The sequence below is a fragment of the Hordeum vulgare genome, chromosome 1H (assembly GCF_904849725.1).
Source record: "Hordeum vulgare subsp. vulgare chromosome 1H, MorexV3_pseudomolecules_assembly, whole genome shotgun sequence".
Taxonomy (NCBI): Eukaryota; Viridiplantae; Streptophyta; class Magnoliopsida; order Poales; family Poaceae; genus Hordeum; species Hordeum vulgare.
In genome coordinates this window covers 438,123,060-438,195,148 of record NC_058518.1, presented here as the reverse complement: position 1 = coordinate 438,195,148, position 72,089 = coordinate 438,123,060, and the positions used below count along the sequence as shown (strand labels likewise).

At 43.7% G+C, this 72,089-nt stretch overlaps 3 protein-coding genes across 4 annotated transcripts; 1 reads left to right on the top strand and 2 right to left on the bottom strand.

Annotated features, from left to right (window-relative positions):
- Positions 1-20,809: 20,809 nt before the first annotated feature.
- LOC123443344 lies at positions 20,810-23,785 on the bottom strand. The gene is made up of 6 exons (XM_045119686.1): positions 23,205-23,785; positions 22,533-22,610; positions 22,281-22,315; positions 22,146-22,201; positions 21,245-21,352; positions 20,810-21,163 (listed from the first exon to the last, which is right to left on the bottom strand). The coding sequence occupies exons 1-6, from the start codon at positions 23,562-23,564 to the stop codon at positions 21,099-21,101; spliced, it is 702 nt and encodes a 233-aa protein (XP_044975621.1). The 5' UTR covers positions 23,565-23,785; the 3' UTR covers positions 20,810-21,098.
- Positions 23,786-35,307: 11,522 nt separating this feature from the next.
- On the bottom strand, positions 35,308-44,703 carry LOC123443330 (acylamino-acid-releasing enzyme 1). Of its 2 annotated transcripts, none has more exons than XM_045119668.1 (18): positions 44,588-44,703; positions 43,821-43,996; positions 43,408-43,720; positions 43,084-43,305; positions 42,775-42,999; positions 42,368-42,442; positions 40,030-40,168; positions 39,410-39,561; positions 39,243-39,325; positions 39,035-39,156; positions 38,852-38,930; positions 37,961-38,129; positions 37,572-37,632; positions 37,345-37,467; positions 36,376-36,573; positions 36,152-36,220; positions 35,792-35,868; positions 35,308-35,706 (listed from the first exon to the last, which is right to left on the bottom strand). In XM_045119668.1, the coding sequence occupies exons 1-18, from the start codon at positions 44,695-44,697 to the stop codon at positions 35,640-35,642; spliced, it is 2,460 nt and encodes an 819-aa protein (XP_044975603.1). In that variant the 5' UTR covers positions 44,698-44,703; the 3' UTR covers positions 35,308-35,639. The 2 variants fall into 2 exon arrangements, with proteins under 2 accessions (XP_044975603.1, XP_044975609.1); XM_045119674.1 differs by having other exon boundaries at positions 44,548-44,678.
- Positions 44,704-44,846: 143 nt separating this feature from the next.
- Positions 44,847-47,297, top strand: LOC123413119 (pentatricopeptide repeat-containing protein At1g08070, chloroplastic-like). The gene has a single exon (XM_045106077.1). It carries the CDS (start codon positions 44,847-44,849, stop codon positions 46,425-46,427), a length of 1,581 nt encoding a protein of 526 aa, XP_044962012.1. The 3' UTR covers positions 46,428-47,297.
- Positions 47,298-72,089: the final 24,792 nt, after the last annotated feature.

The following is a 72,089-nucleotide window of genomic DNA, read 5'->3' as shown; positions in this document are numbered from 1 at the left end:
TCATATCAAGAAGCAAGTCATCTTCTCCTAACAAGTCATCATCATCACTATCAAAGTCAAAATGCTCGGGGCGTGATACCTTGGGACCTTTTGCCATGAAGTAGTTTCCAATCCCTTCATTTGGTGTATCAAATATGTCGTAGGAGTTGGCGGAAACAAGTGCAATGTGGCAACACCTTCATCTTAACTATAGTTAGAGTTGGAGAGGTAGCTTCTCTCGGATTGGTGGTCAGACTCGGTGCCAGAAACTCATTCACCAACATGACCTTGATGTCTTCTTCTAGAGCTTCTCTTGGTGTATTTATCCTTCTTCTCCGATTCCTTGCCTCTGCGGGAGTGTCTTCGTTCATAATGATCGTCTCTACTCCTTCTCTCTCTTCGAGGTGACTCATCTCTTGAGCTTCGTCTTTGAGGTGACTCTTCTCTTCGTTTGTAAGGAGCCGAACACTCATTAGATTAGTGTCCGGGCTTCCCACAGTTGTAGCAGTTTCGGTCACGACTGGACAAACGTTTCTCATCATATCTTGAGCTTGGGCTTCTCTCTTTGCTTCTACTCTTATAGAACTTGTTGAATTTTCTGACCATGAGGCTTATCTCTTCATTAGTAACAAGGTTGTCACTTGAAGTAGTTGGAGCATTGACTGGAGCTTTGTAAGCACCGATTGACTTGTTGTGCAACTCATCTTTGTCTTTGAGAGGCATTTCATGAGCAACAATCCTTCGAATGACTTCAGTAGGCTTGAGATCTTTGTAGTTGGGCATCATTTGGATTAATGTGCACACAATGTCGTATATTCCATCCAAAGCTCTAAGTATCTTATTGATGATGAATTTGTCGGTCATCTCCTCGCTTCCTAAGCCGGCAATCCCATTTGTGATGATAGCTAGCCTAGAGTATATGTCAGCGACTCCTTCACCATCCTTCATCTTGAACTTGTCAAGTTGACTTTGAAGCACATCCAACTTAGATTCTCTAACAGAGTCGGTACCTTCGTGCATATCAATCAAAGTACGCAAAATTTCATTTGCATTCTCAAGGCGACTGATTTTGTTGAATTCTTTGGGGCATAGGCAGTTGAATATGCTGTCACAGGCTTGTGCATTGAATTGCAACATCTTCAATTCTTCCACTGTCGCATCATGATCCGGTTCTCGTCCTTCTTTAAATAAATCACCTTGCACACCAACACGAACAATGCCCCATACGGCAGGATTATAACCAAGAAGATGCATTTTCATCTTATGCTTCCAACTAGCAGAATTAATGCTATCGAAGTATGGACCTCTACGGTAATAACTTCCTTCACTAGACGCCATACTCTCCTAGGTTGTGAAACAAATGCAATGGAGACCAAAGCTCTGATACCACTTGTAGAATCGAAAGTATGTCTAGAGGGGGGTGATTAGACTACTTGACAAGATAAAAACTTATCCTTTCCCTAATTTTTAGTGTGGGCCAGTTTTAGCAATTATGACTAGTCAAGTACACCCTACACATGCACATCTAAGAGTATATAGTAGCGGAAAGTAAAACATTCAAGTGTAAAGTAAGGAAGGGTAGGGAGATCAAACACATGAGGTCGACACAAGAATTTTTGGCATGGTTCCGATAGGTGGCGCTATCCTACGTCCTTGTTAGTGGAGACTTCGAACCACGGAGGGTAACGACTACGAGAGTCCACAGAGGGCTCCACCCACAAGGGGTCCACAAAGAAGCGGCCTTGTCTATTCCACCACGGATTCCGTCCACACAGGACTAGCCTCACTCACGACAGATCTTCACGAAATAGGCGATCTCCTGCCCTTACAAACATCTTCGTTCAACTCCACAACACGAAGTAGGAGGGTCCCAAGCATCAGCGAACCAATCTAGGAGGCACCACCCTCCAAAAGGTAATAGACGTGGTAGAATGATGAACTTCGTGCTCTTGTGCTTCTAAAGATAGTCTCCTCAACACTCAATCAATCTCTCTCAGATTTGGCAAGGGTAGGAGAGATTGATCTTGTGGAAAGCAACTTGGGGAGGCTAGAAATCAAGGTTCAAATGATTGGAATGGAATCTCTTGATCTCAAGCATGAGTAGGTGGCTCTCTCTCATAAAAAATTAATCTGGCAATGAAGTGTGTGTTCTGAGTGCTTCCTCTGCGAATGAGAGGTAGGTGGAGGGGTATATGTAGGGACCACACAAAATCCAACCATTACACCATCATTGACCAACTCGGTGACACTGAAGTTACAAACTCAGTGGTACCGACTTGCTCAAAAGGTAGTAACTTTGAATCTCAGTGGAACCAATATACACAACTCGGTGGAACCGAAAAGGTGACTAATGGTCAGATGAAACAACTTAGTGACACCGATACTCAAACTCGGAAATTCCGATATTGTGTACCGAGGCAACAGAAAGTTGGTCACATGAACTCGGTAGCACCGATGCAGTTTCGGTTGCATCGAAGTGGTAGGGTTAGGATAGGATCTGTTGGGGATATTATCCCGTTGTAAGACCCGCCCTGTGGGCCGGGTCTGGATAATGGCGGCTCTATTCTTCTGGATAAGATTGGCCTTTATTGAAGTAGCGAAAGGCGCCTGATGGGACGGTTGGCCCAAGACTCAACAAAGGCGACTTGCAGTCCATGTAAGGAAAGAGACACCAGGAGTTTCCTTGCATGGGAGACAAGGAGATTAGAGATAAACTGGTTCACAAATTATAATAAGAGTTGGACTCTTGTAAGACCTAGGAGCTCGAACTGTATATAAAGGCGAGTCTCTAGGATAGATAGGCTTAAGTTAACATCAATCGAGATCTAGGTCAAGCGAATCCGCAACCTTGTAATTGATTCCCACATCAATATACACAAGAAGGACGTAGGCTTTTACCTCAATCTGAGGGGCCGAACCTGGGTAAACTCGCCTCCCGTTTCCCGATCAACCCCTTTGAGTGGCCACATAGCTGCGATGGCCTCATCACGAAGTCCTTTAACGGCCAGAAATTTTCTATGTTACAACCCAGCGGCAAGATTTCGCCAGGTTCAGCCTCTTCTGCAGTTTGAAGCTTCGCAGAGTCGCCACTTCTAGGCCGCCGTCGGCTCATCTGTGTTGAGGTTTCGGGGTCTCGGATCTGGAAGTTGTCCACATCCCATGTACAATTTTTTAAGGCTTGGAATTCAGCTTCATCTGTTAAGATGGTTGACGGGTCAGCATCAGGGGCGAAACGAGTCTTACAACGCTGAGGTGCTAAGTCCAAAGGTGCAGAGCTGGGAATCGCCGTGCGTCTCCCTTCATCTCATAAGCTGCTTGATATTTCTGAAGGTCCAGGCTTTCAGCAAGGCGGCTCGCTGCAGGGCAAATGTCTTTTACGCATTTCGTGTAGTCTTCTTCTGTGAATTCTGAGTCGTCATCCTTATATTCCGGGAAGCCGCCAGCTATTTCATATGACTTGAGTTCTGGAGCATAAGCTAGCGCCCGACTAATGGCCGCCATCACTTCCTTGCGCGCGGATGACTTCCTTATTTCAGCTATATGCTGAGGGATAGTTGAAAGTCGCCTCAGCATGTCTTTGATCTATTTTACTCGGTCTTTATCTCCCCAGACGGCCTTCATAGTCAACAAGCCGCCAACATACAGTTGCTCCATCACAGTATATATGGCCTTCAGCTTCAATACCGAGCCGTCTTGGAGGTTGACGGATCGAGGGCCTATAAAGGAGCAAAGGATATATAAGTCGCCGAGCACCTCGTGTCCTTTGTCACAATGCTAACACGTTGTATGAAGGACTTACCAAAAATAGTGTTGGTCATCTTGGAGATATGTTGACGCAGGCCAGATAATTCTGTTGTGGCCTCTGCAAGTTGACCCTCGGCTTTCTCTACTCGTTGTTTAAGGGTGGCTTTTTCCGCCGCGGTTGACTCCTGGTACTTCAGATATTCCGTTCTGACCTGTCCAAGCTCTAACATTGTGTCCCGGAGTTTTTCTTCCAGTATGGCCCTGGCATCTTGTTGGCATCCCAGGCTTTTTCGCATCTCGCTTAAGGATGCGTCAGTTTGCCTAATTGTTTCCTACAAAGTCAGACAGGAAAGATAAGTGACCTTAATATTATACAGGTTGCGTTGAAAGGTGGACGGACAAGTCTCAAGCATATTAGAAGCAATCCACTCGACACTTGGGGGCTAATGTACTGGTTTTTCTCACAGAAAAGTTTTTTAAGCAAGGCCCGGCTCATCTTCAAGAAGATGACCTGGCCCTTGGGGGCCATAGGTTGAAGCTTTTCAATGATTATTAAACAAGACCCGACTCATCTTCAAGAAGATGACCAGACCCTTGGGGGCTACAGGTTGAGGTTTTTCAATGATTATTGATCAAGACCCGGCCCATCTTTAGGAAGATGACCCGACCCTTGGGAGCTACTGGTTGAAGCTTTTCAATGATTATTAATAAAGACCCGACTCATTTCAGGAAGATGACCCGACCCTTGGGGGCTACAAGTTGAAGCTTTTTCAATGATTATTAAACAAGACCTGACTCATCTTCAAGAAGATGACCCAACCCTTGGGGACTAAAGGAGGATATATAAGACAGTATGTGTCAACAATAACTCATATTTTCTCTTCATCATATTTACTAAGACGGCTTCAAAGTCTCGGCTCGACGCAAGGCGGTTCAGATATCCTGAGTGGAACTCTTCAAAGTTTAGCTTCTCAAAGTTTGGAAGGTCAATTGCAGATTGTCCTACTGTCATCTTGGTGGAGACGTCTCCGCCAGTGTGCTTTGCCAACACATTGCGGACAGGGGTTGTATGACCCGTCTCAATGATAGTAACAACGTCATCTTCGGGTAAAGCGCCTTTGGTTGACTTCGTAGGGCTTGGCGGCTTGAGTTTCTCCATGTGACTCGGCTTCACCACCTTAGTAACAGTTCTGGATGGAGTAATTTGGACATCAGGGATGTTATCTGTGGTGGCGCCTTCACGAGGATCAGCATAAGCCTCAATATCTTCTTCTGGAATGTCAGGAACAGGAGCGTCTGCTTCATCCATTCCAGGCCTGTCAACGTTTAGAGTTGACCCGCCCGTTTTTCGCTTCTTAGCTTGAGCTCTACAAAGATGGAAGGTTAAGACACACTTAAATTGAACATCATAAGGAAAAAATGCATACACCAATATATTTCATACCCTAGGAGGCGGATAAGCGGTGGTAGTTTGGAAGATGCTGAGTCGCCAGAGGAAGGAGGAGACACCTGTTATAGTTACAAGGTTTAATGAATGAAGGCAAAGGTTGTCAATAAAACTTGATAGAAAATGACAAAGTACCTTAGTTCGACGTTTGCGGCCGGATGCTTTTTCAGGTAAACCCGCCATAAGATCAGCCGAAGAGCTACGGGTGTGGCATTTTGGAGTATATAAGGCCTTTTTCAAAAGGAAGTTAGGATCCAAGTGAGCGTCTGGGTGACTCATAGGAACTGTCCTACAAACCCGCCTCTGAGGTGTTTCCAAGGAAATACTTGAATCATAAGAAATGGAAATTACCTCAGCCTCTTCAGCATCACTTTCCTTGTCTTATCCCTGAAAATAAAAATACAAGGTTAGAACAAATCTATGATGCCTTAATAGGAGATCCAAGAATTTACCCAAGACACGTCTTCAGCATGCGGCGACTCGCCCACAACGTATGACTCGCCCGCACCGGGTTTGCTTTTCTTTTTCTTTGCAATGGTCTTCACTCTTTTTACAGGCGGCTTGATGATCTTGCGTTTCCAGAAGGGTGCAACTTTCTATAAAGAAGGCAAGATAGTTCCACCAAGGGACACAAGAAGGCAATAAATCAAACAGAGGAGAGGTACAATTATCTACCTCGGGAGCAGGGTTGGCACGACAGAACGGCTTCAGACCAATTTTGGAACAAGCCTCTTTGCTTTCACCATATAACTTTTTCACGAGACTCTTGGTTTCTTCGGTGTCAAGCATTGTATTCATGAAATGCTTAGCATTATTCAGATTGCCGTTGTACTGAAACATCAGACCTTCACGATGGCTTAGAGGCATGATCCTCCATTCAATCCAATAGTAGATCAAGTCGACGCCGATCAGACCATTGGCGTTGAGAGCCCTCAGCCGGGCCCAAACAGATTTGTGGTTGGCTTGTTCTTCTGAAGTCAAAGGTTCAGGGAGTTGAAAATCCATTGGAAGGTGATCTTCCCTGTAACCCGGTAGGGGATTCTCGTGATCTGGAGCGGTGTTCTTGCAGTAGAACCAAGTTTCTCCCCAACCTTTAGGATGGCTGGGTAAGGCGGTAGCAAGTAAGCCAGTTTCGCGACGCCTTTGGATGGTAACTCCGCTGAGCTCCAAGCTAGGACCATCAGCACATTATGTTTGGCAATTTAAATAGAAAAATTCTCTAAACAGAGAGATGGTGGGTTCTATTTCCAAATATGCTTCAGAATAAACCTGGAATTGGCACAGGTTACTGATCGAATTGGGACCTAGATCTTGGGGGTGGAACTTGAAAAAGTTGAGGGTGTCTCGAAAGAACTTTGAGTCGGGGGGCGAGAAGCCTCGTTCTAGGTGGTCTCCAAATACTACCACTTCCCCTTCGATGGGTTGAGGTCAAGTTTCTTTGGCATGAGCCCTCCATCCAATCAACTCCTTAGGAAGCAAGATTCCCATTGTCACAAAGCATTGTAGGGCGGCTTCGTCAATATCAGAGGGTAACCAGTCACACTTCAATGGTTTTGACATAGTGTCCTAAGCCAGAAAAGATCAGCTGCATAGATATAAACAACGTGTTACTCTAAGATGACTAGCAAGAGGGGACTTTGCAACGTTCTAAGTCGCCTAAGAATGGGAAGGTGCATGATAATGGCGGGTCATGGAAGAGACTAAGCTGACGTCATAGTAAGTCGCCGCAAGGTCGAGAAGGACCACAGACGATCGAATTTTGCTAAGTGTTGGAAGAACAGTTTTTACCAAAACTATGGAACAGTTTGGATCCACAAGCAGTACGGAAAAGAAAGGTAAAAGGCTGAAATCAAAACAGCGAAGAACAGCGGCGACAACAACTAAAGGGTGACAGATTTAAATGCAGAGATATCAGTAAAGTTTTTTGCTAGATTCATCCCGCATCCGTTTCCACTACATGTCAAGGGGGTTTCACTGTGTTTGAAGGACTACACCAACTAGCCCTACTAATGGAGATACGACGAATCCTAGAGGAGCTCCGATGAACTACGTCACGTGATTGGAGCAAATTTGTACAGGGAGATGAAGGCGTACCTGACGGCGTTGACTGGCGGAGGAAAAGACAGGAGCTGGGCACATATATGAGCGCAGAAGGAATCCGTGCCCCAGAGGGGATCGCCGGAGAAGATGCAGCGGCGGCGCGCCAAGAGTCGAGCAGCTCAAGGAGGAAGAAGATGAGCTAGGGTAAAAAGTGAAAAGATTCCCTCTCGGTATTTAAAGACCGAAGGGGGGAAATGAAACGGCACGCACGGGAAACAAAGAGGCACTGTAAATTCAGAGTTGACGGCGCCTCGATTTTCGAGCTGCACGACAAAATTGAAAGGAGCCGTTGGGTGACGTCATGAAGATTCCTGGAATTTCGGAGTAAGTGACATCATCATTCTACGTGGCAACAACTTGAAGAAAGTTCATAAGCCGACAATTTTTCCGTTGAAAGTAAGATGGCGAGTTAAGTGACCGCCAAGATTTGAGAAGAGATTTATTGACGTGAATAAATTCAAGTCAATCTGGGGCCTAATGTTGGGGATATTATCCCGTTGTAAGACCCGCCCTGTGGGTCGGGTCAGGATAATGGCTGCTCTATTCTTGTGGATAAGATGGGTCACTATTGAAGTGGTAGAAGGCGCCAGATGGGATGGTTGGCCCAAGACTCAACAAAGGAGACTTCCAGTCCATGTAAGGAAAGAGACACCAGGAGTTTCCTTGCGTGGGAGACAAGGCGAGTTAGAGATAAACTGGCTCACAAATTGTAATAAGAGTTGGACTCTTCTAAGACCTAGGAGCTCGACCTGTATATAAAGGCGAGTCTCCAGGGCAGATAGGGTTAAGTTAACATCAATCGAGAGCTAGGTCACGCGAATCCGCAACCTTGTAATCGATTCCCACATCAATATAAACAAGTAGGACGTAGGCTTTTACCTCAATCTGAGGGGCCGAACCTGGGTAAACTCGCCTCCCGTTTCCCGATCAACCCCTTTGAGTCACCACATAGCTGCGACGGCCTCATCACTAAGTCCTTTTACGAGGACATCTGCCGTGACAAAACCACGACAGGGTGTGTCTAAGTCTGAAATTGTTAGGGCCGAGTAGAAATTGTTGGTGGCACCGATTTTGGATATTTGGCTTGGGACAAATATATTTTGTGGAAGAGTGGCTGAGTATTTTTGGTGGCTAACTCTAAGCACTTGAGCAACCAATTCATAATAACATATCATCCCCTTTTAATAGTATTGTCTTTCCTATGTACTCGAAGTGATTTCTCACAAATATAAAATGTAGAGTCTTCTTGCTTGAAGCTTTAGCTAATTTTATTCCTTCCTTCATCAAGGGGCATCTCCACTCAATCCTATAGCCAAAGCATCTTTTGAAATTTTCTGAAATATACTTGGAGAAACTCATTACTATAATGATGCATATGTTGTGATTAATTACCAAAACCAGCTTAGGTAGCAATTGTGATTTCATCATAAAAGTGCAAGATCCATGAAGAGCTCAAAAATAGAGCCCGTAAAAATAAAGGAAAATACATGGCACATCTGTCAAGATAAGAATAGACTACGATGACTATACACCTAGCCTATTAGTGTGCCGCCATCCATATCGGTTATAGATAGCCCGTGTGAAAGCACGTGGGTGTCGCCTAGAGGGGGGTTTGAATAGGCGCTTGAAAATAATTATGGTTTAGGCTTGAACAAATGCGGAATAAAACTAACGTTTAATTTGTCAAGCACAAAACCTAAAACAACTAGGCTCACCTATGTGCACCAACAACTTATGCTAAGAAAGATAACCAACTAAGTGATAGCAAGATATACAACAAGAAACAATATGGCTATCACAAAGTAAAGTGCATAAGTAAAGGGTTCGGGTAAGAGATAACCGAGGCACGCGGAGATGACGATGTATCCCGAAGTTCACACCCTTGCGGATGCTAATCTATGTTTGGTGCGGTGTGGACGCATAATGCTCCCCAAGATGCCACTAAGGCCACCGTAATCTCCTCACACCCTCGCACAATGCAAGATGCCATGATTCCACTAAGGGACCCTTGAGGGCGGTAACCGAACCCGTACAAACAAGGTTGGGGCAATCTCCACAACTTAATTGGAGGCTCCCAACAACACCACAAAGCTTCACCATAATGTCATATGGCTTTGAGGTGGCCACAAATGCTCGGGGCAATCTCCACAACTTAATTGGAGACCCCAAAGCTTGCCCGGAGCTTTACACCACAATGATTGAGCTACGAGGCACCACCAAGCTTCTAGGATGCCAAAGCTATTGGGGAACGTAGTAATTTCAAAAAAATCCTACTCTTCACAAGGATCTATCTATGGACACACCAGCAATGAGCAAAGGGGTAGAGCATCTTCATACCTTTGAGGATTGCTAAGCTGAAGTGCTGCTAGAACGCGGTTGATGGAGTCGTACTCCCAGCGATTCATATCGCGGTGGATTCCGATCTATGCACCAAACGTCGGTGCCTCCACGTTCAACACACGTGCAGCCTGGTGACGTCTCCAACGCCTTGATCCAGCAAGGAGGGAGGAGAGGTTGATGGAGGGCTCCGCCAGCATGACGGCGTGTTGATGGTGGACCTGCATGGTAACTCCAACAAGGCTTCGCCAAGCATTACAGAGGACGACGAGGAGGAGGTGTAGGGCTGCGCCGAGAGAGATAGAGAGAAGTTGTCTCAAATCAGCCCCAAACCCTGCACTATTTATAGGAGGAGAGGGAGGAGGGTGCCAACCCTTAGGGTTTCCCACCCTAAGGGGTGCGACGACCCATCTAGGGAAAGGGGCGGCAGCCAAGGGTGGAGAGGTGGTGGCGCCCTAGGGTGGGCTAGCCCACCATGCCTAGGGTTAGCCCACCACCCTCTATCTTGCTCCTTGGGTTGCTGGTGATGGTGCACCAGCCCACATATGGGTTGGTTCCCATCCACCTTTTGGACCAAATACCCTTTCATGCCCGTTGGCCCTTCTCGGTGGACCCCGGAACCCTTCCGGTAGTCCCGGTACATTACCAGTGTCGCCCGGAACAATTCAGGCGACCAAATCCTCAATTCATATATATAATTCATTACCTACGGACCATTCCGGAACTCCTCGTCACGTCTGAGATCTCATACGGGACTCCGAACAACCTTCGGTAACCACGTACGCTATTCCCCATATAACCCTAGCATCATCGAACCTTAAGTGTGTAGACCCTACGTGTTCGGGAAGCATGCAGACATGACCGAGACACCTCTCCGGTCAATAACTAACAGCGGGGTATGGATATCCATGTTGGTTCACACATGTTTCAAATGATCTCATCAGATGAACCATGATGTCGGGGATTCGATCAATCCCATATGCAATTCCGTTTGTATACCGGTATGATACTTGCCCGAGATTCGATCGTCGATATCCCTATACCTTGTTCAATCTCGTTACCGGCAAGTCTCTTTACTCGTTCCATAACACATCATCCCGTTGCTAACTCCTTAGTCACACTGAACTCAATATGATGATGGATTACCATGTGGGCCCAGAGATACTTCTCCGTCACACGGAGTGACAAATCCCAATCTCGATTCATACAACCCAACAGATACTTTCGGAGATACCTATAGTGCACCTTTATAATCACCCAGTTATGTTGTGACGTTTAATGCACCCAAAGCACTCCTATGGTATCCGGGAGTTGCACAATCTCATGGTCTAAGGAAATGATACTTGACATTAGAAAAACTTTAGCAGACGAACAACACGATCTAGTGCTATGCTTAGGATTGGGTCTTGTCCATCACATCATTCCCCAATGATGTGATCCCGTTATCAATGACATACAATGTCCATGATCAGGAAACGATGATCATCTATTGATCAACGAGCTAGCCAACTAGAGGCTCACTAGGGACACATTGTGATCTATATATTCACACATGTATTACGGTTTCCGGTAATACAATTACAGCATGAATAATAGACAATTATCATGAACTAGGAAATATAATAATAACCACTTTATTATTTCCTCTTGGGCATATTTCCAACAGTCTCCCAATTGCACTACAGTAAATAATCTAGTTACATTGTTATGAACCGAACACCCATAGAGTTCTGGTGCTGATCATGTTTTGCTCGTGGAAGAGGTTTTGTCAACGGATCTGCAACATTCTGATCCGTATGTACTTTACAAATATTTATATCTCCATCCTGGATGTATCCACGTATGGAGTTGAAGCGGTGCTTGATGTGCTTGGTCTTCTTGTGAAACCTGGGCTCCTTTGCAATGGCAATATCTCGAGTGTTGTCACAAAACAGAGTCGTCGATCCAGACGCACTTGGAATCACTCCTAGGTCGGTGATGACCTCCTTCATCCAGACTCCTTCATGTGCTTCTTCTGAAGCAGCTATGTACTCCACTTCACATGTAGATGCCGCCACGACGCTTTGCTTGCAACTGCACCAGCTAACTGCCCCATTATTCAAAATATACACGTATCCGGTTTGTGACTTGGAGTCATCTGGATCTGTGTCGAAGCTAGCATCAATGTAACCTTTTACGATGAGCTCTTCGGCACCTCCATATACGAGAAACATATCTTTAGTCCTTTTTAGGTACTTTAGGATATTCTTGACTGCTATCGAGTGATCCACTCCTGGATGACTTTGGTACCTCCCTACCAAAATTATGGCAAGGTTCACATCAGGTCTGGTACACAGCATGACATACATGATAGAGCCTATGGCTGAAGCATAGGGGGTGGTACTCATCTTTTCTCTATCTTCCGCCGTGGTCGGGATTGAGTCGTACTCAACCTCACACCTTGTAATACACGCAAGAACCCCTTCTTAGCCTTATACATATTGAACTTCTTCAATATCTTTTCAAGGTATGTGCTTTGTGAAAGACCTATGATGCGTATCGATCTATCTCTATAGATCTTGATGCCTAATATGTAAGCAGCTTCTCCAAGGTCCTCCATTGAAAAACTCTTATTCAAATAGGCCTTGATGCTTTCCAATAGTTCTATATCATTTCCCATCAACAATATGTCATCCACATATAATAAGAGAAATTCTACAGAGCTCCCACTCACTTTCTTGTAAATACAGGCTTCTCCATAAGTCTATACAACCCCAAACGCTTTGATCACCTCATCAAAGCGAATGTCCCAACTACGAGATGCTTGCACCAGCCATAGATGGAGCGTTGGAGCTTGCATACCTTGTTAGCATTGCTAGGATCAACAAAACCTTTCGGTAGTATCATATACAATTCTTCCTTAAGAAAGCCGTTCAGGAATGCCATTTTGACGTCCATTTGCCAGATTTCATAATCATAAAATGCGGCAATTACTAACATGATTCGGACCGACTTCAGCATCACTACGGGTGAGAAGGTCTCATCGTAGTCAACCCCTTGAACTTGTCGATAACTCTTAGCGACAAGTCAAGCCTTATAGATGGTCACATTACCATCCGCATGAGTCTTCTCCTTAAAGATCCATTTATTTTCTATGGCTCGCCGATCATCGGGCAAGTCCACCAAAGTCCATACTTTGTTCTCATACATGGATCCTATCTCGGATTTCGTGGCCTCTGGCCATTTGTTGGAATACGGGCCCGCCATCGCTTCTTCATAGTTCGAAGGTTCACTGTTGTCCAACAACTTGATTTCCATGACAGGGTTGTCGTACCACTCTGGTGCGGAATGTACCCTTGTCGACCTTCGAGGTTCAATAGCAACTTGATCCAAAGGTTCATGATCATCATCATTAACTTCTTATCTAGCCGATGCAGGCGCCTCAGAAACATTTTCTTGCACTGCACTACTCTCCGGTTCGAGAGGAGGTACAATTACCTCATCAAGTTCTATATTCCTCCCACTTATTTCTTTCGAGAGAAACTCTTTCTCTAGAAAGGATCTGTTCTTGGCTAGAAAGATTTTGCCCTCGGATCTAAGATAGAAGGTGTACCCAATAGTTTCCTTAGGGTATCCGATGAAGACGCATTTTCAGCTTTGCGTTCAAGCTTCTCTGGTTGAAGTTTCTTCACATAAGCATCGTAGCCCCAAACTTTCAGAAATGACAACTTAGGTTTCTTGCCAAACCATAATTCATACGGTGTCGTCTCACCGGATTTAGACGGTGCCCTATTTAAAGTGAATGCGGCAGTTTCCAATGCATATCCCCAGAATGATAGCGGTAAACCAGTAAGAGACATCATAGATCGCACCATATCCAATAAAGTGCGATTACAACGTTCAGACACACCGTTACGTTGCGGTGTGCCAGGCGGCATGAGTTGTGAAACAATTCCACATTTCCTTAGGTGTGTGCCAAACTCATGACTCAAATATTCTCCTCCATGATCAGACCACAGAAACTTTATTTTCTTGTCACGTTGATTCTCCACCTCACTCTGAAATTCCCAGAACTTTTCAAAGGTTTCAGACTTGTGCTTCATTAAGTAGACATACCCATATCTACTTAAATCATCAGTGAGGGTGAGAACATAACGATAGCCACCACGAGCTTCAACGCTCATTGGAACACATACATTAGTATGTATTATTTCCAACAAGTTGGTTGCTCGCTCTATTATTCCGGAGAACAGAGTCTTGGTCATCTTGCCCATGAGGCACGGTTCGCATGTGTTAAATGATTCAAAATCCAGTGACTCCAAAAGTCCATCTGTATGGAGTTTCTTCATGCGCTTTACGCCGATATGACCAAAGCGGCAATGCCACAAGTATGTGGGACTATCATTATCAACTTTACATCTTTTGGTACTCACACTATGAATATGTGTAACACCACGATCGAGATTCATCAGGAATAAACCATTGACCAGCGGGGCATGACCATAAAACATACCACTCATATAAATAGAACAACCATTATTCTCAGATTTAAATGAGTAGCCATCTTGCATCAAGCGAGATCCCGATGCAATGTTCATGCTCAAAGCTGGTACTAAATAAAAATTATTAAGGTTTAAAACTAATCCTGAAGGTAGATGTAGAGGTAGCGTGCCGACGGCGATCACACCGACCTTGGAACCATTCCCGGCGCGCATCGTCACCTCATCCTTAGCCAGCCTATGCTTGTTCCGCAGTTCCTGTTTAGAGTTGCAAATGTGAGCAACAACACCGGTATCACATACCCAGGAGCTACTACGAGCGCTGGTAAGGTACACATCAATAACAAGTATATCAGATATACCTTTGACGTTGCCGGCCTTCTTGTTCGCTAAGTACTTAGGGCAATTCCGCTTCAAGTGACCGGTTCCCTTGCAGTAATAGCACTCAGTCTCAGACTTGGGTCCTTTCTTTGGCTTCTTCCCGGCAACTGGTTTACCGGGCGCGGCAACTGCTTTGCCGTCTTTCTTGAAGTTCTTCTTACCCTTGCCCTTCTTGAAACTGGTGGTCTTATTGACCATCAACACTTGAAGTTCTTTGTTGATTTCTAGCTCTGCATAATTCAGCATTGAATACAACTCGGGAATAGTCTTTTCCATCCCTTGAATGTTGTAATTCATCACAAAGCCTTTATAGCTAGGTGGAAGCGACTGGAGGATTCTGTCAATGACCGCATCATCTGGAAGTTCAACTCCCAGCTGAGTCAAGCGGTTGTGCAACCCAGACATTCTGAGTATGTGCTCACTGACAGAATTATTCTCCTCCATCTTACAGCTAAAGAACTTGTCGGAGACTTCATACCTCTCGACCCAGGCATGAGCTTGAAAAAAAAGTTTCAGCTCCTCGAACATCTCATATGCTCGGTGTTGCTCCAAACGCCTTTGGAGCCCCGGTTCTAAATAGTAAAGCATGCTGCACTGAAAGAGAGAGTAGTCATCACTCCGCGACTGCCAGGCGTTCCTAATGTCCTGGGTCGCCGCGGGAACGGGAGGATCACCTAGTGGTGCATTAAGGACATATGCCTTCTTGGAAGCAGTTAGGATGAGCATTAAGTTACGTGCCCAATCTGCATAGTTGCTCCCATCATCTTTCAGCTTGGTTTTCTCTAGGAACGCGTTGAAGTTGAATGAGACATTTGCGTTGGCCATTGGATCTACAATATTTGTAAAGACAATTTTAGACTAAGTTCATGATAATTAAGTTGATCTAATCAAATTACTAATGAACTCTCACTTAGATCGACATCCCTCTAGTCATCCAAGTGTTACATGATCCACGTCGACTAGCTCGTGTCCGATCATCACGTGAGACGAACTAGTCATCAATGGTGAGCATCTCCATGCTGATCGTATCAACCATACGACTCATGTTCGACCTTTCAGTCTCCCGTATTCGAGGCCATTTCTGTACATGCTAGGCTCGTCGAGTCAACCTAAGTGTTTTGCGTGTGTAAGTTGGCTTACACCCGTTGTATGCGAATGTTAGAATCTATCACACCCGATCATCACGTGGTGCTTCGAGACAACAATCCTTCGCAACGGTGTACACTTGGGGGAATATTTATCTCGAAATTTTAATGAGGGATCATCTTATCTTTTCTACCGTCATTCTAAGCAATAAGATGAAAAGCATGATAAACATCACATGCAATCATATAGTGACATGATATGGCCAATATTATCTTGCTCCTTTGATCTCCATCTTCGGGGTACCATGATCATCATTGTCACCGGCATGACACCATGATCTCCATCATTGTGTCTCCGTGAAGTCGTCACGCCAACAAATACTTCTACTACTATAGCTAACGTTTAGCAATAAAGTAAAGTAACCACATGGCGTTGCATCTCATACAATAAATTAAGACAACTCCTATGGCTCCTGCCAGTTGTCATACTCATCGACATGCAAGTCGTGAATCCTATTACAAGAATATGATCAATCTCATACATCACATATGTAACATCACATCCTTTGGGCCATATCATATCACATAGCATACCCTGCAAAAACAAGTTAGACGTCCTCTAATTGTTGTTGCAAGTTTTACATGGCTGGTTAGGGTTTCTAGCAAGAACGCTTCTTACATACATGACAACCACAACGTTGATATGCCAATGCTATTTACCCTTCATAAGGACCCTCTTCATTGAATCCGATCCGACTAAAGGGGGAGAGACAGACACCCGCTAGCCACCTTATGCACCAAGTGCATGTCAATCGGTGGAACCAGTCTCATGTAAGCGTACGTGTAAGGTCGGTCCGGCCCGCTTCATCCCACGATGCCGCCAAATCAAGATAAGACTAGTAACGGTAAGCAAATTGACAAATCAGCGCCCACAACTTTTGTGTTCTACTCGTGCATAGAATCTACGATAGAACCTTGCCTCTGCTACCACTATTGGGGAACGTAGTAATTTCAAAAAAAATCCTACGCTTCACAAGGATCTATCTATGGAGAAACCAGCAACAAGCAAAGGAGTAGAGCATCTTCATACCTTTGAAGATCGCTAAGCGGAAGCGTTGCTAGAACGCGGTTGATGGAGTCGTACTCGCAGCGATTCAGATCGCGGTGGATTCCGATCTATGCACCGAACGTTGGTGCGTCCGCGTTCAACACACGTGCAGCCCGATGTCGTATCCAACGCCTTGATCCAGCAAGGAGGGAGGAGAGGTTGAGGGAGAGCTCCGGCAGCACGACGGCGTGGTGATGGTGGAGCTGCGTGGTAACTCCGACACGGCTTCGCCAAGCACTACGGAGGATGAGGAGGAGGAGGTGTAGGGCTGCGCAGAGAGAGAGAGAGAGAGAGAGAGAGAGAGAGAGAGAGAGAGAAGTTGTCTCAAATCAGCCCCAAACCCTCCACTATTTATAGGAGGAGAGGGAGGAGGGTGCCAACCCTTAGGGTTTCCCACCCTAAGGGGTGCGGCAGCCCATCTAGGGCAAGGGGCAGCGGCCAAGGGTGGAGAGGTGGTCGTGCCCTAGGGTGGGCTAGCCCACCACCCTCTCTCTTGCGCCTTGGGATGCTAGTGGTGGCGCACTAGCCCACATATGGGCTGGTTTCCATCCACCTTTTGGCCCAAATACCCTTTCATGGCAGTTGGCCCTTCCCGGTGGACCCCGGAACCCTTTCGGTGGTCCCGGTACATTACCGGTGTCGCTCGAAACAATTCCGGCGACCAAATCCTCACTTCCTACATATATAATTCTTTACCTCCGGACCATTCCGGAACTCCTCGTGACATCCGAAATCTCATCCCGGACTCCGAACAACCTTCGGTAACCACGTACAGTATTCCCCTATAATCCTAGTGTCATCGAACCTTAAGTGTGTAGACCCTACGGGTTCGGGAAGCATGCACACATGACCGAGACACCTTCCGGTCAATAACCAACGGCGCGGTCTGGATATCCATGTTGGTTCCCACATGTTTTACGATGATCTCATCGGATGAACCACAATGTCGGGGATTCGATCAATCCCGTATGCAATTCCCTTTGTCTATCGATATGATACTTGCCCGATATTCGATCGTCGGTATCCCTATACCTTGTTCAATCTCGTTATCGTCAAGTTTGTTTACTCGTTCTGTAACACATCATCCCGTGGCTAACTCCTTAGTCACACTGAGCTCAATATGATGATGGATTACCGAGTGGGCCCAAGGATACCTCTCCGTCACACGGAGTGAAAAATCCCAGTCTCGATTCGTACAATCCAACAGATACTTTCGGAGATACCTGTAGTGCACCTTTATAATCACCCAGTTACATTATGACGTTTGATACACCCAAAGCACTCCTACTGTATCCGGGAGTTGCACAATCGCATGGTCTAAGGAAATTATACTTGACATTAGAAAAACTTTAGCACACGAACAACACGATCTAGTGCTATGCTTAGGATTGGGTCTTGTCCATCACATCAATCCCCAATGATGTGATCCCGTTATCTATGACATCCAATGTCCATGATCAGGAAACCATGATTATCTATTGATCAACGGGCTAGCCAACTAGAAGCTCACTAGGTACACATTGTGATCTATATATTCGCACATGTATTATGGTTAATACAATAATAGCATGAATAATAGACAATTATCATGAACTAGGAAATATAATAATAGCCACTTTATTATTGCCTCTAGGGCATATTTCCAATAAAAGCGTCCACGAACAACAATCTCTAGGGGTACCAAGTACCCAAGGGTAACAAGCTACTCAACTTATCACTTCCACATATCACCGTGGAGAACTCAAACCGACGCAACTAATGCAATGGCAAGAACACACGAAGTGGTCAAGTCCCTCACACTCAAATCCCTCCACAACAACAAAAGCTATGGAGAAATATGAGAGGAAGAACAAGGAGCTCAAAAAGAACTCCAGGATCAAGATCCAAGGGGTTCCCCTCACATAGAGGAGAAAGTGATTGGTGGAGATGTGGATCTAGATCTCCTCTCTCTTTTCCCTCAAGTACTAGAAAGAACCATTGGAGGGATTGAGAGTTAGCAAGCTCTAAGAAGGTCAACAATGGGGGAAGAACACGAGCTCAACGGATGGATTCAATCCAATGGGGGAAGAAGACCCCCTTTATATAGTGGGGCAAAGAATCCAACCGTTACCCCCACTCACAGCCCGAGCAGAGCGGTACTAACGTTGTTAGGAGCGGTACTACCGCACGGTAGGTTCACCAACCACGGTAGTAAAAAAATTACTTCCGTGCCTACCACCGCTGAGGTTGTGGTTGTGCAAAAGTCCGACGGCATGGTAGTAAAAAACTACCACCGATCCTAGAGCGGTACTACCGCTGGCACCTGCGGTCCTACCGCTGGCATCCGCGGTACTACCGCTGGCCACTGAAACTGCCATAACATTCGCATACGAGCTCCGAATCGAGCAAACTCAAGCTTGTGGGATTCAGGACAACAAGAGCAATTCAAACAGCGACTCCACATCTTAAGAACATTTAGCAATGAAAATGCAAATGATATAGAGATGTGAGACCTCTATGAATGAAGAACCGACATAAACTTCCAACATCGAAAACATCATAGAAGATGCATATGGACTCCGTTTTTTATGAACTCGAGTTTGTCATGAAGATGATCATAAGCTCTAAAACTCATAAAGAGAAACACCAAACAAGAGCCAAGAAAGATGATGCAAGAATGCAAATGGTTTGAGCTGTGAACAAACGATACGATCAAGCTACTCACTTGAGAGCCCCCCTTGACAGTATGGCAATCTATCCTAAAAGAAAAACCTATCAAGGTCAAACCTATACCTTGCACCTAGTCCTCTTGAGCTAGATGATGATGATCTTGGCTTCCTCAAGATGGACCACCTTTCTTGATTGCTCCCCCATACTCACTATGGGTGAGCCACTCTTCAGCACATCTTCACAAGTCCATTGCCACCACAATGGACGGCAAGCTTCAAGCATGATATCTTCGTGATGCTCCACTTGAACTTGCACACCGCAATCTTGATGACGATCACCACTTGATGTCATCCTTCATAGTTTGAATGAGATCTTGATGCAAACCCATGGAAACACACCTAACCCCACATAGAACTCTCACGAAGACCACGGGTTAGTACACAAAAGCGTTATGGACAATGCTTACCATACCATGGGATCACTTGATCCTTCTCGATACACCTTGTACGTTTTGTATGTTGATCATCTTGATTTACTCTCTGCTTAGTCTTGATCAACCCTGTGTCTTTATGACCAATCTTTGGATAATACTTTGAATACCACCTTGGTCATCATATAAACTCCTTAAAACCAACAGATGGACTTCAAGAAGTTCCTATGGACAAATCCTTCGAATATAACTTAAGTCAACCATTAGTCCATAGGGATTTGTCATCAATTACCAAAACCACGTATGGAGAAATATGATCTAACACCGTGCTACCGTCTCCCACCGGTTGCATCCAATAACCAAAAGCACCCTGGACTCTGCAGGCGTGAGTAACGACCACGTATGGATCCAAGATTTTGTAGCTCTGTAGATGACCTATAAAAAATTGGTGAAGTTCTTTCTATTAAATATCATATCGTTTTTGCAGTTCTATATAGCCTAAAGCATTGCACATATTCTTATTCGAATATGTCTACCTGTGGTTACGTCCATTCCATTAAGCCACATCCCAAATAACCTGTTCATATTAAGTGGAGGATTTATATTGAAGGCTATATAAATGGTAGGCAACAAAAGTCTAGCCAATGTACACTCGAGAAAGAGGTGTTTAATAGTTTCATTGTGATCACCAACGTGGTTGGCCGGCATGAGCTCACGTGAACTATGACCGCTGCCATTTAGATACATCCTTTGTTCTTTTCGTATTTGCATGCACAACAGATAAGATGCGACCGCGCATTGGACGCACAGCCGACGCATCCATAAATTGAGGCAAACACTATCCATTGCCGCCTCAAACGGACGAAAAGCGAATAAAACGGACGTCGGTGCGTTGGTGTTGGCCCATCGCGTCGCTCGGACCCGACCTTCATGATGGATGTTGCCGACATGCATGGTGATGGTGGCTCCACGCGGCAAGGAAGGAGGCGCTGACACTAGTTCAGCAATCGATCACCATGTACAACATGTTCAAAGGCTGTCAATGTCACCCTAGCTAGTTTGCAACATACGTACACAACCCTGGGTGTATTTGCAGCCTGCCAATATACATACACACAAAGGAAGCAATGTAAATATTTACAACCCTGTTGATCTGTCACATGCGTCCGTCTGCATCTGCAAATTGATGCAAGACGCAGTCATGGGTCTCACATCTAAAGCTCCTGAACTCGCTCGACACTAGGCCGCAATCCTATATCCTAGAGTGCTGCAGGCTTATACAACATTTGGGGGAAACGAGCTGGCCCTGAAGAGCAGCAAAACTGATACTCATGAGGCTGGGCGAAGTCCCAAAGAAACATCACTCGATGTCCGTGACTTCAGCCTCGACGTCTACAATCGTCCCGGAACCAGAAGGTGCTTTTCCTGCATACGTCGAGAACATTGTGATCATGTTAAATGGGAAATTTAATCCACATAGTAGAAAGGCTGTAAGCTTGCTAATACCATTTGACCCACGGTTGAATAACTCATTGAAGGCTTGTTGTGCATTTGTAGGGGTCCTCCTTCCAGATGAAAAGCTAGCAGATTCTCTCACAAACTTATTGCCCTGAACTGCAGCATGCATAATGATGATTGAGCTCCAACAATATATAGTCTCATCTAGACAAGCAAATGATAGATGCTAAAAAAAAGGAGTGGAAAAAAAAGTTAAGATAAGTTTGTTTCATGGGGACATTCAAGCTCCTTAGCCACGGATAAATTAGATGATTCTCCATTCCCGTTTGACTCATGCCACCACTAAATCTCATGATTCTCTTTTCAGTGGCAAATTTGCCATACCTTTGTAGAGGTGAAAAAGGTCTTGACCAAAAGACAAATCTATTCTGATACGGTGATAACAGATGTATTGGCAGATGTGCATGTTCTAAAGTCACTCAACATAAGCTCAACTCTTTACTCGAAGAAAAGAACAGGCTCAACTCTGTAGCTATTCCCAGCAAGAACAATCGGAACCAAGCAAATGCTTAAGAGGCAGCATAAGGCAGAAGGAAATTCAATGCATAGATGTTGTTAAGATTAAGCAAAAAGTAATTTGGCTGCACAACTTCTAGCTGAACAGCAGGGATGTACTCCCTCCATCCCAAAATAAGTGCCGCAAACTTAGTACTAAATTAGTACAAATTTTGTACTAAATCAACGACATGTATTTTGGGACGGAAGGAGTATAACCGAAGGTCTGATAATATCAGTCTCATGAAACAATTGCATAGCTACGGCCCACCGGCTAAATTTTTTAGCAGCAGATTTTCTAATATGGTAAGATCAAACAAGTGCAGCCAGGAGGTAGTTCTACTGAGACCATTATTCTGTTAGTAAACTGGATACATAAAACACATTTGATTACCAGAGAAAGGTTGGGTGCAATAAGGACAGAATTGTGGACCGTTCTTCAAAGACGTCCTGTTAGACAATGAAACTGATCAAAGTTCATTTTAGTTACAAAACTATGCAAGTCTAGCGTAATTTTTCTTATGCTTACTTCAGTATCCGGAAGCTTTTTCCACAGTTGGGACACTGCCAACAAAAGAAACATGTTTGAAGGTATACTAAACTTGTGCAAACAAACAACAAAGTCCAGGAACAACAATTAGCGTTACTGAAACCAACAGACAATTATCCTCATCATCTATCTTTAAGAAACTAGTAAAAGAACAGTAGCAGGAAATCAGTGGAAAACATACTTATTCACAAGTATAAACTGACCGAACACCAAATTTATGTGCAGACTTACATCGCTCTGAAGTATATTTCGTTGTGCAAAGAATATGAGTGCACCGAGACCCACAATAGGCAGAAGTACCGTGATGAGCTGTTGTCAAGAGAGATGTACAACCGTAAAGTTAAGTTATCGAAGTGATGTACTAACACTGTGGATCAAAATTGAGAGAGAAGACAAGATAAGATATCCTCGTATGCTAGTATTTAAATTCCAAACTATTAAGTCGCATAAGCTTATCCACGCTGTTGCCTATTAGCACCGCTGAGCGAACTAAGTCAAGGTTGATGGTTTCCAATTAACAGGTTACTGTGGAATCAAAATGCTCAATCTGCTGCAGCAACATATAAGGTAGCATGCAATTGACAGACTAGCAACCAATGGTAATACATCTTACTAAATGATCCGGCTAAGTAACAATATTATGTGGAAAAAAAATGCAAACTGTCTGGAAAATTGGGGGAAGGTGGTTCGGCACAACTTACAACATACGTTGAGGTAGGTTTGATTCAGGGATTAAGCTGCCTAGTTTACCAGGATGATATGTTTTGTGAACCTTATCTAGTTTCTCCATTCAGACATTAACCAAGCAAGTAATGCAATCTAGTCAAGCAGACAGAAAAGTACTCATAAAGTAGCATCCGTTACAAGCTGCAAATAATTTCAGCAGAAGAAGCAGCCTCGTACCCAGAGGGAGACGATGGCGTCGAGCAGCCACCGGAACTGGCCGCTCACCACGAGGTATGCCACGAGGGCGACGAAGGCGAGGTTCCCCACGACCCGGCCGGTTGACCCCTGCCGCCGCCCGCCGCCAAAGAAGGGGCCTTTCCCGGCCCCGGCCACGCCAAGGCGCCGCCTGCCCACCATTCTGCACGCCAAGGCTCCGCCCCTCTCCGGGAGCTCGCGCCGCAAGAACGGCGGCTTCGCCATGGAGAAGGCCCCATCCGGGAACCTCGGAGATATCTTCCTGGCCCTTGGGTGGAGGAGAGCGTACGAGCAGCAGCAGAGCGGGGACGGAGTGAGGGCGGTATGCTGGAGTGTGCCCATGGAGGGGAAAGCGGAGGATTGGAGTAGACTCTCCAAGAAATCTTTGGGTTCCTCTCACCTTCAGTTCTTGTAATTTCGACTCTCTTTTTCCTGTTTTTTTTCAACGGGGTTGGATTTGATCTTCCCACAATTTTTGTGGTGAAGCTCAAGGGGATTTGGATGGGTAGTCTTGCACGTACGACAACCTGAAAGAGAGGACTTGAACTGAACACATACGTGAGTGCAAAGTACAGTATTTTCGCAGGTGAATCCGCAGTGCTTTAACACAGCACTGACAGTGACAACCCAACAAGATATAATTTAAATTGAAAGAAATGAGAACGCTGCAAAATGGAGTATTTCCTAAGCTGACAAAACTGTTGTAAAATGAATGCAAAGAGATAAATAAAGAGTTCAAATGATTCACTAGTCCATTGCAATGTGGAAGACCCACTTATATACAAGATGAAGGGGTGTGTTGGGGAGACACATTTTCCTCCTCGGAGACACCCCTCTCATACAATTGATCACATGTTTTATTTCTCAACACTCCCCCTTGATCAATTCGTCATCTGTATATTGCAAACTGAAAACTCCTCCAAAAACCCTGTGGAAAAAATTGAGGAGAAACCTTATAATAATATGTCATCGAAAACTCCTTTAAAACCCAGGGGAAAAAATATAAGGAGAAACCAATATGGCATACATCCGCACTTGTATTTATATTGTCTCGTTAAAAACCTTATATGAGAAACCATCTTGGAAAACTCATAAAGGAAAAAAGAGTACAATATGAATGATCAGAAGATCACCAACATGTTATAACTTGGGATTTTACTCCCTCTGAATTTCGCAAACATCAGTGTTGTCTCATACCAATTCCACGAATGCGATTTTGGAATATAAACATTGGTAGAGACATTGTGAACCTCACAATAATTTGTTTGCAGATTATCCTCTTACATTTTTATAATCCACGAGGATAAATATAACCCATAAGCAATACAAGTGGCATTATCTTGGTAGATAATGATCTTTGATTCTAATGAATCTCCACATGATCTCACATGTGACCAGTCATTCTCCAAAGACATGTATATCTTGTCATGCTTCAAACATAGTTATGGCAGAATGATTATAGGAAGGACTCATTTAGAGTCTATTCTGAAGGCTTCCCTCAGAATACTCTTCCATTAAATACAGTCTTTGATATGGGATTGTTGGGATCAGATTATCAGCCACTATCAGGATATCACACCATGGTCTCATCTTGATTTTCTCAGTGGAATTAATCAAGACCTTTTGTGTCTTGGACATATCTGAGGATATTCCTTACACCAACCATTATACTTTTTATTGGGGATTGTACTCTCAATAAATTGCCAAAAAATATAGTGTCAGGCCTGACTTACTTTGCAATATATATGAGTGCTCCGATGGTACTCAGATATGAAACTTCATGTCCATTATTACTTCACCATCTCCCATGGACTTGTGTCCCATGTCAGGTATAATATGACCATATGTGTCTTTGATAATATATATCCATATTGGACGTTTTCAATATTTCCAGATATATAAAGACTGGCATATGTTTATTCCCGAGGGATTTTGCTAAAGCTATAAACTTAGCATCATTTGGTTTGACCCAAATATCTGTCTCAAAATGATTGTGTGTATTTAATATGTCTTGTATAGACATTGATGATAAGATCATCCATATCAATAATAAGATGTAAATCCACTTCATGATATATTCTTGAATACACATCAACAATCATCAATATTAGAGTAATCCTTGTCAAGGAGTAACTCACTTAGTCGGTTGTACCACACGACTCTCCGACCAAATTCAGAGTCAAAGAATGACTTCTGAAGCTTCACACACATGTTGCGATTTACCATTGGATTCGGAATATTAAGCCATTTCAACGACTTCAATATATATATCCAAACTGAATGATCCATGTGAGTATGTAGCCATTACATACATCAACCGCGTGGATTTGTATTGCCAATTCAGTATCGAAACATAATTCCACTCATACCGAGAAGGTATGCTACATCATAACTGATGTCCGGTCTCTGCGGAAACCCATGTGCTACAAGCCTCGCTTTCTCACCACCTCATCTATTTCGTTTCTGAACGAAAAATCACTTCTCTTCACTACGGAAGATATTTATGAGAAGCAGGTTTTACTATGGTAAACACCTCTATTTTGATGAGCGAGTGCTACTCTTCTTAATTGCTTCCTTTCATTTGAACCAATATAAATGTCAACAACACTTTCCATGGATTTTGGTTCAGGCCCCAAAAGGATTTCTGCAATTCTTAAGAAGAAATTTATGTCGACATATGTAGAATTTCAATATACGATTCTCTTGAATCGATATCATTTGTGGAATTCTCGTTATGCCTCTTAACTCCTTGTGATTTCCCACAACAACGGAGTCAAGGTGTTTCAATGTCCCAACACCATAAAAATGTGTGCACATCGGTGCTGGGCTATGGATGACGCGCATCCATCAGGTGTCATCCAACGTGAGGTTGAATCACATTTACTGACTGAGGAGACCATTTCCTCTATTTCCGTGGAAACATATGAGAACTTAATCCCATGTGACCAGAATTCTCCCTCTCTTGCTCTCATCTGGGGATGCGAGTGGTTATTAGGTACCTCCACTCGTTCTGGTAAGAAAATTCAGTGACACCTTTGTCATCAGTAAATATATATGGCAGATTATTTGCAATATGTTGCAAATTCTCTTAATCTGAATCTCTAGTTCTGATTCTGAAGTACGTGGACAAAATGTCTATGACATTTCTTATACATTTCCTGGCATTCTATGTGGTACATTTCTCCCCCTAATGCCATAAAATGTCCTTATTGCAAAATCAATTAGTGCATGGGCTGCAAATAACTCCATCTCTAGGGTTAAGGTATTTGATGGGTTAACAATCATACCACAGTTACTCTTCACATAGATCCCAAATATATGTGAAGGCCCTTGATGTACACTCGAGTGGTGATATCGGTATGCAACCGAATTACCGCAGATGGAAAATACTTCACTGATTTCCACGTACAGACCGCAGGGGGATACTGTATTAAATGCATTTGATCTTATGTAGACCAAATATGCGATGTGTGAGACCGCATGTTACCACCAACAAAAATGTTGGTTAATTACAATTCCGCAGCAATGGCCATGCAACTTGACTCTCTTTGACAAGAGATCTAGCCACACAATTCTGAGTAGGTACACGATGTACTGAATATGACCATGGATTTCTCATGAATCAAATTCAACGACATTTCCATTCCAATGAAATTATCCCATGCATATAATCATTTGCTCCAAATTCGTCAATTTGAGCATTTAATTCAGTAAACACATGGTTTGTGTGGATGATACACACCTAAGACCACCTTCTAGATGTGTCTATGAATACCATGAAGTACCAAAATAACCCAGCCAATGGTTGAATATTTTGCATCATTCCTGAATCCATTCAAGAATAATGAGTGGCACATTCAAATTTTAAGGTGAGAATGCCTTAAAATTAATTCCTCTATGGCACATGTAGTGCACATAAATCTTTCGATTGTCACGAATATTGCAACATTGTTGTGTTCAACAGAATTATCAATAATTTTTCTAATCGTCCTCATACCAGACAGGTAAAGGAGGGAAAATTATTGTGTACGCAACAATATTATGTATGAATTCTTCATACACTCAATTCCTCACAACTATCATGTCCCGTGGACAAGATGTTGCAAATTATACCACATGTAGTAGTACAATTATAGGCTAATGATAGATAACTAGGAGACTACATAAGATCTCCAAAATATCTTGGGAATGTCATTCCACAAGCATATCATCAATGTAGAGGAGTGCATTCTCCTTCTACTGCATCAGAATATTTTCTGGTTGTCCATTTGAAGTAGAAGTTCAAACTTATCCCATTAAACTCATTCGCCTTCTCCAATGAGTCGGTGACATGATTCAACCAAAAACTTAAAAGTTTGGTAATCATTAATACGATATTTCATACAATCACCCCTTTGACAAAATTGGGAGTTTTCATTATGATCATTTATTTAAATGACACATTCCTTTGTGAGATATACACTCCATTTCTGATTGTCTCTTTTTTCCACTTTACTTTCAACTCCTCGTGGTTCTCTAACCACATATTGCTTAGTACTAAAAGCACTAGCACAAATTTCAGGTAATGATATAGCACCCATTTGGGTGTACCAGATGATTCTTCACAAGGAGGTCATCATTTTTTACCCCTGAAATGAAGATGGTGTTTCTTTTACCATCGTAGGAGGATGTAAAGTGCAGTAAGGACATACAATCAGATCAAGATCTGAGACTGCCTTATCACGTAATCTCAACTTAGTGTTGATTTATAGACAACAGAATTATAAGCATCAACGGACTTCAAGTCTTGAACACAAATGAATAGTCATTCGTGTGATGCTTATGACAATATATCTCTCCCTAGGTAGTCCCGAAGGGCAAATGGATATTCATCATCCATTTAAATACTCAGTTTGAGAACCGAGACATTGCGATGTCACACAAATGCAAATATGTGCATTTCAGCTATTTATAAATAGCCATGACATTCTGTGTAGGTGGAATTTCTATGGCGACAAGGCCAAGGGTCGACAAAATCATTAATGTCCATGACCCATTTTCAATAGTTACTTCCACCTTATGTCATCACATCGCATTTCCTTTCGAAAAAGGTCCGCCATATATTGCATGAAATGCTCATGCATTAATTTACCTTTAGTAAATTAAGTACAATGAAAATGTTATGGCTAAGCATAATCATGATCATGGTAATTCTTAGTGATTCATGAGCAAGCCTTCACAAGAAGATAATCATCACACTATTATGTAGTTCTTCAAATTGAAGGTATAGTCACCTCATAAAGAATAAATCTTTAATTCCATAAAACACAAAGGTAATCAACCACCTAGTGGTGCCTCACTCTTATGGATATTTTAGTCAATAATAGCCTCTGCACAACCTTATACTATTTAGAATACATGAAGGTAATTACCACGAAGTGGCATAAACCTCTCAGTTGTGCACGAAATCTAATTCATTGTTATGATCACATCTCATAAGTTGTGTACTCATGGAAGGTAATCACCAAAATATGCAAGTATTTTGCATAATTATCTTCATAGCATAATATGTAGCATAGTCGCCACTAATGCCTTGGATTCCTCTCCTGATGGAGTATGTGACACCATAGTCACAACCAATGACAAATGCTATGAAATTGACAAGTATTTGAAAAAACATCATAATGGTTATGTCATAAGTTTGTGCCTTCACTCTGCTTTGAACACATTGAGATAAACACTATTGAGTAGTGCAGATCTCACTCTTATGGAGCTTCTCACAACCTTATGTTAACTAAAACACATTGAAGGTAATCACCACATGGTGGCGTAGACCTCGCAGTTGTGAAAGAAATTAAATTCGTTGCCATAAACGCAATCCATAAGTTGTGTGCAAAATTGAAGGTAGTCAGTATAGACCTCACAATAACATGGTATAATCTGCATTAAGCATCATGTCTCATTTGTCAATTGCTTGTGACAAATGTAAATTTGACATAATCAGGTAGTGCCATACACTTCACTACCTCATGTTTTCATATTTACAAGCAAATTCCATTTTCTATGTGAATAATGGAATCAACATATTGCTTTGCAATAGTATTACTCATGTAATACAAATATATGCAGAAGTATGAACATACTTGTGCAACATATATGAGGACTTGTGCCCCCAAACGTTCATAATCAATTATTATGCAGTTCAGCAAGACCATATGGTCTATCATGTATATTTGCTTTGGATGCTTGGGGCATAAAACACAAATACCGATAACCATATGGTTAAGATGCTGAAAAACAGCGAGCCCAAGCGGTAAACTGTTAAGTTCACAAAGAGATTAGACTCTCCCCTTCCTTACAAATCGCTGCCAATTTGCCAATTCCCCGATGGGAATAACCATCGTTGGCTGCCGTTAGTGGCTCGCCACACCGCCGGCCTCCGTGGTAGACCGTCGTGGTGGGGCGTCACCGCTGGCTAGGCTCGCATCGAGCCGCCGCTCTTGGCCTCTGCCGCCCCAGAGGCTGAGCAACGCTGTGCAGGACTGATGGCCTTCATCTCCAGTAGTGCGCCGAGGCCACGCCTCCTCCTCGTACGACTGACTGCGCTTGAGAAGAGCCGCCTCCGCCGCGGGAGGGTCACAGCCACGCACAGCCTGAAGCCGCCTGTGGCCTCTTGGCGCCATCAGGCCGCTCGAGGCCGGGCCAAAGCCGCGACGTGGCCATGCTGTTACACACTTGATGACGCCACCACTGGCTGGGTTGCCGCGCCCGTGAACCGCTGTCGCGTCGGGCTGGACGACGCCATGGGCACAAAACGCCTTTGAGTCGGGTGTGGAGCATACCTGTCACCGTCTTTCCTTTGCATCGGAGGGCGCCGCGTGCTAGCCGGTAGGCCACGTCTGCGTCGGGGCTGATGGCATCGTTCGTTATGGACGCCGGAGTTATCGTTGCCATGTGCTGCCGCCGGTCCACATGCGTCTCTTGAGAACGCCGCCGCTCGATCCCGTTCCCGTGGCATGGGACACTCTGTCACAGATCGTTCCTATGTGCTGATCGAAAGACAAGACGAGAGAATAATGCATAGATTAGTTGATTGGTTTCAACGAAAGAGCAGTGAAGTAACCGGCCAATGCATTAAGGATTGGATCTGTGCATGCGATTGCATGCTAATTCGTCGATGCTGATCGATTTTATTTTGCGTGTCTACATGTCCATCAATGACTTGTTCCGCGGGCATCAAACGACGAGGCCAAATCCTCTCAGGATAATGTAGCGATTCAGGCAATCGCTGCCGCAAGCAAGTAGGGCACTCGCAGTGGAGCGCATGTCAACGCTGCGGCCCAAGACGGCAGTATTCGTTGCCGGAAATGTATCCATTGCTTCCATCGCCCACGCCGAAATCTTGGTTCTTCACTTCCCGGCGCCTGTGCGTAACCGCCATCTCGCACACTTTTTTTCGCGGTAGAGACTATGTGTTGATGACGTGTTGTAGAATGAATGCAAAGAGACAAATAAAGAGTTCAAATGATTCACTAGTCCATTGCAATGTGAGAGACCCACTTATATACAAGATGAAGGGGTGTGTTGGGGAGACACCTTTTTCCCAACAGACACCTCCTGGGAGACATCCCTCTCATACAATTAATCACACGTTTTATTTCTCAACAAAAACGTCGTATATTTAAGAATGGAGTGAATATAATTAAACTGCAATACATAGACGATAATGGAACATCCATATTTGTACAAATATATAACCACATGCTAATTCTCAATCAAACAATGCTCACTCCATTTACTTATACAAGACCATTATGGAATATACATTTTTTATCTATACAAGACCACCAACAATTATTGAGGCAAAAATTAATGATATTTCCTCGAACTAACAACTTATTTAATACTTGCATGCATATAGTCATAATGACACTCAACTACTTCCTCCATTCCGTGTTCTTGTGTGCATGCAGTGTATTAATGATCCCAATAAACAAAAAGAAAAGCTAGGTTATAAAACATGTATTAAATTTGACCTTGGTACCTGTAATTTCAGTTTGTGGCCTCGTATATAAAAATGAAGGAAGTATGCCACTTCCTCCGGTTTCATAATTGGACGAGGGCCAAATTCTTATACCTTTATTGTAGTTTGACTAATTTCTATCAATGGCAGTGGCATTACAACGCTTTAATGATGACTTTATTGAAATATGGATTGTTGTATGCATATTGGGATGTGTAAACCAGGAATACATTCACTTCCTTTTTTGGTTCACTTGAAAATAACCGTTATGTGGCGGTAGTAGACTGTGGTAGACATATTAGGACGACAATAGTGACGGACGATCGATAGGCTATGTGGCGTTGGAGACAACGAAACAACCTAGGAGATGACATTCATTGTGGCGTGATGAAAATGACAACATGGAAGGGGCAAAGTTGAATGTGTGTTAATGTTGCTAGTTGCACAATCCCAAAGTGATGATAACCCTAAATAGATAATTGCTTTTCTAGGTTAATTTCTTGGTAATGAATGATACACACATTCATTTGGTGCAACACAACAATTATTGAAGGGTAAAGAATGGCTTGAAATAGTTAATATTTTTTCTTAAAGACACTAAAATGGTGAAGTAATTCTGAAATTTACTAAACTCGCCACCCTAGTTACCCTTCTATTTTCTCCAACCTCTCCCTATCCCACATGAATGGTCATGTCTTGTCATTTAATAGAGGTATGCATGGCATTCTCTTGTGCCAAAAAGGAATTTCCCCGCTTTATATTGTAAAGCAACTATCAAGCACCGCAACAAGTACAACAAGTAGAAAGCACGCAAGTTCAGGTAGCCAAATATCCAGAAAGTAAAAAATAAGTCTTCCTGACGGCACAACACAAATATTCCTACATAAATAGATAAGCTCATCTAATCCGGCTCGGGCAGCGGCGGACGAGTCGGTGGAGCAAGGCGTGAGGCGATGGATCGGAGCTCGGCGATGATCTGGTCAAGGTTGTCGCAAGCAAGTTGCTTGCTAAGAAGCCTCCAAAGCTGTAAGAAGCCACACATTTTGTATGTAGTGTTGGTCACACGCAGGGGAATCACGTGCTCAATCACCAATTTATTATGAATGTTCCAAATGCAAGAGCACCCAGAGAACGTGCCGCATGGTGGGTCTAAAATTAAGGACCTCTGGAATATGTCTGAGAGGTTGTTGTGGCACCAACTGCCACCTATACCCTCCGAGAGGCAGCTCCAAAGGAAATGCGCGAAAGGACACGTGAAGAAAATGTGGTTGGAGTCCTCCGACATGTCAAAGAGTGGATATGTTCCTTCCCCAGGTTCGTTCTGCTTTAATATTTCTACTTGCTATGGAAGTCTACCACACACCAACTGCCAAAGGAAGATCCTAATCTTCGACGACAGTTTCATCTCCAAAAGGAGAGTCAGTTCCTCCGACACCGGGGTGGCTGCAATGGCTTTATACATGGATCTAGTATAGAACATCCCGTTAGGTCTAGGAGCGAGGATATGGAATCTTGTTCGAGGGAAGGGGGACGGAGCCTATTGGTCCCTTTCCTGTGGACCAAAGGTACGCCATAAGGCAAGGCCGCCAAGGTTGGCGAGGGCGGCCTCCATCAAGATCTATGGAGTGACGCATATGTTGAATAGCAGCTAGAAGCGCGAGGCGAAAGGTCTCAAGCCCGACCAACTGTCAAGCCAGAATAGGGTACTAATCCCAGACCCAATTGAAATGGAGGAGCCAATCTGCAACACCAGACGAAGTTGGATGGTGGACTGCCAAAATTGAGATCCTCTAACTCATTGGGCAAATGTGAGGGATTGGCCACGAAGGTATTTAGCCCGGATGATGTCTAACCACAACCCACCTTCGACCATGGCGATTCTCCACAACCATTTGTAGAGTGGGCAATATTCATGCGTTTGGAAGAGATGACCCGAAGCCCCCCCCCCTTGGTCCTTGGGTTTCCAAATCTCCTTCCATTTAACCATGTGTTCTATTTATCGCCTTTACCCGTCCAAAATAACCGCGACTGGTATTTAGCAATGTCGTGATGAAGGGATTCATGTAAACTATAGAATCCCATCAAATGCATCAAAAGGCTCGTCATGGACGAGTTGATGAGCACTACATCAAAAGGCTGGTCTTCCCTTGTTACTATCTCTTTTTAAAAATTCGGTATTTTCTTGAATCCTACAATCTCCTAGAACCATGAGATTGAAATCTCAACTAGGAGAAAACTCATAAGTATTTGTTTCTGAACCTTGTCTAGTTTCTCTACTCAGATTCTAGCTAATAGACTCAAGTCTCCTCATATTTTCAGCGAAACAACATGCTGCTCATGAACCAATATAATACAAATTTTAGCTCATTTTAGCAAATAGCACAAGAGGACTCATTGCAGCCATGGGAACTAGCCGCTCACTGGCTACCGCCTCCGTTTTTTAGATGCCACGGGGTGTCATACCTTGCTTGGGTTGTAGTAGGGGAGGTTGTATAACCATATGGAGTGGTGCATTGTGGTGAGCGGCATGATGCCTGCCTATAACCTTGATAGCCATCGCCGCACTGTAAATTCTCTTTTTCTATCTTAATAAAGATCGACTTCGGCTTTTTTGAACTAGCCACCGCAAGGTATGCAAGGAGGGAGACGAAATCAAGCTTCCCCACTACCTGGCTGGTCCTACCCTACCGCCTAGATCCACCAAAAAATGGGCCCTTCCCGGCTATAGTTGACCATCATATGCGTGTTCGAGTAAGGCCATGGGGGGGAAGGGGATTGGAGAATAGTCATTGTTATTCTGATTTTTTTTGCTGGTTTTGTTGTGTTGGATCTGATCTTTTCATGATTTTTGTGTTGACCTTTTCATGATTTTTGTGTTGACACCAAAGGCGTTTTCGACTTCGACTTGAGTGAGCATGGATGAGTACAAAATCTAAATATGTTAGGCATGTGATACAAATATCTAGTATATTTTTCTTGTCGATTGAAATTGAGGTATGTGGGAATCCTCACTTGAAACATATATGAGGAGGTACTCCCTCCATTTCTGTTACAAGGCCACTTCATATATTTTTTATGTCTAACTTTGATCATTAGTTTTACCCCAAAAAAAAGAGTTATGTGCCACAATAGGTATGTCATTAAGCACATTTCAAATAACTTTTCAATGTATAATTTTGATGACATATAACCCATATTTTGCTGACCAAAATTATAAATCAAACTTTGACGAAAATGAAGTGGTCGTTTATACAAAAATGAAGGGGGGGTGGTTAGGTATGCAAGTGGGTCAGTCAAGCCGGCCGATTCACCCGATTAAGTGAAAATTACTTGACAAAAATTCAACACCATCTAAAACCACTGGTTTGCTTCCAATGTTCCTTAGATTACATGACTTGCATCCCTAGTTATGGTCTGCACTCTGCAGTTCAAAACCTATAACATAACACACCACTAGAACACTAAGATCCCGCCCAATATAATTTCAGATACAAACAATACATTCGCTTGTTCTCCACTAATTTCACCGACAGATACTCTTGGTGCTTCTTGACTCAACCCGTTCACAAAGTGCCACTGCCCACGAACCCCAAAACGATAAAATCATAAGTAGAAATTATGTTGGATAATCTGAAAAGGAAGATATTGGAGGTTGCTTTGGTGCCTACCTCAAAACACAAAAGATGCGAGCATCGGATTGCGGCCTTGGGGATTAAAGAGAAAGGAAGTACTCTTTCCGTTCACTATTATAAGATACTGTATTTGGGATATTTCAATATGAACTACATACGGATTAAAATAAGTGAACAAACACACTAAAATGCGTCTATATACATTCGATCTAGAAAATTTATAACATCCTAACGGAGGGAATACTTACCTACTACCTCCTTTCTAGATATAAGTTTTTTTTAAAGATTTCACTAGACTACATATGAATGCATATAGACATATTTTAAGTATAGGTTCACTCATTTTACTCCGTATGTAGTTCGCAGTGAAATTTCTAACAAGACTTATGAACAGAGGGAATAGTTCTGCTACTTTTGCAGTAGAGTAGCAACGGCAGTCCAAGACTCCCACTTTTGGAATCACAAGTTCTAATCCATACCAGTATGAGTAAAAATGTACTCACTCATCCCATAATATAAGCTGTTATTACAACCATCGTACTCATATATTGGCTCTAATAACATCATATATACATTATATTGGCTGTAATAACATCTTATACATTATACTAATGAGGGAGCAGTATTTACATTCTCAAGCACCACAAGTCCAAGAGAGATATTATTTCTAAGAGTTGCCGGTTGAACAATATTTTCACGGCAAGGGTTTCTATGACCTAAATTACAAGCATTTATCCAGCAGAATGAATGATAGAAGGAGATAGTGTTCAAGAAGCCCAATGTTTATTTGCTCATGTACTTCTTGAACCAAACCCCTATGTTGAGGAAGCTCTCAAAGTCGGACTGTGGCCTGTAAAGAGAGAGAAAAATGATATAGTGAAATGTTTGGACACATGCACAGTAATCGTAGTAAGTAAATTTAAGTTTGGACAAACTTGTCTAGTCCATGAATATCTTCTGGGAAGACAATAATTTTGGTGTCGACCCCCCTCTCCTTCAAAGCCCTTGCATACTGAAAATGTTGGAACAACAGTTATTAAGTACAAATTTGAATTGAGCTGTGAAGCATGAGCAACTCAACAATGACGGTCATGGGGTTTCTTTCATGAAAATGATCTGAGCTGTCCAAACACACACAAAACAGAAGTAGCGATAACAGGATTACAAGGCTAGAAAGCAGCCTCATGTATCCTGTTATCTTTATGAAAACGCAAGGCTTGCCGAATCTATTAAACAGAATAGGATCTACAGAATCATGTAAAGTTTGAAAAGTACACGGTTGAACATGGATCTACCTGTAGGCCATTAGAAACAGGAACACGGAGATCTTTTGCTCCGAGAAGAAAGAGTGTTGGTGTCTTAACCTGCAGATGTGATAATATATATTGTTAAGCAATTGGTTTCTGATAAAGGAGTCCTGGCAGTCTCTTCCTTTGCACGCATAAACCCGAACCTTTTCCTCAAACAATGATTTCAGAAATGATTTTTCATACGAATGTGCAACCGACTAATTATGTACCTTGGAAATATGTGATATTGGTGATTTCTGGTAAAACTGAGTAAGAGTGTCTGCTAAAGGAGACTCCGTAAAGCAGGTTTTCCCTTCTTTTCCATAAACCTCCAGATAACACCAATCAGGGATATCAGTGGTACCGACCATCAATTGTAAGTTGCATACTGGATTTCGAGCAGCTGCTGCAACAAATGTTTCTGGAGCCTGCATTCCAAGAAATATGCGCATGTCAACAATATGCTACTCCCTCCCTCCCATAATATAAGATGTTATTACAACTAATACCATCTTATATTATGGGCCAGAGAGACTAGATCATAAAACATAATGACTAAAATCATGTGATATATGAAGTCTATGTGCCTTGAGCTTTTCAAATTCCGGACTGAGTTCCTGGAGGCAGTACTAGTTTCCTGCAGGTTTTGGCAGTGGAATGATCTACACTAACATCCAAACTCAATTGTAGGGATTGGCCAGGCGTCAGGGACTGTGGGTTATCCTGCCTCACCACCTTAGCCATGTGTGTTGAGCATGTTGTAACGGCATAGCGCAGGCCTCGTAATTGTAAATCCTTTTTATCAATGCATCAAGACACAAAGTGTATTGCGTTTTCTCAAGTCTCAACTTGTGGATTTCGACAAGAAAATGGCAAAACGTTAAAAGGATACCAAGGGCATTTCTGTATGGGCTATTCTTTAGTATTTCAAGCAAAAACAGGCTAGAATAGGTGAAATCACCACAACTCAGTGTAAAAAGAAAGAAACCGGTGACTGTAGCTTCAGTTTGCTGAATATTGATATTCATCAGAATTCAGTTTTGCTAATGATGTCTGATTATGCAACTGACAGACGTTGAATTACATGGTGAATTCCGTTGAGAATATAAACTGTGAGCAAACTAAGTAAGCACAAAAAGACCAATAAAAAAAGTAAGCGTCTAGAGAAATAATTAAGAACGAAGGGGGTAAAGAAAAACCTGGCCAATCAAATGTGTTGTCAAGAAACCTCCATGTGAACCTCCAACTACAGCTACTCTAGATGCATCTATTAGTCCTCTCTTTTTAACAAAGTCCAAAGCCGTCAATACATCATTCACATCCTGTTCATGAGCAATTAACCAATCGCACATAAGATATAGATCGGTCGTGGTAACTTTGACATCTAGAGAGAATTATCTTAAACATGGAAATAAATTAATAGCACCTGAGAACCAATATTGCCAGGAAGAGATTGCAATGCTTCTTCTCCAAACCCCAACGAGCCCCTAAGCAACATAGTAGTGTGTGCAGATATTCCGTGTTAGTGTGATGCAAAACTATTTAACATTCAAAATCTCTTCATAGTTGGATTAACTAGAAGCATGTCTTATAAGCATTGCACTGCCATCTCTTTGGATTAAGAGATGGAATAACAAATCTCCAGTCCCCTAAGCATCACCATATGTTCCTCCTGTGGCCGTTGATCTCCTTCACCTAGAGCTGTTCTAGCCCAAAGCATCACCATACGATCTCCCGCTTGAAGGATACCCCATGATGAAACTAGATTCACAAAAAATCATTTACAAGACAAATACTCGTAATTTCAAGGCTCACCTGTAGTTTACAACAAGCAGGTTATATCCCTGTGCATACAGAAAGGCCAAGGATCTCGAATAGCTTGATGGGTAGACCGCGTGAGGACCACCATGAAGAACAACAATCGTTGGACTACTTGCCGAATCCTTGCCAGACACGAAAATAGCCTCAAAGGGGAGTTTAGCACCTGAATAGAGAAAATATGACATTATCAAGTGGGAGAAGGAAGGCAAGGAGAGAGAACTCAGTGTTGACAACAAATTACTGAATGGAACAAATGGTGGTGAAAATGAATAAAAAAACAATTGAAATTTGTTAACATGGCAGTGAGGTGGAATGCACGTCTGCCGGAATCACTTGTGAACCACTTGAGGGTGAAAAGTGGACTGTTTCAATAGTTCAAGGCTGCATTTTCAGAGTTCAGGTTTGAAAATTGGAGATTTTCCTACTGAAACAATTAGAGCTTACTAGTCCAAGTGAAATGCTGAGTGAATAAGAATGGCATCCATGCATACTACTCCAGTGAAGGTTTTGACGGAGAAAATATCAAGGCATTTCAAAAGTAGTGGTAGAAATCTCGATAAAGGATTTCTTAGAAATTGTCTATTACGAGTCCAGCAGATAACCAAAATAAAAGTTGTACTATCGTGGACTTTACAATCTTCTCTTCGATCAAGCTTTCCAGTGAATCATTTAATTAATACAACACAGTTATATCATGCCACACTCACAACTCAAGATATATATAGCATTCTTCTCATTGCAGTAGAAAGAGGATCACTTCAGAAAGAAATAAACAGAAGAGTATCAACTTCATACGAATTTACAAAAAGATAATAAATTAATAGCCGTTTTTTGTAAAATTGGTGAGCGGTAAAAGGAATATGTGGTGTTGAAGTTGTTGCATACCATCTGGAAGTTTGTCAGAAGGGCTGCTGACTGGGATTTTGAGTACACTGAACTTATGATCGGCTAACAAGGAGCTGACCTGTGAAATATACACCATAGAAATGTGTGGTTTGCACCATCAAATCTTCTGTGAGAATTGAGGAGTAGCGGAGAATGGACTGAAAATATTATGTTAAGTTAAACCTTATCAGATGGCTTCGGAAATGGAGATGAAATTTCCTGCCAGTCCCACTGGCAAGGCTTGTCTGTATGAGAATCTTCGAATCCATAGTACATTTGAGGCAGCGTAACGAGGCTGCTGGAAACTGGAAGGAATACAAGGCACATAAATATGAAATTTAACTGATGGAAATATGAAGTCTGCTTTAAAGCCACAGGAACTTAAGGTTACCTGAAAGAATGTTATTATTGTCAAGTGCGAGAACATTCCAGGAATAACCTGAATCCAGCGGACTAATTCTTGAGACTTCGCCGCTGTGGAGGGACACAGTGAATTCACGAATAGATAATCGAGTTAGCCATATCAGTTTGACAATAGAACAGGTAGATATGTCTTACCTTGCAACGTTGATAGAAAGTATTACTTCTTTGCTTCCCCAAACAGACGATAAAATCATAGTCCGTCCATCAGAAAGCCATGGAAACCTAAGTAAGCCAGAGCAATACATCCCAGGGAAACACCCATCTTGAGGGCTCATTACAGTGGGTACCTAAATAATAACTAATGTATTAAGCGCGTGATATCGGACATCCAGCACTTTTTTCCCAACAGAACACCTATAAGCTAAAAAGAATCATGATATAAGTTCCCTTATTTTGGAATAACCTAGGTAACTACTGCCATGCATATGGCCAGGCAGCACAGTGTAGGGGAGCAGAACATAGGTTCAGGAGGATGAATGTTGGGAGACAATTGATTGCTTAATATCTTAATTGCTATTCCTTATACAGGAGGACTTACTTAAACCCTAAGCAACAGTCCAAAGGATACAGACTTGATATCAGTCTCTAATCTTCTCTCTTTTTTATATGAATAAGTAAATAACTCTCCTTCCTATTTAATTTGAATTGCATATCCCCCTGTGCAAGTGCAAGTCTTGACCCAGCATTGGCAAGTGGCAACTTACAAATGATAACCAAAGTTATATACTTAAGGAAATAGAACGGCATCAATATACCACATCAGAAACACCAAGGCTCCCCTCTAGTTTGCCGTCTGTAGGCCAGTCAATTTTATGCATCGAATTTGTGGCATTGTGTGCTCCACTATCCACAGCACTCTTCGCTGAGATGAACACGAGATACTTCCCATCCGGGCTGTACAATAAAAGCTCTCATTATTTAGATAACGTAAATGCATCAGAAACTTGGCATAACCATTCTTGCATAGTAACAATAATCAACATAACCAACAACCCAAATTTGAGTATACCACATCAGTGATTCACTGTTGTTTGAATAGTGACAGGTAAGTCCTGTTACAACTCGTTAAAACACAAGCACACACACTTGATAATGTGCATGGGTCCATCTATTGGAGTGGCTTGCATGGGAAAAAGAGTGACATAGTGTTATCGTTGTAATTTCTAACCATATGTCATGCACATGTTGCCTGGCAGCATTGCAGTAGACTTGTGTCCGTTTATGGGCCATCAAGACCACATATAAAGGAGGCCAGTAGCCACAACTTAGCTGCTTGCTGGAATTTTCTTAGTTATCATGTTATTATTAGGGATATGATCTTTTCCAGTCTGGATTTTAACTTAATAAGTTGTAACTTCAAATCGATGATTGCTGGGGGAATCAGTCCTTAAAACAGAATCCCAAAATAGAGTTACCTGTGCTCTTGCTACTAACACTAAGCTTGAACAAATGAGCCCAGAAGAAATGGATAAAATCCTGAGGGGCTTCCTTTGGGTGGGCATAGCGGCCACAAAGGGCAGCCACTGAGCCACCAGTACCACGTTAACTGGGTTAGGGTGTGCAGGCCCCTCCGCTTAGGGGTTTGGGGTGTTCCAGTCCTTATCAGGGTGGCGATCAGCCTCAGGGTCCGATGGTTGTGGAGGATGCACACCGACCCCTTCCGCCCTTGGAGGGGTCTGGGCCTGCAATTTTCCAGGGATGAGCTGTTGAGCATGAACTGTTTGCTGCATCCACCAAGATGGTGGTTGGCGGCGGAGGATCTGCCTTATTCTGGGAGGATCACTGGATTGACGGCCATGCCATTTCTAGGTTCAAGCCTGAGCTACTGCTTCTGGTGTCAGGGTGCACTAGGAAGCCGCAGACCATTAGAGATGTTAAGCTTCATGCACTAGCCAATGCAACCAAAAGTTCGAACCGATGGAAAGGGCTAGTGCAATCCACATATACTGTAACACCCCCTCTCACGTGTGACGGAGAAGACAAGTCAACACGTGCAACTGAAAGAGAGCGCCGGCGCGCGAAACTCACGTATGCCTCAAGAGGCCTCTACGTGGACACAAAGGGGGGCTACCAGCAATTTTTTAAATAAATTGCGAAAGCCAGGACTTGAACTCAAGACCTTAGCTCTGATACCATGTTAAGCTTCATGCATTAGCCAATGCAACCAAAAGTCCGAACTGATGGAAAGGGCTAGTGCAATCCACATATACTGTAACAAGAGACACCCTGACATTTTGTTGTTGGATCTCAGACATTAGGCAGGCCTTAAGTCCGCCGGTCTTATGGCAGTACATCCATGAGTACCGGATGGTGCGCAGGGTGCACCTTTCTACCTCACCGGTGTCCTCCAGTGGCGCCAGACCCTGGATGGATACTTCCAGGGGCAGCTATGATGCCCTCTTCTAGGGAGCACTTGGAAGCTAAACTACGGTTAAGTTCTTCTTGACCAGTCGGAGGAGACAATGGCACATCTCCTCACGGGCCGCTTCTTTTCACACACGGTGTGGCATGAGGTGCTCTCCTGGACACGATCGACGGCTCGTCCACCCGTCGCGGGGGATGAGTTCGTGGACTGGTGGCAAGAAACTTGCCTCTCCATTCAGACCTTTGCCTGGAAGGGCACGTCCTCTGCATCATGCTAGTGGCATGATGCATATGGAAGCATCGCAACACGATATCTTCGATGACACCCGGCTCAGCCTAGCTAGCCCCCTCGACACGATCAGGACAGAAGCCAGGGATTGGACGACGGCAAGTGTGAGGGGTCTTGCAGTGTTGCTACCGGCGAGGCGACTAGCGTTTAATGCCTCGTGTTGTACCACCGCCCACAGGGTGTACCCCTCTACGGGCTTGTTCAAACCGTTATTTCTATCTGTGAATTGAAGCACGGGGCTTTTGCGTTTTTTCAACCCCCCCCCCCTCCTTCTTCAGCCATGGTCATCCGGTCCTCCTTATAAGGTGTTTATCCATGTTATGTACTAACACCCGTGCCAGAAAAATGCTGGCCTAAACAATCCCAATGCAAAAGAGAAAATAAAGAAGAAAATCTGTGTGGCCTAAATTAATACCATTGAGCAATGGAAGTCATCCTACCTGAACCTTGGGAAAAAAGCACTGCTCAAATCTGCTGTTAACTTGACCAGAGCTGCAGCATCACCCTTATTGGAGCTGTTACAAAATAGAAACAGGTCATCAGAAAATAAAATAACCTTTCCATGAAAAAATGAAAAAAAATCTGTGTTTTGTGAGCCATGCTGCATATAGCATTGTCTTTCCTATAACTAGGATGATGAGAAAGTAAAAAAAAATGTAACCAATCTTGTTAACTTGTACAGAAAAGATCTTTCAACATATATTTGATTGCAAATGTTAAAGGTAATACTGGAAATAAAAACATGAAAAATTAACATTAATTCCTCAAACATATAAAAATGTGTATCTGGCAAGAGGTAAGAAGAGCAAAATGAATAATTAATGTTACAAAGGACAGATATGCTCACTCAGTTGATGGTTTGTCAGCTTCTTCCTTGAAAGGATCAGCAACAGCATACAGAGCACAAGGTCTGTTAAAGCAGTATTTGATACCAAGTTTCCTTGGTATCTCTTGGAAACCATTATCATCTGACCATGCCACAAAAACCAAACTATATGAAGACGATGGAGCCCAAATCACCTGGCCAACACTCAATGATCTAGGTATACCCTTCAAGGCTCGTACTTCACCACTGCAGCAGAAAGTTTCCTCAGAATACCACAATATATTGTAAACTTTCTCGAATTTATATTTTTCACGTCAGCCAGAAGCATACCTAGAGATGTTAGCGGCGAACAAAGCAGGTATCCTTTTCTTACTATAGGTTTCTCCCCAGTTATCTTCTGTATCCCCTTGTCCCTTCCAGCTCCTGCAGTCCTTTTGAGATGAACCTTCCTTCCTGTAACCTAAATCATTGAACTCTGGCTTTGGTTGAGGAGGCTCCTCAGCAACATAAGCTATAAGAGTTTCTTCTTGGTTCCATGAAATCCCTTCAAACCTACATTTATAACAACGCAAAGCGCATATCAGAGTTACAAAAGTAAAATGAAGAAATGCTCGATGTCGCAAAAAGGATAAACAAAAGAAGGAGGAAATTTACCATCCATCGGCATACAGAGATCCATGAATAGATTGTGCAATATGTATTTCGTTCTCCAATTGACAGGGCCCCCAAATCTCTAATTTTGTAGGGGAGTCATCGTCCTCAGCATTTCGTACCAGCAGAAGCTTTTCTCCGGATGGTGATGGAACAACTGCTGACACTCCGCTCATTTCAACCGGGAAGGGAGACCACTGGAAACTCACTGACTTTGAGGAACTTTTTGAGATGTGAGTATTTAGAAGGAAGTTTCTCTTTTTGTTTGCCAAAAGATCTGACTGGCCAACAGAAACCATTGCCCTGGATGTTTTTTCTTTAAATTAAACCACCAAAAGAAGAGTAAGAAATTTGAAGTGGACAAGAACTGGATAAGGTAAGTGGATATATAACAACAGGTCAATAACAGTACATACCATCTTTGGAACTGAAGATCCAAGCCTTGCCAATGCTGGGTATCTTGACGAATTCTTGCAACAGCTTGGACTGGGAAGCGTACTCATCCACCATAGAAGGATCCATCCCTGAAGGCAATCCTTGTGGGGGATGGGCGGAGGCCATGGCCTTTGACCGCCAAGATACCTTGATATTGCTGTGTAGTCAAAGAGATTAAATCAGATGGAACTGCTACAGAACCCAAAGTGAACCCAAAGATATCTTGAGTGGGACACTATCAGTCAACTCAAAATATAGCATCTCCACTACATGTTCAATTAATTTCCAAATCAAAATAAATATAAAATTCAAACTCAACAGGCCTTGCTTTTTATCGGCCAAAAGAACATTGTTTTAGGCCCCTGTTATTTATGTTCCAACAATATACTACTCACTCCGTTCACTATCAATAGGCTAGAAAGAACGGATGGGGTAGCATGCTTTGTTTCTGAACCGGAGGCAAAGTGCTACACTGACTAGAGCAAGCTGAGCTGCTGAGGACTGGAATGGATTGGTCCCATCATCCGGACACACCGCGACTGCGGTGCCCCTATGATCTGACAGAATCGCGCGTACTAATTAAGAGAAGCAATCAATCCAAGATTGTAAACAGAGAGCAATCCAAGAGCGCATCCTTCTGCACTGCATCCGTCCAATCCAATCCAAGACGGCGAAAGAAGAAGTAAGACGAAAAATCCAAGAACGCACCTCGCCCTGACCCCGCCCGAAAGAAGATTCTCGGAGTCACCTGCGCCGCAAAAAGGTCGGAGCAGAGGAGGCCCAGGGGAACAGATTGGCGGCGGAGGCTACGGGGCAGGAGGAGTAGGAGCCGCGGATTCCCGAGCAGACGGCGACCATTGTAGTGGTTGGATTTGGCATATCGTCTGCTAATTTTCTATATTTATGCAATTATACCCCCGATATTTTCCATCATTTACGTTTCGCCCCCTCGACGTGTTTACAGTAAGTAACGAGGTTCGCGCGCCGTGGACCCAATCAGTCAGAGAATGCACCCGCTTGCCTTGTCCTCGACCTCGCTCCTCCGCCTCATCAAGTCGCTCTCGCCGGCGGCGCCGGGGGCGCACCTGTCGGCCGCCGCCATCCACTGCCTCCTCTTCAAGGAGGGCCTCCTCCACGCCGGGGCGCACCTCCCCACGGCGCTGCTCACGGCGTACGCGGCGCTCGGTCGCCCGGGCCACGCGCGGGACCTATTCGATGAAATGCCCGACCAGGGCCTCGTCGCGCGCACCGCCATGGCTAAGGCTCACGCGGCGTCCGGGCAGCCGTCCCAGGCCCTCCGGGTGTTCCGGGGCGTGATCTCGGACGGCTTCGTCCCGGACAATGTTGCCCTGGCGGTCGTGCTGGCCGCATGCCATTCATGCACGGTGGACGCAGGAAGGATGGTCCATGCTTTCGTCATCGTCAGCGGCATCGAGCCGGACATGTTCGTCTCTACCCAGCTCATCAGAGTCTACGGGGAGCGCGGGGAGCTCACGGTCTCCAGGAGGGTGTTCGACGACATGCCGGCAAAGAGTGCCGTTGCTTGGAATGCCATGGTGCATCAGTACGCCAGGAATAAGCATGCGGAGGCTGCGTACCAGCTCTTTCTTGCGATGCCAAGGAGGGATGTGGTGTCGTGGAACACGGTGATAGCAGGGTATTGCCTGGTCGGCCGGTGCAGGGAGGCGTTAGGCTTGTTCCGCCAGATGGTATCTCCATCCTCATGCCCGGTGCACCCGAATGGGCCTACAATGGCCACTGTCCTTGGTGCCTGTGCAGCTGCAGGGTGTTTGGAGACTGGGATTTGGGTCCATGCGTATATTGACAAGAATCGGATGAATGACAGTGGTGCACTAGATAGATGCTTGATAGACATGTACGCCAAATGTGGAAGTATTGACACGGCCTTGCAGGTGTTTGGGAAGGCACCTGAGAAGAGGGACCTCTACTCATGGACAACAGTGATTTGTGGACTGGCGATGCATGGTCGGGCCGCTGATGCCTTGCAGATCTTTAACATGATGCAAGATAGTGGTATAACCCCTGATGATGTTACTCTTGTCGGGGTCTTAAATGCGTGCGCACATGGAGGGTTAGTGGATGAAGGCCTTAACTACTTCTACTCCATGCAGGAGAAATATGGAATCAGTCCCAAGATTGAACACTATGGTTGTATGGTCGATCTTCTTGGCCGCGTCGGGCGATTGCCAGAAGCATATAGGATGATAAGAACAATGCCAATGAAACCTAACATGGTAATATGGGGAGCTTTCTTGAGCGCATGCAAAGTTCATAATAGTTTGGAACTTGGTGAGATCGCGGCAGCAGAAGTTACTAGGTTGGATCCAGATGACCCTTGGGCAAGGGTGATGATGTCTAGCATGTATGCAAAAGCCCAGAACTGGAGTGGTCTCGCCAGGGAGAGGAGGGAAATGAACAACCTGCAGATGAAGAAGACTCCAGGGTGCAGCTCAGTCGAGCTTGACGGTGAGGTGCATGAGTTTGTGGCTGGTGGCAGTCAGCATCCTCTGCATGCTGAGATTTGTACCGTACTGGAGTTTGTTGAGGCACAGTCACATACAGGTTGAGACACGCAAAGCTCTTGTGCTGGGGAATTTTTTGCACGGGGAGCCGAGGGTGAAGATTTTTTTGAGCCTTTCAGTAGGTGGTTGCTGAGCTCCTTCCTTTGTGTGCCAGCGTACAGCGGACCTGAGAAGAAAATTCAGTTGATTGCTAGGTCATACTGCGAAGAACTCACGAAGTTAAGGCCCTGTTTGTTTCAGAAGTCTCAAGACTTTTTTTAGTCCCAACTAAAAAGTCTCTAGTCCCTACCCGTTTGTTTTCAGAAACTAAACAGGGACTAGAGTTCATTAAATGACATGCAAAAAGACCATGTTACCCCTAGTAATGTAGTAGAAGTTATTAAATGACATGCTAAAAGTAGGGGCACTGTTGGAAAAAGTGTCAAAAAAGTCCCCAAAAGACCCTTCCATAGGGACTTCTTTCTTTAGTGCCAAATACCCCTTTTAGTCCCTAAAAGTCCCTCCTGTTTGTTTCACATGGGACTAAAAGGGGCTTTTTTAGTCCCTACATCAAGAAGTCCGTGGAAACAAACACCCCCTAAGTTGCCAGCACCGAGTAAATGTTGAAGCTGTTGTAGCCAATGTGCACTTCAACTCAGAATCCCGTCTTGCATCATGTTGTTGCATCAGCCAAGCCGTGGTTCTGGCAGTGGATATCTCCAACCAGGTGGATGTGTATATCTCCAACCAATCATCCTTGTCATCAAACCAAACACACCCTAACTGGATATCGAGACGCACACTAACTGCTTAGCGTGTTATGGTTATCGAAATGGAAATGGCGCCACAAGTTGGGGGTTGTTTTTGGACAGAGATATTTTCCCACTGTTTCCACTGTTGAATAACAACTTATTGTCCAGTTACTGTGCTACGTAAGTGTTGTTCCGCTCCATCTTCAGCTTGATTCCTGTTTTTATTCACCTTGAGAAGCATAAGTTTGATTCCTGTTTTTTAGCAGGATTTCAAAAACAAATTATCTGGGCTAGAGCAACAAAAGGAACATGCTCAAGTCTCCGGTAATTTACTATATTCAATAAGGATTATAACATGATCGCATAGTATTTCGAAGCACAGTACATCAATTGGAAACGAGTTCATAGTTGTGTACTTCAAAGTAGCCAATATTTGAATACGCTATGTAGTATTGCATGGTTCGGGACAAACTTGTGCTTTCAGTTCAACAAGGAAAAGCTTGAGAAGCTTGCCTTTTTTCCTAATTACCAGAATTATGCACTTCCAGTCATTTAGATTTAGTTTTCCCTTTTATTGCAAAAGGGCCTATTAAGTTGTGTCTAAAGTTAGTTGAATGTCCCTTTCCTTCACATTGACTTATGTATATTTCTTCCAAGTTCATGAGTGTGTCATAATGTCATTGCTCAGTGCTTACTAATGTCTTCAACTACAGTTTGGTTTAAGAGATTTTAAGTGTTTTTTGAGGAATCGTGAGAGCTCATATAGATTCTTTGTTGGCTGGAATATGCAAGGTACTGTGAATGCTAACAACAGATGTGATTCTATCTACTCAAATAAATTGCACATCCAACATCATGTCTTCTCTATAGCGATCTAAATTTGTATCTTCTTTTGGTTACTTGATTCTCCCGACCACCTATGCTACACCAGTGCCCTTAATGTTCTGTTATACATATAAATTCATATATTCATACCGAAAGTGCTGTTAGCCCGAGCAAGGCAGTGGCGGCAACCATGTTTGTCACAATCCTATTTTCGTCAACCATTTTGAGAGGACTGCATTTGATACCTTTTCAAGGGCACTTGATGTAGTTGATTTCCCTCTAATAAGGTGCACCATGCTCATAAAACAATTATCCGATTCTGCATTTCCCTCTCGTTTGTTCTTAATTTCTTTGATAACTTACCATTTCCCAATTCATGATTCTAATGTTCGGCTGTGTACATGTACAAGGTGCCTATTATAGCTACTAGATGACCCGTTGCGCCGATGGTGCAAATGGCGAGGGCAAACCAAGCACTCGTACCATGCACATTAGAATATTTAGATACCAATTGGATCATAGAAATAGATTTTTAGGTATGAAGTTGCAACGACTTAGGGTACTAATTCAATCCTTCAAGATGAAAAATGAAGTATAATTCAAACCTGTTGTGCCAGATGGCACAAAATGCTATTTAAAACTATGAACACTTTGAAATTATTTGCATTTGTTAGTAAATTTAGATTTTAGCAAGTGCTTAGGTATCAATTGAAACCCATGTAGTGGAAAGTTAAGAGGATTTCTCTTTCAAAATGTATATACTTGAGCTTGATAATTTGGAATCGATGACATTTGCAAATATGGGATTGAAACAACTATTTACAAAGCTAATACCTTGCATTTAATATAACATATAATAAGATAGATCAAAGGTTTCGTTCTTCCATAGGGATTCAGTAAGCTTCATTACACAGAAAAATATAGCCAACAAAATAGCACTATTCATTGTCTATTGCCACGAGGAACTATCTTCGATTTGCTCTTCATTGGCTATTGTTGTGACTGAATAATGCTCTCCAAGCTCCTTTTCCAGACATCCTATACATGGTGTTCTGCAGTTAGGCAAACAAACATAGAATAGCATGGAATTAGAAATTTTATCATATAACCATTTTACTTGGGGATGTTCTCACCAAGCCGTGACTTTATTTCTTTGGTATTAGAAAACTAAGTAAACATTACTTCAGTTGCTGGTGTGTTAAACATTTTTTTGTTAAATGGAATAGCTGCCTCCAGCGATGGAACTAACTGTTCATTGGATTCCTGGAGAGAAAAATGTCGCAACAAGGCAACAACACATCCGACAAAATGATCATAAGAGAAACACAAGCAATCCATGAGACAAAAATAAAATAAATGGTCAGTGGTGATCCTTTGTAGTGCTCCATAGAGAAGAATTGAGAGAATAAGAATCGGCACACATTAACTATTATCAATAGACTTTACAAAACAATCAGAATAATATACTTGTCAACATTTACGTTTATATGTAAAAACAAACGCAATATAGTGTGCTTTATGAATCAAAGATAGCAGCAAGTGTCCAGCCTGCGACCATATGAACCGAAGGTAGCAGCGAGCAATCCAGTGAACAACTTTATGAAATTAGTAGCTATATAAAGAGTACGCTTTGCCGTATAGCATGAGATTGTCATAGTAGAGGATGTATAGCTAGAATCTGGATAAGAGATTTGTGCATACATGCAGAAAAGAGGATAGGAGTGATACAATTATACGGATAGAAATATAAATTCAAGTGCTTGATTGTAATTACATATTAAAATGCAAATTCATGAGGGGTCAGCAACAACAAAACCTAAACCCTAAACTAAAATCTGCCATCACCGGTAGGAATGTTGAACGAAGAAACAGTGTAATTCTAATTTAACAAGAACTTGCATATGACTACTCCTAGGTGAGTAGGGAGGAGGTGCAATGCATGTACAACAATACCATAAGTGATCTTTGGAATCCTACTTAGTACGTTAAACATATGCATATACATACCACAACATCAATTATTATTATGAAACGCGACAAATGAACAGGCGGATTAATGTGCCATACCATCAAAAGAAAAGCTTGCAGTCTTGTAATGCAAATGTTCCACATCTAGTTCCTTGACACCGAAATCAAGTGTCGTCTTGAGACGATGAACATTAGGGGAAAACAAAAGCAAGCACTGCAGCACATGAGTAAAATATGGAATAAAGCAACATGAGAAGAAAAAAACAGAGGAACAAATGAACGAGTACAATGAGACTACCAAGAACAAATGATTCTAATTCTCTAAGGAATAAAGTGTATGTACATAGGAAATATAGCCATACAACTTATAAGCATGAGCTCCCAAATGGCAAAACCATTGGTCCCTTCTGACACGATGAATAGATGCAAGAGAACACCAAGAGTATTAGAGATAAAGTGATTTTGCTTGAACACGTTCGTTTTTTTCTAATTACCAAAGCATCCCAAGTGGGCTTCAAATTGATTGATGGCAAAATCATCAATTACCAAGGCATCCCAAGTGCCCAAGTAGGCTCCAAACTGATGGCAAATCATCAGTTACCAAGGCATCCCAAGTGCATATATGCTTGAATCTTTACCAGCAACCACCATGTGGAACATTTCAAGCATTAAGGATGAAGAATTAAGAGTCAGAGATATTGTTTGTGGTGTCCACTGTTATCCTCATTTTTGTTGTAATTAATAAAATGGAAGATACATATGATGTATAATTTGTTGGCAAATATTAGTAGGCATTGTTGCAACTGTTAAAATAAGTTTCCTTGGTTATTAGTTTCCATCTAATTGGAAGATACATGACACAAATAGGAAATGTTGGTATCCAGTATGTCTAAATGGAAGATACATGGCAAAAGAATATTGAATGGAATATCGCGCCGTTGAAATGCATTTGAGATCAAAATATATCATGCACAAAAAGATGGAATTAGCTACGCTATCATTATTCTTTTTTTTAAACACGAAAAGATTAAAGATGCAGACTGATTACCTGAAGAGCCATATAATGTCGACCTCTTCTCAGAAGACTAATGCTAGTTCTTTCAGTTTCCGCTACTCCTATTGTATCTAACACGGCATCAAAGTTTCGTGTAACTGTTGATTCAATATTTTGTAGTGTACAATGCAAGACCTAAAAACCATGGAGAAAATGGTATTTGAGGCTAGGAATATCTTCAAAAGAGAATCAAAATATATGAGAGGGTAGCAGCCTAACTGTTTTGTCTAACAGCAGAAAATATTATTTACCCCTAACACACAGTTCTTTCATGCTTTCTCATATATAGAGGATCACTAACAACTTCAGAATGTTATGTTATATTTATAAAGCAAATCACACAGGCACATGGAGCTGCACAACAACTACAGCTTACATAAAAAACTACTGACACCAAAAGCATGGTCGATAAATCTATAAACTCTGCCCCACTGCAGTTTTACAACGAAAGAAATAGTAGTAACACCATACATAAGTAAAACCACTATGTACGTATTAGCCACATACTGCTAAATATACAGCAAAGTTCACTTCTGAATTTGGGCAAACAACATAAAGGAACATATTACTACCTACTCCGTCCATTCCTAAATATAAGATCTTTTAGAGATTGCACTATGAAATACATACGAATGTACATAGACATATTTTAGAGTATAGTTTCACTCATTTTGCTTCGTATGTAGTCGTCTAATGAAATATCTAAATGGTCTTATATTTAAGAACGGAGGTAGTAACAAATACACATGTACATGTATGTCTAGAAAGCTTGTTTACAAGATACACGACGAGCAATTATACAGAAACGGCTCACTTCTGAATCTAGGCAAACAACGTAAAGAAAACATATTAGTACCTAACAAATACACGTGTACATGTATGCCTAGAAGGCTTAGAATTTACAGGACACACCAAATAGAAGAATAGTGTCGTATGTTACCTATAAATGCTTCTATCAGTAGAGAGCGGAGCAGCAACTACTGGGCTTTCTTTGTGATCGTAGTGGTCCTGACACCAACATGCATTGGCCCTGAGTTTCAGAAATTAGTACTGAATACGCATTTTGTTGTGCACATTAGAAATTTCAAATAGAACAAACGACCAACTATTGGATTTGAATGGATGTCCAGTGCGTCGATAAGGAAACAAGACGATGGTAAGGAAAGGAAAAACACAAACCTTGACAAACCAAAGGAGCAGATGATCAAGAAGAAGCACGTCACCACAAACCTTGACGTGCCAAACCAGCACATGATCAACAAGAAGCACGTCATAAACAGTAGAACCTGCAAAGTAAAATAAAATGATAGAAAAACATGGAGTTAGGAAGTATACATTTCATCAAATAGAAAATATGCAGGGCAAGCAGGTGGGGAATCACAAGACAGTCGATACATCGAGCAACCCAAAGGCAACAACAACCTGACAAACGGTCATTGCTAGGCTTTCTGCATGGTCGGGCAACAACAACCTCACAAACGGTCATTGCTAGGCTGTTTGCATGGTCGGGCAACAAATCGGCACGAGGGAGAGGTTGACTTGAGGATGATGCGGGGGTGGTGGGATGAAAGATACATATGACTTATAATTTATTGGTCAATATTCGTAGGTGGTCCTGCAAAAATACTTCCCTTGGTTATTACTCCCTCCGTTCCTAAATATAAGTTTTTTTTAGATATTTTATTAGAAGACTACATATGAAGTAAAATGAGTGAATCTATACTATAAAATATGTCTATATACATCCGTATATAGTACCTTAATGAAACATCTTAAAAGACTTATATTTAGGAACGGAGGGAGTAGTTTCCAACTAAATGGAAGATACATGACACAAATATGAAATGTTGGGCATCCTGTATGACTAAATGGAACATACATGACCAAAAATAAAAATGAATGAAAACATCAAGCCATTCAAATCCATTAGAGATCGAAATATATCATGCGTGAAATCATTTACCTCTCATCCCGTTCCTAGAAGAAATCGACGCCGGCGAAGCGGCCGATGGAGTCGAAGACGACCTCCAGGTCGGTCACGAACATGCCCTCGTCAGCCCACCCATGAATAGACTTTGTGTGGGGTAACACCTCAACAACCTGTGTTGCATCCGGCGAGGGGGGACAGCTTCCCTACATCCTTCAGAACATGGTTGTTGAGTTCTCCAACAACAAGGCGCCTATCGGAGGATCAACAGAGAAAGCAAGGACCGGTTGGAAAGCGGCGACCATCATTGAAGGCAGTGTAGTAGAAGCATCAGTTATTAGTACTGAATGTGACAAATGAAAAGGACTAAGATGATATACTGTCAAAGAAAGGCATACTGTTTTGCAATGCAATTGTTTCAATGATCCAGAAAATAATAGATATGATGCGTGAAGATCTAATGCAACCCTGTAAGTAAAATAAAGCAACATGAGTTAGCTCCAAAGGATATAATCTGATGATAGGTCTCACATTCCTCAAGTAGTTCATTTAAATGTAATAGAATTGAAAGCAAAAGTCTGACTGGGATTTCCGAGCAAGCAAACAAAATGTCAGAATATGGTACAACTCATAAGGAATAATCTGTTGTGTCTTTTTCATGTTTTTTGGAAGATCCCATGAACAAAGAATCATCTCCCATTTCTTGTTGATTACCTTCCCGCTCCACACAAATTCTGAACAAAATCAGATCTCACACAACTGAGAAATAAAGAGAGGACAATATTTTCACCTTAGCTTGGATCGTCAAATTGGTCGTGGTGACGCCGCCCATGTAGAGCACGCTTGGACAGTGAGGGAGGTGCCTTCACCTGGCACTTGAATCGATTTGGCCATGTAGGCACCATTTGGGGAGAGAAGCACCCGGGGAGGTCGATGACGAGCAAGGCACCCGGGGAGACAAGGGATCTGGAGTCCTCCACCGCTAGCACCGCATGGCTGGCGAGTCCCAACTCCATCCTCGCGCCTCCCACTCTTCCCTCCCTCTACTCCCTCTCCTCACGGCCCGCTCGACGACGACCCTGCGCGCTGGCATCTCCGCCTTGACCAACCGCGCCGCAGCCTGACGTCGTGCGACGGCCGACCACAAACTCCGACCTGTCGGTGGGGATGGCGAGGGGGGTGGGAGAGACGTCCGCGACGGCGGCGGGCGGCGGCGGCGGCGGCTAGGGTTTTCGCGGGAGGGGGCGGGGAAGAGAAGAGTGGGCAGCAGGGGAAGGAGAGTGCGGGAGCGGGCGAAGGGTTCCTCCACGGGAGCGGCTGACTTTTATACTCCTATACGTGAAATTACTAAAATGGCCGGCGGGGTAAGGAATTGACAGGCGGTGGCATGAGAGCACGACAGCACTATTCATAGCGTTATTGGGGCGACGTGGATGGCTTTGTCCTGACTAGGAGCCTAGCGACATTTATAAGAGAAATTGAGAGTGAATCTAATGCAACGATGGTGTGATGTTGCTAAGGTGATTTTAACATATGGACAACACAATTGAGTTCTTAAGCTATTTTTCTTTGGGTAATGTTGATGTATAGAGGCACACATAAAGTTAGAATTAGTGGCTAATAAAAGAGATGGCTCCCTCCGATCATAGTTTTTTTTTTTGCTCTTCTGATTGTAAAAGCAACTCTTAATCTGGAAAATTTCTCGAGCCGAACAAGGGCATGGATCTTTGCTATTGTGCAGTTTCGGTTCTACTAGATAATTTGTATTTTACAACAGCTTCAGTCTCACAAATATATACATCGGTATTATTAACTTGTAGGCAAGTCTTCGAAACTAAGCTTTCCAACTATTTGTAGCAGACCACTGTAAAGTATACTGTCTTATTACTATGGTTATTGATTCCTTGTGTTATTCTAAACAGATATAGCTCATGAAGTTCGCTACTTTTTTTTGCATTTGATTTAATTGCGTTCGTATTACAATGGTTTTGGACTTGCAGCTTGCAGCTGATCATGCATGTATGCTTCACTTCTTTCATCACACGATGACTATTTTTCTCCCTTCCCGGGTCGCACGCGCGTGCCGCTCCGGAGGCCCCTGAGGCCCTAGTACAGGAGGCCGCCGGATCTGCTCCCCCCGGCCGCTGCCGTCGTCGTCGCCGGTGGTGGCGGCCGCGCCCAGCTGTCGAAGGCAGGGGGTGCTGGCGGTGCCCCTGACGGACCCCTTCCTGCGGAGCGGTCCGTCTTGGAGGTGGGGTGGCCTGTTGGGGAACGTCGCATGGGAAACAAAAATTTTCCTACGCGCACGAAGACCTATCATGGTGATGTCCATCTACGAGAGGGGATGAATGATCTACGTACCCTTGTAGACCGTACAGCAGAAGCGTTAGAGAACGCGGTTGATGTAGTGGAACGTCCTCACGTCCCTCGATCCGTCCCGCGAACAATCCCGCGATCAGTCCCACGATCTAGTACCGAACGGACGGCACCTCCGCGTTCAGCACACGTACAGCTCGACGATGATCTCGGCCTTCTTGATCCAGCAAGAGAGACGGAGAGGTAGAAGAGTTCTCCGGCAGCGTGACGGCGCTCCGGAGGTTGGTGATGACCTTGTCTCAGCAGGGCTCCGCCCGAGCTCCGCAGAAACGCGATCTAGAGGAAAAACCGTGGAGGTATGTGGTCGGGCTGCCGTGGAAAAGTCGTCTCAAATCAGCCCTAAAACCTCCGTATATATAGGTGGGAGGGAGGGGACCTTGCCTTGGGGCTCAAGGAGCCCCAAGGGGGTCGGCCGAGTCCAAGGGGGAGGACTCTCCCCCCCCACCCCAAACCGAGTTGGACTTGGTTTGGTGGGAGGGAGTCCCCCTTCCTTCCCACCTCCTCCTTTTTTTTTCTTTCTCTCTTGATTTTCTTCTCCTTGGCGCATAGAGCCTTTTGGGCTGTCCCACCAGCCCACTAAGGGCTGGTGTGCCACCCTCAAGGCCTATGGGCTTCCCCGGGGTGGGTTGCCCCCCCGGTGAACTCCCGGAACCCATTCGTCATTCCCGGTACATTCCCGGTAACTCCGAAAACCTTCCGGTAATCAAATGAGGTCATCCTATATATCAATCTTCGTTTCCGGACTATTCCGGAAACCCTCGTGACGTCCGTGATCTCATCCGGGACTCCGAACAACATTCGGTAACCAACCATATAACTCAAATACGCATAAAACAACGTCGAACCTTAAGTGTGCAGACCCTGCGGGTTCGAGAACTATGTAGACATGACCCGAGAGACTCCTCGGTCAATATCCAATAGCGGGACCTGGATGCCCATATTGGATCCTACATATTCTACGAAGATCTTACCGTTTGAACCTCAGTGCCAAGGATTCATATAATCCCGTATGTCATTCCCTTTGTCCTTCGGTATGTTACTTGCCCGAGATTCGATCGTCAGTATCCGCATACCTATTTCAATCTCGTTTACCGGCAAGTCTCTTTACTCGTTCCGTAATACAAGATCCCGCAACTTACACTAAGTCACATTGCTTGCAAGGCTTGTGTGTGATGTTGTATTACCGAGTGGGCCCCGAGATACCTCTCCGTCACACGGAGTGACAAATCCTAGTCTTGATCCATACTAACTCAACTAACACCTTCGGAGATACCTGTAGAGCATCTTTATAGTCACCCAGTTACGTTGCGACGTTTGATACACACAAAGCATTCCTCCGGTGTCAGTGAGTTATATGATCTCATGGTCAGAGGAATAAATACTTGACACGCAGAAAACAGTAGCAACAAAATGACACGATCAACATGCTACGTCTATTAGTTTGGGTCTAGTCCATCACGTGATTCTCCTAATGACGTGATCCAGTTATCAAGCAACAACATCTTGTTCATAATCAGAAGACACTGACTATCTTTGATCAACTGGCTAGCCAACTAGAGGCTTGCTAGGGACGGTGTTCTGTCTATGTATCCACACATGTAAATGAGTCTTCATTCAATACAATTATAGCATGGATAATAAACGATAATCTTGATACAGGAATTATAATAATAACTATATTTATTATTGCCTCTAGGGCATAATTCCAACATGGCCGGTGGCGCGTTTCTTGGTGGGGGTCGCCGGCGCACGGTGAGGAGCGCGATGGAGCCAGTCGAGGGAGGCTGCAGTGAGGCGATGGAGGGCGGGGCGTTGGCGCTGGTGGGTGGCGGCGGCGCGAGCCCTCTGCCATGGAGGCCTTGCCAGGTAGGTTCATGGCGGGCAACGGGTGGTCGGTTGACTTCGCCTGGTGGCCGGGCGGTGATGCCCCCGGAGGCGTTGGTGCCCGAGCGATCGGTGGAGGTGTGGTGTGGGTCAGATCCAGATATGATCTCGGTTTCGGTTTGGGCATGTGTGCTGGTTCCTGCGCGTGGTAGTCCCCTAGTGCGGGTGAAGGCCGTCGTGGTGGTTCTGGCCCTCGCACGGCGCGGTAGGTGGTCGCAGTTCCTCTTCTGGTTTGATGGTGGCTGTGGTGGCGTGCTCCCTCGGCAGTGCGGGTGTGGAATTGTGGATGGACCTTGGCTGCACGACTTCAATAGCAAGTTGTTGCGGTGTCAGCGGTGCAAGGCTCCATGGGCAGGGTTGCCTTACTTGGAGGTGTGTAGATGCGCTACATTGCAAATGAAAATCTTGTCCGGTCTTGATCGGGCCGACGACGATGACGCTTGTGGGTGTCATTTCTGTTGGAAATATGCCCTAGAGGCAATAATAAAATGGTTATTATCGTATTTCCTTGTTCATGATAATCGTCTATTGTTCATGCTATAATTGTATTAAAAGGAAACAATAATACATGTGTGAATAAATAGATCACAATGTGTCCCTAGCAAGCCTCTAGATTGGCTAGTTCGTTGATCAATAGATGATCATGGTTTCCCGATCATGGACATTGGATGTCATTGATAACGGGATCACATCATTGGGAGAATGGTGTGATGGACAAGACCCATTCCTAAGCATAGCACTAGATCGTATTGTTCATATGCTAAAGCTTTTCTAATGTCAAGTGTCTTTTCCTTCGACCATGAGATTGTGCAACTCCCAGATACCGTAGGAGTGCTTTGGGTGTATCAAACGTCACAACGTAACTGGGTGACTATAAAGGTGCACTACGGGTATCTCCGAAAGTGTCTGTTGGGTTGGTACGAATCTAGATTGAGATTTGTCACTCCGTGTGACGGAGAGGTATCTCTGGGCCCACTCGGTAGAACATCATCATAATGAGCTCAGTGTGACTAAGTAGTTAGTCACGGGATGATGTGCTACGGAACAAGTAAAGAGGCTTACCGGTAACGAGATTGAACAAGGTATAGGTATACCGACGATCGAATCTCGGGCAAGTTCTATACCGACAGACAAAGGGAATTGTATACGGGATTGATTGAATCCTTGACATCGTGGTTCATCATGAGATCATCGTGGAACATGTGGGAGCCACCATGGGTATCCATATCCCGCTGATGGTTATTGGCCGGAGAGTGTCTCGGTCATGTGTGCATGATTCCCGAACCCGTAGGGTCTACACACTTAAGGTTCGATGACGCTAGGGTTATAGGGAATTGTTATACGAGGTTACCGAAGGTTGTTCGGAGTCCCGGATGAGATCCCGGATGTCACGAGGAGCTCCGGAATGGTCCAGAGGTAAAGATTGATATATAGGATGGATGGGTTTGGACGCCGAAAATGTTTCGGGCACCACGGGCAAAGTGCCGGGACCACTGGAAGGGTTTTGGAGGCCCACCGGGAGGGGCCACAAGCCCCGGAAGGCTACATGGGCCAAGTGCGGGAGGGAACCAGCCCCTAGGCGGGCTGGTGCGCCCCTCCACACTCAGCCCACGCGCACGAGAGAGGGAGGGAGGGGAAACCCTAGGCGTTGGTGGGCCTAAGGCCCACCTAGAGGTGCGCCACCCCCCTCTCCTCCCTTGCCCCCCTCTCCCATCTAGGGCTGCCGCCCCTCCTCAAGGGGGAAACCCTAAAGGGGGCGCCACCCCTCCCTTCCCCCTATATATAGTGGGAGTTTTGGCCTTTGGAGATATGGTTTTCCATCTCTCTCTCGGCGCAGCCTTGCTCTTCTTCTTCCTCCTCTCCCACAGTGCTTGGCGAAGCCCTGCCGAGAGACCTCGTTTGTCCATCGACACCATGCCGTCGTGCTGCCGGAGATCTTCCCCAACCTCTCCCTCCTCTTTGCTGGATCAAGGTGTGGGAGACGTCACCGGGCTGCACGTGTGTTGAACGCAGAGGTGCCGTGGTTCGGCACTTGATCGGAATCACACCGCGATCTGAATCGCCGCGAGTACGACTCCATCAACCGCCTTCTAGCAACGCTTCCGCTTAGCAATATTCAAAGGTATGAAGATGCACTCACCCCTCTCTCGTTGCTGGTCTCTCCATAGGAAGATCTGAATATGGCGTAGGAAAATTTTGAATTTATGCTACGTTAACCAACAGTGGCATCCGAGCCAGGTTTTCTATGCGTAGATTCTATGCACGAGTAGAACACAAAAGGTTGTGGGCGCTGATTTTTCAATTGCTTGCCGCTACTAGTCTTATTCTTTTCCGGCGGTATTGTGGGATGAAGCAGCCCGGACCAACCTTACACGTACGCTTACGTGAGACAGGTTCCACTGGCCAACATGCACACCGTGCATAAAGGTGGCTAGCGGGTGTCTGTCTCTCCCACTCTAGTCGGATTGGATTTGATGAAAAGGGTCCTTATGAAGGGTAAATAGCTTTGGTATATCATCGTTGTGGCTGTCATGTAGGTAAGAAGGCATTCTTGCTAGAAACCCAAATCAGCCACGTAAAACTTGCAACAACAATTAGAGGACGTCTAACTTGTTTTTGCAGGGTTTGACATGTGATGTGATATGGCCAAAGTTGTGATGTTACATGTGTGATGTATGATGATCATGTTATTGTAATAGGATTCACGACTTGCATGTCCATGAGTATGACAACCGGCAGGAGCCATAGGAGTTGTCTTAATTTATTGTATGAGATGCAACGCCGTGTGTTTACTACTTTTACTTCATTGCTAACGGTTAGCTATAGTAGTAGTGGTAGTAGTAGTTGACATGACGACTTCACGGAGACACGATGATGGAGATCATGGTGTCACGCTGGTGACAATGATGATCATGCGATGCCTGAAGATGGAGATCGAAGGAGCAAAGATGATAATGGCCATATCATGTCACTATATGATTGCATGTGATGTTTATCACGTTTTTCATCTTATTTCTTAGAACGACGGTAGCATAATAAGATGACCCCTCATAAAATTTTGAGAACGCATTCCCCTAAGTGTGCACCATTGCGAAGGATCGTTGTCTCGAAGAACCACGTGATGACCGGGTGTGATAGATTCTAACATTAGCATACAACGGGTGTAAGCCAGATTTACACACGCGAAACACTTAGGTTGACTCGACGAGCTTAGCATGTACAGACATGACCTCGAATACAAGAGACCGAAAGGTCGAACATGAGTCGTATGGTTGAATACGATCAACATGAAGTTGCTCACCATGACGACTAGTCCGTCTCACGTGATGATCGGACACGGGTTAGTCAACATGGATCATGTATCACTTAGATGACTAGAGGGATGTCGATTTAAGTGGGAGTTCACACTTAATTTGATTAAATGAACTTAATTGTCATGAACTTAGTCTAAAAGTTGTCTTTACAAATATTGTAGATCTAATGGCCAACGCACCTGTCAACCTCAATTTCAACGCATTCCTAGAGAAGAACAAGCTGAAAGATGATGGTAGCAACTATGCGGACTGGGTCCGCAACTTCAAGCTCATCCTCGAAGCAGCTAAAAAGGCTTATGTCCTTAATGCACCGCTAGGTGACCCTCCTGCTCCCGCCGCGGCCCACGACATTTAGAACGTCTGGCAGACACGGAGTGATGACTACTCTCTGGTTAGGTGTGGCATGTTATACAGTTTGGAAACGGGGCTCCAAAGGCGTTTTGAGCAACACGGAGCATATGAGATGTTCCAGGAGCTGAAACTAGTTTTTCAAGCTCATGCCCGTGTCGAGAGATATGAAGTCTCCGACAAGTTCTTTAGATGTAAGATGGAGGAGAACAGTACTGTTAGTGAGCATATACTCAGAATGCCTGGGTTACACGGTCGTCTGACTTCGCTTGGAGTCGAACTTCCGGATGACGCTGTAATTGACAGAATCCTCCAGTCTCTTCCACCAAGCTACAAGGGTTTTGTGCTGAACTAAAACATGCAAGGGATGGAAAAGACCATTCCCGAGTTGTACTCGATGTTGAAATCTGTAGAAGTAGAAATCAAGAAAGAGCATCAAGTGTTGATGGTCAATAAGACCACCAGTTTCAAGAAGGGCAAGGGTAAGAAGAACTTCAAGAAAGAGGGCAAAGCCGTTGCCCCGCCCAGTAAGCCAGATACCAGGAAGAAGAAAAAGAATGGACCCAAGCCTGAGACTGAGTGCTTCTATTGCAAGGGAAAAGGTCATTGGAAGCGGAACTGCCCCAAGTACTTAGCGGACAAGAAGGCCGACAACGTTAAAGGTATATGTGATATACATGTTATTGATGTGTACCTTACCAGCGCTCGTAGTAGCTCCTGGGTATTTGATACCGGTGCTGTTGCTCACATTTGCAACTCAAAGCAGCAACTGCGGAATAAGCGGAGACTGGCCAAGGACAAGGTGACGATGCGCGTCGGGAATGGCTCCAGGTCGATGTGATCGCCGTCGGCACGCTACCTCTACATCCACCGTCGGGATTAGTTTTAAACCTTAATAATTGTTATTTAGTACCAGCTTTCAGCATGAATATTGTATCAGGGTCTTGCTTAATGGGAGACGACTACTCATTTAAGTCAAAGAATAATGGTTGTTCTATTTATATGAGTGATATGTTTTATGGTCATGCTCCGCTGGTGAATGGTTTATTCTTGATGAATCTCGATCGTGATGTTACACATATTCATAGTGTGAGTACCAAAAGATATAAAGTTGATAATGATAGTCTCACATACTTGTGGCACTGCCGCCTTGGTCATATCGGTGTTAAGCGCATGAAGAAGCTCCATACTGATGGACTATTAGAGTCTCTTGACTTTGAATCATTTGACACATGCGAACCGTGCCTCATGGGAAAGATGACTAAGACTCCATTCTCAGGAATAATGGGGAGAGTAACCGACTTATTGGAAATAATACATACTGATGTGTGTGGTCCAATGAACGTTGAAGCTCGCGGTGGCTACCATTATGTTCTCACTCTCACCGATGATTTGAGTAGGTATGGGTATATATACTTGATGAAGCACAAATCTAAGACGTTTGAAAAGTTCAAGGAATTTCATAGTGAGGTTGAGAATCAACGTGACAGAAAAATTAAGTGTCTAGGATCTGCTCGTGGAGGACAATATTTGAGTCACGAGTTTGGCACACACCTAAGGAAGTGTGGAATTGTTTCACAACTGACGCCGCCTGGCACACCGCAACGCAACGGAGTGTCTGAACATCGTAATCGTACTTTACTAGATATGGTACGATCTATGATGTCTCTTACCGACTTACCGCTATCATTTTGGGGATACGCATTAGAAACTGCAGCATTCACTTTAAATAGGGCACCGTCTAAATCCGTTGATACGACACCGTATGAACTATGGTTTGGCAAGAAACCTAAGTTGTCGTTTCTTAAAGTTTGGGGCTGCGATGCTTATGTGAAGAAACTTCAACCAGAAAAGCTCGAACCCAAAGCGGAGAAATTCTTTTTCATAGGATACCCTAAGGAAACTATTGGGTATACCTTCTATCTTAGATCCGAAGGTAAAACCTTTGTTGCCAAGAACGGATCCTTTCTAGAGAAAGAGTTTCTCTCAAAAGAAGTAAGTGGAAGGAAAGTAGAACTTGATGAGGTAATTACACCCCCTCTCGAACCGGAGAGTAGCGCAGCGCGGGAAATTGTTCCTGTGGCGCCTACACCAACTGAAGGGGAAGTTAACGATGATGATCATGAAGCTTAGGATAAAGTTACTACTGAACCACGAAGGTCCACAAGGGTACGATCCGCACCAGAGTGGTACGGCAACCCTGTGATGGAAATCATGTTGTTAGACAACGGTGAACCTTCAAACTATGAAGAAGCAATGGCGGGCCCGGATTCCAACAAATGGCTTGAGGCTATGAAATCCGAGATAGGATCCATGTATGAGAACAAAGTATGGGCTTTGGTGGACTTGCCCGATGATCGGCAAGCCATAGAAAACAAATGGATCTTTAAGAAGAAGACTGATGCAAACGGTAATGTGACCGTTTACAAAGCTTGAATTGTCGCAAAGGGTTTTCAACAAATTCAAGGAGTTGACTACGATGAGACTTTTTCTCCCGTAGCGAAGCTGAAGTCAGTCCGAATCATGTTAGCAATTGCCGCTTTTCATGATTATGAAATTTGGCAAATGGACGTCAAAACAGTGTTCCTTAACGGGTATCTTAAGGAAGAGTTGTATATGATGCAACCAGAAGGTTTTGTCGACCCTAAGAGTGCTAACAAGGTATGCAAGCTCCAGCGCTCCATCTATGGGCTGTTGCAAGCATCTCGGAGTTGGAACATTCGCTTTAATGAGGTGATTAAAGCGTTTGGGTTCATACAGGTTTATGGAGAAGCCTGTCTATACAAGAAAGTGAGTGGGAGCTCTGTAGCTTTCCTCATACTATATGTGGATGACATATTATTGATGGGGAATAATATAGAGTTGTTGGAGAGCATAAAGGCCTATTTGAACAAGAATTTTTCAATGAAGGACCTTGGAGAAGTTGCATACATATTAGGCATCAAGATCTATAGAGATAGATCGAGACACCTCATAGGTCTTTCGCAAAGTACATACCTTGACAAAATATTGAAGAAGTTCAATATGGAGAACTCAAAGAGGGGGTTCTTGCCAGTTTTGCAAGGTATGAGATTGAGTAAGACTCAGTCACCGACCACGGAAGCAGATAGAGAGAAGATGAGTACTGTCCCCTACGCTTCAGCTGTAGGCTCTCTAATGTATGCCATGCTGTGTACCAGACCTGATATAAACCTTGCCATAAGTTTGGTAGGGAGGTACCAAAATGATCCCGGTATGGAACACTGGACATTGGTCAAGAATATCCTTAAGTACCTGAAGAGTACTAAGGAGATGTTTCTCGTTTATGGAGGTGACGAAGAGCTCATCGTAAAGGGTTACGTCGATGCTAGCTTCGACACAGATCTGGATGACTCTAAGTCACAGACCGGATACGTGTATGTTATGAATGGCAGGGCAGTGAGCTGGTGCATGATACGTCGCCATTGTATCTACTTTTCCAAACTCTTTTGCCCTTGTTTCGGACTCTAATTTGCATGATTTGAATGGAACTAACCCGGACTAACGCTGTTTTCAGCAGAATTGCCATGGTGTTGTTTTTGCACACAAATAAAAGTTTTCGGAATGACCTGGAAATTTACGGGGATTTTTTGTGGAATATATAAAAAATACTGGCGCAAGAATCAACCGGAGGGGTGGAGCATGGAGCCCACAAGCCCACCAGGCACGGGCCCCCCTGGCCGCGCCTAGCAGGCTTGTGGGGCCCACGTTGCTCCATCGCCTCCAATTCTAGCTCTATTTAGTCCCTTCCGTCCGAAAAAAATCAAGGAGAAGAGTTCATCGCGTTTTACGATACGGAGGCGCCGCCACCTCCTGTTCTTCGTGTGGAGGGCACATCTGGAGTCCGTTCTGGGCTCCGGAGAGGGGAGATCGTCGCCATCGTCATCACCAACCTTCCTTCATCGCCAATTCCATGATGCTCTTTATAGTTCGTGAGTAATCTCATCGTAGGCTTGTTGGACGGTGATGGGTTGGATGAGATCTATCATGTAATCGAGTTAGTTTTGATGGGGATTGATCCCTAGTATCCACTATGTTCTCAGATTGATGTTGCTACTACTTTGCCATGCTTAATGCTTCTCACTAGGGCCCGAGTGCCATGATTTCAGATCTGAACCTATTATGTTGTCGCCAATATATGTGTGTTCTTGATCCTATCTTGCAAGTTGTAGTCACCTACTATGTGTTATGACCCGGCAACCCCAGAGTGACAATAGCCGAAACCACTCCCGGAGATGACCATAGTATGAGGAGTTCATGTATTCACCAAGTGTTAATGCGTTGGTCCGGTTCTTTATTAAAAGGAGAACCTTAATATCCCGTAGTTTCCATTAGGACCCCGCTGCCACGGGACGGATGGACAATAGATGTCATGCAAGTTCTTTTCCCTAAGCACGTATGACTACATACGGAATACATGCCTACATTACATTGACGAACTAGAGCTAGTTACATATCTCTCCGTGTTATAACTATTACATGATGAATAGCATCCGGCATAATCATCCATCACCGATCCAATGCCTATGAGTCTTTTACTACTGGTCCTTGCTACGTTACTTTGCTGCTACTACTGTCACTGTTCCTACTGTTACTCTGCTGCTACTGCTGTTACTGCTGCTACTGTTACTCTGTCGCTACTGCTGTCACTTTGCTGCTACTGGTTACTTCTACTACTGTTGCTATCATACTACTCTGCTACTAATACTTTTCTGCACATACTAAGTCTTTCAGGTGTGGTTGAATTGACAACTCAACTGCTAATACTTGAGAATATTCTTTGGCTTCCCCTTGTGTCCAATCAATAAATTTGGGTTGAATACTCTACCCTCGAAAACTGCTGCAATCCCCTATACTTGTGGGTTATCAAGACCATTTTCTGGCGCCGTTGTCGGGGAGGCACAACTATATTCTCTGAGTCACTTGGGATTTATGTCTGCTGGTCACTATGAGGAATCTGAAAGATCCAAGAACTAAAGTCTTGCCTTCTACTACGAGGACAGGTAAGGAACTGCCGTCTAGCTCTGCACTTGATTCACCTTCAGTTATGAGTAAGTTTGCGACACCACCTCCTGCTAGAAATCTTGATATGTCGCTTGTGCTTGATGATGCTACTTCTGCTGCCCATGATGCTTATGATGATGCTATGCTTGATACTGCTTTGCCACTAGGTGCATTCCTTGATGCACAAATTGCTAGAGTTGCTGCTAGATGTGATGATACTTTTGAAACTGCTGATACTATTGAAGTAGAACCTGCTATTTTGCCCGTTAGAGCTAGCTATCCTAGATATGAATTGCGTGATATGCGTGAGTGTTATGTTATGGAGGGAGAGATAGCTGAGGACTTTCTTGCTTGTAAGGATAGCTATGATGTTGAGAATTTACTGTGCAAGTGGAAAGAAAAATCTTTGAACGCTAGGATGAAATACGACCCGAAGTTTGCTACTTCGCCTATCTTTGTGACCGATAAGGATTTTGAATTTTCTGTTGACCCTGAGTTAATCACTCTGGTCGAATCTGATCCTTTTCACGGTTATGAGTCTAAAACGGTTGTAGCCCATCTTACCAAACTGCACGATATAGCCACCCTATTCACGAGTGAGGAAAAGATTCGCCACTAGTATATCCTTAAGATGTTTCCTTTCTCGCTAAAGGATGATGCTAAGACCTGGTTCACTTCTCTTGCCCCTGGTTGTGTGCGTAGCCCCCAGGATATCATCTACTACCTCTCTGAGAAATATTTCCCTGCCCATAAGAAGCAAGCTGCCTTGCAGGAAATATACAACTTTGCGCAAGTTGAAGAAGAGAGTCTTCCACAAGCTTGGGGGAGGCTCGTCCAGCTACTGAATGCTTTGCCTCATCACCCTCTTGAGAAGAATGAAATACTTGATATCTTCTATAATGGACTTACCGATGCTTCTAAAGACCACCTAGATAGTTGTGCTGGTTATGTTTTTAGGGAACGAACCGTAGAACAAGCTGAGATCCTATTGAATAATATATTGTCCAATGAGAATGCTTGGACTATCCCCGAACCACCTCCGAAGCCAACTCCGAAGAAAAGAGGTATTCTATTCCTCAGTCCTGAAGATATGCAAGAAGCTAAGAAATCTATGAAAGAGAAAGGCACTAAATCTGAAGATGTCAAAAATCTACCACCTATCAAAGAGATCCATGGTCTCGATAACCCAATACAGGTAGTAGAAGTAAATTCTCTGCGCAGATTCAATGAGAGTGATATTCCTTTTGATAAACCTGCTAGCTTATGCCTGGATGAATTTGATAACTTTGTCGCCAAACAACAAAGTTTCAATTATTATGTTAGCAGACAATTGGAACAGAATGCTCGTATGCTTAGTCATTTAAGTGCTTGTGTGGACAGAAATGTCAATGATCTTAAGCTCTTGAGTAAACATGCCTCTATGGTTACTACTCAGGTAGAACAAGTACTTAAGGCTCAAAATGACTTGCTCAATGAGTTGAATGACAATTCCGTTAGAGTCGTCACTAGAGGCGGTAGAATGACCCAGGAACCTTTGTATCTTGAGGGTCATCCTAAGAGAATTGAACAAGATTCTCAAGGAGTTAGCACTGATGCACCTAGTCATCCTAGGAAGAAGAAGAAAGATGATAGGAACTTGCACGCTAGCAACCCTGATGCTGTTACACCTGAGAATCCAAACGATATCTCTGTCTCTGATGCCGAAACACAATCTGGTGATGAACATGAGCCTAATGATAATATCAATAGTGATGTTCATGAAGATGCTCAACCTAGCTACGATAAGGATGTGGAGATTGAACCTGTTGATCTTGATAACCCACAACCTAAGAATAGTAGATACGATAAGAACGACTTTGCTGCTAGGAAGCATGGTAAAGAAAGGGAACCATGGGTTTAGAAACCCATGCCCTTTCCTCCCAAACCATCCAAGAAAAAGGATGATGGGGATTTTGAGCGGTTCGTTGAAATGATTAGACCTGTCTTTCTGCAAATGTGTCTGACAGATATGCTCAAAATGTCTTCGTATGCTAAGTACATGAAGGATATTGTGACTAATAAAAGGAGGATACCTCAGGTTGAGATTTCCACCATGCTCTCTAATTATACCTTCAAGGGTGGAACTCCTAAGAAACTAGGTGATCCCGGAGTGCCCACTATACCTTGCTCCATTAAAGGCAACTATGTGAGAACTGCTTTATGCGACCTTGGAGCCGGTGTTAGTGTTATGCATTTCTCTCTTTATAGTAGACTTGAACTGGATAAGTTGACACCCACTGAAATCTCTCTGCAAATGGCTGACAAATCAACTGCTTTCCCTATCGGCATTTGCGAGGATGTGCCTATTTTGGTTGCAAACGTCACTATCTTAACAGACTTTGTTATTCTGGATATTCCCGAGGACGATGCCATGGCGGTCATCCTTGGAAGACCCTTTTTAAACACTGCAGGGGCTGTTATAGATTGCAACAAAGGCAATGTCACTTTCCATGTCAACGGTAATGAGCATACGGTGCACTTTCCGAAGAAACAATATCGAGTACATTGCATCAATGCTATCGAAAAAACTTCATCGATTCTTATTGGGAGCTTTGAATGCCCTATACCTACTGTCAAGATGAAGTATGATTTGCTTGTTGGGGAGATGCACATCCCCATTGAGGTAACCTAGTGACTATTCAAAAATTCTCCGTCTTATTTTGCGATTCGAAAAAGTTTGTCAAGGAGACTTGATCAACCTCATTGACGGATTTCTTTCGATGACCATGAGATGGATGAATCGAGGAGTCACAAACCTCTGTTCCAAGCTTTCACCTTCGGTTGCTTAGAAGAAAAATGATAGATTTAGTTTAGTTTTCCCTATTTTCTGTTTTAGCGTTCCATAGAAAAATACCCCGAAAATAAAAGTTCTCCGAATGCCGTGAAAATCAAGTATGATTTTTTCTGGAATTTTTGAAAAATACTGAGACGGAGAGCTAGTCAGGGGGCTGTATCAGTGGGCCACAAGCCCTGGAGGCGCGGGCGCCCCCCCTTGCCGCGCCTACCAGACTTGTGGGGCCCACGTGTACCCCCTCCACTTATTCTAGCTCCCACCTGCTTCTCCTACCTCCAGAAAAAATTGTTTCGCAGCTCAAACCCGTGTTCTTGCTCTTCTTGCTGTGATTTTTGATCTCCTTGTGCAAAGCACCATTCACCAAGCTGTTTTGGGGAAATTGCTCCTTGGTATGTGAATCCTACATTGGTCCAATTAGTTTTTGCTCTAGTGCCTTATACGTCGCGTATATTTTCTGCCTTGGTGACCCTGTTCTTGAGCTTTGCATGCTAATTTTAGCTGGTCCCAAGTAGTTTTGATGCGTGATATGGCCTCTAGGCACTTGCCGGAGTAGTTTCTATGAGTTTCGTTGAGCCTTGTTCACTTTTCCTTTGAGTCACTGGAAATTTCAGAAAAGGAAGATGTCCAGGAGAAATTATCATGGTGGTTCCTCAAGCAAGAGGGGTCCCCGTCTCGCGATTCGGGAGCCCGATCCTTACTGATACGTCTCCAACGTATCTATAATTTTTTATGGTTTCATGCTATTATCTTGTCAAACTTTGGATGTTTTGTATGCCTTTTATATATTTTTTGGGACTAACTTATTAACTCAGTGCCAAGAGCCAGTTCCTGTTTTTTTCCATGTTTTTGACCCCTTCAGAGGAGGATTTTGAACGGAGTCCAAATGGAATGAAACTGCCAAAAACATTTTTTCCGAAACAGAAAAAGATTGGGAAGCCGCAAAATCAGGGCACGGGGCCACGAGGGACCCCACAAGCCCTCATGGCGCGGTCAGGGGGGCCCACTGCCCCCTGGCTTGTGGGCTCCGTGAGGCTGCTTTGCCCTAGGTTTTGCGCCTATATATTCCCAAAAATTCCATAAAAAATCAGGAGATCATCGAAAGTACTTTTCCGCCGCCGCAAGCTTCTGTCTCCGCAAGATCCCATCTGGGGCACGTTCTGGTGCCCTGCCGGAGGGGGGATTCGGACACGGAGGGCTTCTTCATCAACACCATGACCTCTCCGATGATGCGTGAGTAGTTCACCATAGACCTACGGGTCCATAGCTAGTAACTAGATGACTTCTTTTCTCTTTTGGATCTTCAATACAAAGTTCTCCACGATCTTCATGGAGATCTATCCGATGTAATCTTCTTTTGCGGTGTGTTTGTCGAGATCCGATGAATTGTGGATTTATGATCAGATTATCTATGAATCTTATTTGAGTTTCTTTTGATCTCTCTTATGCATGATTTCATATCCTTGTAATTCTCTTCGAGTTGTGGGTTTTGTTTGGCCAACTAGATCTATGATTCTTGCAATGGGAGAAGTGCTTGGTTTTGGGTTCATACCATGCGGTGACCTCACCCAGTGACAGATGGGGTAGCGAGGCACGCATCGTGTTGTTGCCATCAAGGGTAAAAATATAGGGTTTTCATCATTGGTTTGAGATTATCCCTCTACATCATGTCATCTTGCTTAAGGCGTTACTCTGTTCGTCATGAACTCAATACAGTAGATGCATGCTGGATAGCGGTCGATGTGTGGAGTAATAGTAGTAGATGCAGAAAGTATCGGTCTACTTGTCTCGGGCGTGATGCCTATATGTATGATCATTGCCTTAGATATAGTGATGACTTTGCGCGGTTCTATCAATTGCTGGACAGTAATTTGTTCACCCACCGTAATACTTGCTATTTTATTTTGAGAGAAGCCTCTAGTGAACACTATGCTCCCCGGGTCTACTCCACACCATATTTTCAGCCTTACTCTTTTTACTTCGTTGCACTTTGCGCCTTCAGATCTCACTTTGCAAACAATCTTGAAGGGATTGACAACCCCTTACAGCGTTGGGTGCAAGCTCTTTTGTGTTTGTGCAGGTACTCTGGACTTGACGAGATTCTCCTAGTAGATTGATACCTTTGTTCTCAAACTGAGGGAAATACTTACTGCTCATGTGCTGCATCACCCTTTCCTCTTCAAGGGAAAAACTGACGCAAACAAGAGAAGTAGCAAGAAGAATCCCTCGCGTTGCCGGGGAAGGACTTTTGTTGCCGTAGCAGAAGAATTTCTGGCGCCGTTGCCGGGGAGGAGGATCAAGTCAAGAATATTCTCCCGTCAACGCTCCAATTTCTGGCGCCTTTGCCGGGGTGGATCAAGTCAAGAACTCATCCAAGTAAGTGTCGCAAAGTCCTCTCTTGCATTTACTTTGTTTGCAGTTGCCTCTCGTTTTCCTCTCCCCCAGTTCTCCAAGTTGCCTTTTTTCGTTTGCCTTTTTTGTTTGCATTTTTTCGTTCACCCTTTTCTCTCGCTTGCTTTCTGTTCGCTTGTGTGCCATGTGCCTTCAATATGCTTGCATCTTCGCTTGCTGAAAATCTAGTGATATGGATCCTCATCCACTTGCTGATATCTTTAAGAGATCCAATTATGTTGATCCAATTGCTAGTGAGTTGAGTGCACTTGACTATCTTTATGGAGTTTTGCTTGAGATGCGTGAATCTGAAAATTGTGAGGAAGAAATTTATGAAGTGATTCATGGGGGCTCCTTGGATGAAAAGCATGATTGCAATGGTTTCGCTATAAATTCTATTAGTGACAATCATGCTAAAAATATGCAAAACCCTAAGCTTGGGGATGCTAGTTTTGCTATGTCCACTACTTGTTGCAATGATCATGAGTGGGGCGATGATTTTTCTTATGATCTTGAAAATTTGTTTAAGCCTCATGATGAATATGATATTTGCAATATTATTGAAAGTGAGTTTGGAGAAGTCATGACTTTAGTTGATGATAATCCCACTATTTTTGAAGAGCGTCAACTTTGCATGCATATGGATCATGAAAAGAATATCCTATGTGATAGTTACATTGTTGAATTCGAATATGATCCCACATGTAATTATTATGAGAGAGGAAACTATGGTGGTAGAAACTTTCATATCACTAAATCACCTCTTGTTATGTTGAGATTGTTATTGTCTCTTTCTTCTTCCTTGCATATGGTAACTATTGGTTGTCTTGACAATCTGTTTCCCTATAAAATGCCTATGCATAGGAAGTATGTTAGACTTAGATGTGATTTTCACATGCTTTATGATGCTCTCGTTGTGCTTCAATTCTTGTCTTTTGTGTGAGCATAATTGAATTATCAATGCCTAGCTAAGGGCGTTAAACAATAGCGCTTGTTGGGTGGCAACCCAATGAATTTATCTTTTTTCCTTTCTGTTT

Coding starts and splice junctions, on each gene's coding strand:
- LOC123443344 (XM_045119686.1), bottom strand. CDS start 23,564: ATGGGCACACTCCAGCATACCGCCCTCACTCCGTCCCCGCTCTGCTGC. Junction 22,316..22,532: donor GAAATATACTTCAGAGCGAT/GTAAGTCTGCAC, acceptor TTTTGTTGGCAG/TGTCCCAACTGTGGAAAAAG. Junction 22,202..22,280: donor AAAAGCTTCCGGATACTGAA/GTAAGCATAAGA, acceptor ATTGTCTAACAG/GACGTCTTTGAAGAACGGTC.
- LOC123413119 (XM_045106077.1), top strand. CDS start 44,847: ATGCACCCGCTTGCCTTGTCCTCGACCTCGCTCCTCCGCCTCATCAAG.
- LOC123443330 (XM_045119668.1), bottom strand. CDS start 44,697: ATGGTCGCCGTCTGCTCGGGAATCCGCGGCTCCTACTCCTCCTGCCCC. Junction 43,997..44,587: donor CCGACCTTTTTGCGGCGCAG/GTGACTCCGAGA, acceptor TTGACTACACAG/CAATATCAAGGTATCTTGGC. Junction 35,707..35,791: donor GATATTCATGGACTAGACAA/GTTTGTCCAAAC, acceptor CTCTCTTTACAG/GCCACAGTCCGACTTTGAGA.